Below are 72,089 nucleotides of genomic sequence, written 5' to 3'. Positions count from 1 at the left end.
GAGACTTCCATATCAGTCGTGCGAATATGCGTTATTCATGGCAGATGAGCCAGTAGTAAACAAACTCTGTAAAAGAAGAGTATCTGTATATCCGAAACCAATGTTCCGTCGTATCGACGAAGAAGGGACTTGGATATACTCTACCCCATCACCTCTAAATTTGGTTATCGAGTGCAATCTGGAGAGAGATCAGCAACGCTCACCAGTCAAGATGATTAAACTGAACAACACAGGAATATTTAGACTGCCGATGACCTGCACCGGCCATGTGCCCGGCGTGCGACTCACGGCACACTTCCAATCAAGAACCTCCTTTAGAATTGCGCTCCGAAATCAATACGTGATACCCGCAATATCGGACGTTCTAAATCGTACTGAGATGAGAATTTTGCAGGGATACATCCGTGGAAACATCACCCCGGGTGTGCTCCAACCCCGAGGACAGGAGTGGTCCCTGGAATTATCAAAACGAAGACTACAGGAAATAGATCAAGAGATCAAATCAGTAAAGACGGATATCCCTTCGTCGACACCAGGTGTGTCAGAACAACCATTCTCAATGTGGAATCTAAGTCTTGTGGTCCCTGCTGTTATTATGTCGAGCCTTCTGATGGTTTGGAAATGCCACAAGCGGCCACACTGCTTGGGAAGACAAAGGTCAATGAGTCCTTATCCATCTTTCCAAAGAGGAAGAACGAATAGAACACGTCATATTGGAGATGACAGAACGGTTACTGAGGACCACGAAAGTGAAGCCACTTCCCAACATTCCTGAGGAAAGAGAGGACGAGCGAGAGAAATTAACCGAACCGAAACGGGAAGAAGCCATAACACTTCCCGTCGGCTTTGAAACGATTCTGACACAGATGAGATGGTTATAGGGAAAAAAACGGCGCGGAAAAAAAATTTTTTTACTCGTGTCGCAGTAGAATTTTATATTAATCTGTTAGTTAGAAAACCAAGACTCAACCAATTTTTCTTTCCTTTTGTATAGAAACGAGAAAAATGGAGGAAGACCGAGCAGTGGCTATCCCGGAACAGGCATCACCCGGAGACTCCCTTCCGGATCCTGCCCTGGTGGCCTTGTTTGAGTGTCCAGTCTGCTATGAACACATGGCACCCCCTACCTTCCAATGTCTGTCGGGCCATACAGTCTGTGCCCGATGCAAAACACAAGTCCGACAATGCCCCGTCTGCCGCGGAGAATTGAGAAATATTAGAAATCTGACCCTAGAAAAGCTGGGCGAAATCATAGCTCTGCCGTGTGCCTATAAAGACAACAGATGTCCGGAGAGAAGACCTCTCAAGGACAAAAGAGTGCATGAGCAATACTGTCCCTTCCGGACGTGTTCTTGCCCCTCCTTGGATGATGCTTGCACCTGGGAAAGAGTATACCAACAAGTAATACCGCACCTAACCGAGCACCACTCTTACATACATCATATAAACCATAACTCAGTACGGATGTCCATCGTAGGATTTGATGCATCCATACCGCTCACGTGGATATCCTGTCTCCATTGTCACCAAAAGGATTTCATTATCCAAATCATTAAGACAGAAACAATCGACGAGAACTCCCCCCTTTATATCATAGCTCAAAATGTAGGAAGCCGCAAAGAATCAGGGCGCTTCCGAGTAAGAATTGAAGTTCGCGGCAGAGGCAAGACATTGCAATGGGAATCTATTCCCAGGAGCGTGACCGGAGACTTAAAGTTCATCATACGAATGAGAGATTGCATGACCTTAAGCATAAAAATGTTAGAGCGGATGCTCGAGAGTCACGTCCTAAATGTGCTGGTGACTATCTCCCCCGTAAGAAATCGAGGGACTGTCGAGGAACCCGAACCAGATAGCGAGGACTGAAAGGGCCCCTGTTTGGCGTCAGATGAGGTTCCCCTCCTCAGCTTATAACGAAACATATATGCATACATATTCGGGAGAGATCGCGTACGAAAACCGCTCTTCCGTGGAAAAAGAGGGTACCAGCCGGCATATTAAAGCTAAACACGCTTTTATCATTTAACCAATTTTTTCCTTTTATCTTTAACAGAAAAGACAATCGTGATGGAGACAGCCTGGAATACGGAAGAAAGCAGACGAAGGAGCAATGGGCCATTCAGTATGGCCAGAAAGCGAATTTACGGTGAACTCGGACACCGTGAGAGGTGCCCTTTGGCGGGTAACTCAAAACCCCCGGCCGGGAAACCCCGAAATAATCCTCTTGCCGCAACGGGTTGAAATAGATCCCGACCTGCGGAGGGAAGTTGAACAGTTGGTGTCTGCCGCCATAAGCAAGGTAAATTGCATCCCAAAGAGGGACGATTCCCCGCAGGCGGGAGGAGCCCAATTGCCACAGATGAGAATCAATGACGCTTTTCCACCTCGGACCCGACAGGGGGTGGGAAGAGGCCGAGCGATCTTGGAACAGATGAGAAAAATCATCCAGTGCTAAGATCGGGAAAGACAGGCCTTTCAAGAAAAAGAAGAAATGTTTCTGGCGGCGGGGAGAGCCAGAAGTTGGCGCCCCCAACGATAAAAACTAAAAAATAAATCGAAAAAAAAAAGAGGGGGATAATAAGAAATGCGAAGACCCCATCGCAATGACGGACGCTCCCTATTCAAGGATTTTGTATCTTTATAATATTTGTTATACTCCTTCGTTTCATAATTATCCATATCAATCATAATGTAGTAGATGTAGTAATAGAAATTTTTCTTATAACCCATATTAAACTGTTTATTACTTAGTTTGTTTGACGATCAATGCGATAACCGATCGGTCGCGAACCAAAGCAGAAACCCAGCGCGGTTCGGCCGGGGAAACGGAAAACGGGATCGCCGATTCTGCAAGCGCGTAAATCGGACTGGCAACCCGAGTCGCCAGGTAAAATGTCGCTAACCTCAGAGCGACATTTTAAATGGCGGGGAGCCGTGTAGGGATCGCAAAAACGCGTAAAAATGGTGAATAATTATAAAGTTCCTAAGTCGGGAAGTTTCGAGAGTCAAATCGTGTCAGGAACACACGTTGGTGATGTAAACCAAACACGAGAGAAACTTTCCCAAACTTATCCTAAAACAAACGCGACCGAGAGGATGTCAACCGAGAGAGAGGGAGCTTTGTCCAGGTGCTCGTGTACGAATGTCAGAAACGGGAAACAGAGGAAGGTAAATGGCCACCGAAGCATCTGGCAGACAGCGTGAGGTCAAAAACGTCAAAGAGAGGGCCATAACGGCGGAATATACGAGCACGAACTTCAAAGACTCCGTCAACACCTCTCGAAACTCTCCCGACCCAGATCAGTCTCCGATTTCGCATAGAAACAAAAGAAATGACCAATCGGGGTAAGGGAGAGGAGGAATAAAACCAATCAAAAGGGTGAGATTCAAAAGGGAAAATATTATAAAACTCCTGTCGCGAAGACAGGGGTTCTCCTCCAGACAGCAAGTTTGATTCTCCTGCGGTCTTTCGAACAAGACGTGCGACGATTCTCCTGCGGTCTTTCGAAACAAGACGTGCGACGATTCTCCTGCGTTCGAGTTCCTTTCCACCCAGAGTCCACCCAAGTCAAGATGATCCGGAGATCACGGGAAAAGAGACTGTCTCTCCAGAATTAACCAAGGAACATTCCCAACGTGACAACAACAACGCTAACGATCTAGATCGTATTGTGTTGAAATTATATGTAAGTTAATTTAGTAGTTAGAATAAACGGTTTTGTGTAAGACACTTGTCATCTTTGTCTCCTACCGCCACCACCCACATACGATTTCGACCCTAGGTTTTCCTGACGCGTGATTAACTGTTTTCCCCTGGAAGTCGGCGGCCTTACAATAGTTTGTAAATTTATGTTCATGTTATCTAAAATGTTGTATGTACATAAATAAGCCTATAGGATCCAGGAATAAATCTTTGTTAATACCTTACTGTATGAGAAAGTGTGAAGTCCTTTGTTTTTCTTTATATTGTATCGCCTGTTTCCCAACCATGTACCCTGTATATCCAGGTATATCAGGATCGCGACAGGATTTGTGTAATTTATTGGGAAAGGCTTTGTTGTAAAAGGACTAGTCGCCTGTGATAACTGTTGTTTCGTGTTCTCTGTGCGTGAGGTATCGTTGCATTATGGAGGAGCAAATTACGAGTGGTTCATCAGGAGTTGGAGCCGGAGAAATTGAAAATGTGCCTGTTGTAACTGGTCTCATGGGCATGATTCCATACTTCTCAAACTCACCCAGCGATATATTCGATGTGCGAATATTTTTTCAAACCCTGGAGAATGTTTCCTCATTAGCAAGTTGGAACGAGACGTCAAACTTTTCGTTCTTCAGACCCGTATGAAAGATGAGCCTCTATCTGTTCTTTTCGATCTGAGAGATCAAGGGGTTAGTAGGTATGACAAGATAAAAAAGGAGATTATTAAGTGTTTTGGCCGCAAGGACATGGGGCGCGATCCGTTTGACCAATTATTAAAGATTTCCCAGCGTAAGGGGGAGAGAGTATACGAATACGGCGTAAGAGTAAAATCGTTGTTCTCCCGGGCTGTAACAAATAACAAAAACTTGGCAATGTTGCGCGATAACACTGTCAAGGAGTGTTTCGTAATGGGGCTACTTGTAGAAATAAAAAGGCAAGTTATGCAAGGTAGACCAAGTACCTTGGAGGAGGCAATAGCAAGGGCTGAGGAGGAAGAACTTGAATCAGCCTGCAATAAGCGAAACGGGTTTAGCGAATTATATGCTAACTCAGAGAATGTTAGGCCCCCAAGTGAACGGGAAGAGAAATTAAGCAACCGGGTTACAGAATTGGAGACCCAAATAAAAATCTTAAACGAGTCGCTATCATCCATGCTAGACCAAATAAAGATAACTAGAAAACCTAATAGATGGGGGAGACCCGTAGGTGTTATACTTGTGGGGAACTTGGCCACATTTCTAACCAATGTGACAAGAAGAATTTAAACCAATACACGGCCATTTGGGAGGTCAGGCATGTGACCGTTTAGCAACCTTGAGACTGACCGAATATATACGTTTGAAGGAGCGTGGGTTACCGATTATTGAGGCTAAGCTAGCAGGGCGGGGTATCAACGCATTAATTCACACTGGTGCTGAGCATACGGTAGTGAGGAATGAGTTTACCGAGATGATAAAGGAGGACAACACTGATTGGATAGTCCCGAATAAATTATGCATCAGAGGTATGTCGGGAGAAATAATAGGTAGTGATGAAGCCCTTCTTCTGAGGTATAATGTGCTTGACAAAGACAAGGTAGATTTTAGGGTTCTTATTGTACAGTTTCCCAACGGAGTGCAGTACGAGTTAATTATCGGAATGGATATAATAAGTAGGCAACCTGGGATACTGTCAAGTATTATTCCTATTTCAAGGCATAGCGATTCGATAAAATTTAGTGAAATAAGTATAAACATTAATAGTGACACATCTCCCATTGAAGGTATTTGGAAGTTAGATCATCTGAATGACGAAGTTAAACATAGGGTAAACGAAATTTTAAATAAATATCTAGAGGCTATTGCCAAGGAGATCACAGACTTGTCAGGGGCGAGTAAGTACATACACTCTGTTAAACTCACTACCGAACAACCCGTGAGGGTAAAGCAGTATCGTATTCCGTTTAGTTATCTACCGGCTCTAAAAAGAAAGGTCAGTGAATTTTTAAAAGCGGGAATTTTCGAGGAAAGCTGCTCTGAGTGGAACTCTCTTATCCACGTCGTACCTAAGGACTCAGGGGAAATTCGGTTCACTTTAGATCTACGAAAAATAAACGAGGTGACTAAGGCTCAGGTGTTCCCCATGGCAAGGGTAGACAACATTTTGTCGCAACTAAATGGAAATAAATACTTTTTGTACTGGATCTGAAGGCGGGTTACTTTCAGATCCCGCTTGATCCTAGAGTGCGGCACATCTTCTCATTTTCAACTTCATGGGGAAAATTCCAGCTATGTAGAATGCCACAGGGTGCGAAGAATAGCGGCAGGTTTTTCCAGCATCTGATGAACAAAGTACTGGCAAAATTCGTGGGGAACAGTTGTTTCATCTTCCAAGATAACGTAGTTTTATTTTCGTCGAAATTGGAAGACCGTCTCGAGTTATTGGAACGCGTAATCAGTGCATTAAAGGATGAAGGGTTAAGGTTAAACCCATGTAAATGCCAAATTCTAGCACCTGAAGTAAAGTACCTAGGGCACGTGATAAATAATAAGGGGGTAAGTCCGGACCCGCATAATGTCAATTCGATAATGGAGATGGAACCACCCAGAACAGTAAAGGGTGTCCGTAGTTTCTTAGGAGTGTTGCCGCCTCGAGCGCCACCGTATTTTTTTGTGAGAAGAAAAATGATAATTTAAAAATGTTTGGAGACGACAGTTTTTGTAACGGCCAAGTAACGGCCAAGGGCGTCAGCCATATTGTTTTTTTTCTTCTTGTTCTTGTGTAACGACCCGCAAACCGCATTAAACTTTTATCAAACCGCAAGTGTTTTTTTTTCATATTTATACAGTCCATTAAAGATCGACAAACATCTGGTTCGTCGAGGCGGATAGAAGAAAAGAGACTGTTGTAATAAAAAGAAAAAATATGACAAGGTTCCCTCTGTCGCGTAGCAGCAGAGTTAACGTTTTTTTAATGTAAACAACCGCATGCAAGTCAGCCATGTCGTTTACTCGTGAAGTCCACGTGTAAAGTTATTTAATTCAATAAAAAGTAATAGGTTATGGGCCCAGTCCACGTCCAGTCCACGTGAAAATAAGAAAAGTACAGTTTTGAATGAAAGAGATCACTGTGGAGCGTCTCTGAAGTTATACTTGGTTGAATACGTGCGAACGAGAACGAATAGAAGGAAAATGGCTGCCAGCGGGGATTACAAGGTAAACGTAGATAAGCTCGAAGGGCCTGAAGATTGGGCAAAATGGAAATGGCACGTTTCTATGGTGTTGCGTTCATACGGATTAGAAGATATTATTAACGGAAAACGTGTACGCGTTGAGTTACCAACAGAGCCGACGAATGAACAAAAGGCAACATACGCTGAGTGGCAGAAAGACGACGCGAGGGCGGCAAGTTTAATAGCAAGTACGCTAAGTAAACCAGTTGCTGAGCTCGTGTTGACGTGCAACGGTGCGAAAGAAATTTGGGATAAATTACGTGCGCGATTTGAGCGCAGCAGTACGCAACGTTTGAACATGTTAATTGAAGCCTTCTTTCGAGTTAAACGGGATGAGAAGGAGGACATTAGCACGCATGTTGCCAAACTGCAAAAGTTATTTGTTGATTTAAACGACGAATTAACGAAACACGAAGAAAATACTTTGTCTGAAAGAATATTAAACGGCCGAATTTTATCTACATTGGGAAAAGACTATGATAATTTCAAAGACCTTTGGGACACGATTCCGTCAAAAAATCAAAGTTTGAATTTACTCATTGAAAAACTGTGCACGATTGAACTGCGTGATCAAGGCACAACCGAAACAAATGCGTTTGTCGCTTCTGGCGAGTATAAAAAGAAGCAGAATTCTGGAAAAACAAAAATGTCAGTGGAACGGGCAAAACAAAAATTTCCATGTAACAAGTGCAAACAATTGGGTCATTGGGCAGCAGATTGTCCGCAGAAAAAGACAGGTGTCGGGAGTAATAAGCAACGAAGTGTCAATGTATTCATTTCACATGTCATGGGCGCGTCGGTTGGAAACTACATTGATGCAAATAAATGGTATTGTGATAGTGGCGCAACCAAGCATATTACCCCAAACAAACAATACTTCGTCTCATATAGAGAATTTGTTGTTCCTGAAGTAATCTCACTTGGAAAGCAAAATGTGAGTATGTATGCACATGGCCAAGGAACAATAAGGATTCAAGTTCGACGAAACAATATCTGGTATAATGCTGAAATGAAAAATGTTTTGTACGTCCCTGATGCAAGTGTCCACTTGTTTTCTGTCAGAGCAGCAGCATCGAACGGCTACAGGATAGTAATCGATGAGAGAAGTGTTAAAATTCGAGACGAAATTGGTAAGAACACTGTCATGACTGGTTACATGAAAAATGGTCTGTACATGCTCGATATACGCGTTGTAAAACCATATAAAAACATTCGGGTGAATTTTGTGACAGCGTCTGATACTCTACAGGTGTACCATGAAAGGTTTGGTCATCAAAATAAACAGCATGTAAAAGATGTTTTGAAGCAAATGAACATCAACGTGGAAGGTTGCAAAGAAGAATTCTGTGATGGATGTGCTTTGGGAAAAATGCATAGACTACGATTTAAGCAAAGAATGAATCGTCCAACAGTTACTGGCGAATTGATCCATGCAGATGTGAACGGACCAATGTCCACCGAATCTTTAGGAGGAGCACGTTACTACGTATGTTTCAAGGATGACTTCAGCAAGTTTCGACGAATTTTCTTTTTGAAACAGAAAAGCGAAGTACGTGATGTGCTTGAGCAATTTTTAAATGAAGCTAGAACAAATGGACATGTCAAACAATTCAGATGTGATGGAGGTACGGAGTTTGTCAACAAAAGAGTTGCTGAATTGTTCGCAAACAGAGGGATAGAACAATGGATTCCTCCACCTTATACACCTGAGCAAAATGGTGCAGCTGAACGCGAAAATCGTACCATTGTGGAAACAGCACGTTCTATGTTGAATCCAAGCAAATTACCGAAAGGATTGTGGGCAGAAGCATGCAACACTGCCGTATATCTTTTGAATCGTACTGGAAAATCTTCAGTTCAGAACAAAGCTCCTTATGAATTATGGTATGGTAGACAAGTAGGAAGACTTGATCATCTGAGAATCTTCGGCACTGGATGCTACGTACATGTAAACAAGAATTTTCGATCGAAGTTTGACAATAAAGCTATTTTCGGACAGTTGGTTGGGTATGTTAACGATAAGGATGGATTTCGAGTCTGGATTCCTTCTCAAAGAAAAGTGATTATGAGTCACGATGTGAAATTCAAACCAGAAGTCAGTCTGCAATCGGCAAAGTGATACTGTGGAATTTGACTTTCCTCGAGAGCAGCAGCCGACATCGGGTCGGTGCACTCCGTTGTCTGAGGTGAAGGAACCGGAGGAGGTCACATGCCGAAACGGAGAAAATCAAATCAAAACTGAAGAATTCGTCACGACGTCTTCTTCTGGAGGAAGCAAAAATCAAAGTGAATGTGATAAAAGAAAGGAATCAACGGAACTTTTATCGAAGCAAAATAATGAAACTTCTGACAAAGAAAACTGGAGAAGCAAGAGACAGCGAGGTAAACCATCCTGGATGGAAAGCAATGAATTTTTAATGATAGCAGGAGTTGTTGCTGGGGAATACAAAGACCCAAACTCATTTTCTGAAGTATTGCAATCGAACGAGAGAGAACTATGGATGCATGCCATTCACGAAGAAATGGAATCTCTAAAACAAAACGACACATGGAGGTTAGTCGAACGTCCGAAGGATGCACAGGTTGTGAAAAATCGTTGGGTTCTGCGCAAGAAAACTAAAAGTGATGGAAGCACTCGCTTCAAAGCTCGGTTGGTTGCAAAAGGTTATGCCCAAAAACCAGGAATTGACTACGAGGAAACATTTAGTCCTGTCGCACGTTATGACACCATTCGAACCTTGTTAGCAGTAGCAGCTGCAAAGAATATGCAATTGGAACAGTTTGACGTAAAGACAGCTTTCCTCAATGGCATACTTGAAGAGAAAGTGTATTTGGAACAACCAGAGGGTTTCGATGATGGTACCGGTCGAGTATGTCTCCTGAAAAAAAGTCTGTATGGGCTGAAGCAGGCACCACGTTGCTGGAATAAACGATTTATCGGATTTATGAAGAAAGCAAGTTTTCAAAACAGTACTGCAGATCCTTGTCTTTTTTATCGAAACCAGAATAAAAGGCAACTGTATATCGCAATTTATGTAGATGATGGTCTTATTGTCGGCAGTGACAAGAAAGAGATCGCTGATTTTTTGAGAGCTCTGCAACAAGAATTTAATATGACGACAGGGTCTCTCGACAATTTTCTTGGGATGAAAATAAAACAATATGAAGATGGATCAATTACAGTAAGTCAAGAAAATTACACAAAAAGAATATTAGAAAGATTCCAAATGGCTGAATCAAATGCAGTCTCAACCCCTGTTGGCTGTGAAGAAAGTGATCTCGACGAGGCAGTGTCATCTGATATACCCTATCGCGAGGCAGTGGGCTGTCTCATGTATCTTGCAACTGCGTCTCGTCCAGATATCGCCTTTGCAGTGAATAAAGCTGCTCGAGCTACAGAGAAACCAACTATTCAAAATTGGAATCAGGTAAAGCGTATATTTCGGTACTTGAAAGGTACTATGAACTGGGGCATCATTTATAATAAAGAAGAAGAACTGAAAGTCTACAGTGATTCAGATTTCGCTGGTGACAAGAAGACAAGACGTTCAACAACTGGAATTATCGCGAAATTCTCGAATGGAGCTATATCATGGACTAGCCAATTACAAAAAGTAGTGGCAACTTCCACAACTGAAGCAGAGATTATCTCAGCAAGTGAAGGAGCAAAAGAATTAATCTGGCTACAACGTTTATTGTCTGAATTGATTGAAATGCCAAAGCAGCCTCCAACGCTATATATTGACAACGCAAGTGCTATAAAGCTAGCAAAGAATCCGGAATTTCATCAACGGTCCAAACATATCGAGGTTCGACACTTTTATGTACGTGAAAGATTTTTAAATGGTGAACTCAAATTGGAGCACATCGACGGAAAGAACCAATTGGCCGATCTGTTGACGAAGCCGCTTGAACGTGTCCGATTTGAACTGCTAAGAGAAAAGATTGGTTTACGAAGATTGTAACCATGTAATCATTAAGCAAGTCTTATTTTTTCTTTTGGAGGAAGTGTTGTAATAAAAAGAAAAAATATGACAAGGCTCCCTCTGTCGCGTAGCAGCAGAGTTAACGTTTTTTTTAATGTAAACAACCCGCATGCAAGTCAGCCATGTCGTTTACTCGTGAAGTCCACGTGTAAAGTTATTTAATTCAATAAAAAGTAATAGAGACAATTTCGCAAGCAAATAAGATTGAGTTCAAACTTCATTAAGTCGCCTATCCAAGGTAGGAAGAATTTATTTGTCCGTTACACGTGGTAGAGAGTTTAAAATGGATCAGCTCGAGAAATTAAGGAAAAAACGCGCTTCGATAAGAGCTAGTGTGACGAGATTAATTAGTAAAGTCGATAGTCTAGTTGAAAGCGACGATAGAGAGACAGGAACCTTTCTAGAAATACTGGATTAGTTTAGTCAAAAGGAAGAGTTGTTGAGAACGTTAAACAGGGAGATTGAGGGCCTCATTACTAGCCCAACTGAATATGACACTGAGATAGTCAATAGTGAAGAATATGAGGACAAAATTATAAGTTGTAAATTTAAGATCCAGTCTCGTATTAAACGATTAGAAGCAGATTCGTCCGTCGTTATGGTGAGTCAGGCTCCCGTAGGTCGAAATAACCCCGCTAATATTAAATTGCCAGAGATTCCTCTACCAAAATTCTCTGGAAGATATGAAGAATGGAGTAACTTTAAAATGCAATTTGATAATATAATTTCGTAAAGCGAGCAACTGTCGGCTGAACAGAAACTACATTATTTGAAAGCTGCTCTCATAGGGGAAGCTAAGAGTTTAAAAACGTTAAATGATTCATTTGCTTCATTGTTTCAAGCGTTACAAGAGAGGTACGAAAACAAGAAATTAATAGTAGAAACCCATGTTAATGCGATTCTGGACTCTGTAAAACTAGCCTATGAGTCAGCAAAGGGTTTGAGGAACTTAATTGATATTGTCAATCGGAATATGCGAGCTCTAAAGGTCCTGGGATATGAAAGGAATGAGCTCTCCGATATCTTAATTCTAAACATTGTACTTCAGAAACTGGATAAGGAGACTCTAAAACAGTACGAGTTCAGTATTAGTTCGAATGACGTTCCTAAACTAGATAATTTGATTTCATTTTTGGAAAAGCGTTCTCAGATTTTAGAAAATATTAATAAGGCCACGTTCGTGAAGCCAAGGTGTAATCAAGATAGAGTTAAACCGAGAAACTTATTTGTGAAATGTAACAATTCTATGTCTCGTTGCATTTTATGTAAGCAGAATCATCCTGTTTACAATTGTGATTCTTTTCTACAGTTGGAAGTCTCCCAAAGAAACGATGTTGTGGCCAAAAACAATCTCTGCTTCAATTGCTTAAGTGATCGGCATAAGTTATCAAATTGCAACTCCAAAAGCTGCTGTAAAATATGCCGAAAGCGACATAATACATTACTGCACCAAGAGAAACAAGCTATAATTGGTTCAAATGCACCAGTGATCGACAGCAAACCGATTCCAACCAAGCAGGATCTTAATCCCGACGCAATAGAGTTTCGTGAGAGTATACCTCACTCACTATCATGTATTGACAAGGGAAATAAGACAGTAATTTTCTCGACAGCCATGGTTTGGGTTTTAAATCATACTACCGGAGCCAGCATTCAAGCGCGCGCAGTATTGAACTCGGGCAGTATGTCAAATATCGTAACTAGAGATTTCACAAGTCGTCTCGGCACACCGCAAGAAAGAATCGATCTCACAGTCTCTAGTATAAGCGGAAATAAAACCTCGGTCAAATTTAAGCTGCCTGCTACAATAATAAATGGTAATGGATCCTTTTTCTAAGACGCTAGAGTTCTTAGTGGTGCCAAGGATCACGGATTTACTTCCGGTTTCCTCTCTACACGTCAGCAAAACAGAAATACCCCGTCAGTTAGCTGATCCAAGATTTGCTACACCAGGCAAGATTGACATGCTTATTGGAGCTGAAGCATTTTTTGAAATAGTCAAGAACGATCAAATTTGTCTATCGTGCAACAATAACCTAACATTTCGCAACACAGTTTTTGGATACATCGCAACTGGGTCCACAGACTCTAATGATCAAGATCAATATTGTGGACTAATATCAGAGTCAGAATCAATCGATAAATGTTTACAAAGGTTCTGGCAAATAGAAACTCTTACAGAGGCTCCAAGTTTGATGAGTAAAGAAGAAGAGTATTGCAAAAATAATTATTAAAGAACTCACAGACGTAATGAAAATGGGAGATACATCGTGCAGATGGCAACCAAGGAGATACAAAACTTGGGAGAGTCAAGGAAGTTAGCATTGAAAAGATTGAATCAATTGTGGAAGAGACTATCAAGGGACAAACAATTAAAGGAGTTATATCAGAACTTCATGAAGGAGTATTTGGACATGGACCACATGGAAAGAGTGCAGGAACCTCCCGCTGATCAGACAGCATACAATATATGTTACTACCTTCCGCATCACGGTGTGTTTAGACCAGACAAAACCACTACAAGGTTAAGGGTAGTCTTCAACGCATCTGCTCCCACAACTTCTGGACTGAGTCTAGATGATCATCTCTTGAAAGGTGAAGTAAAGGAAGATGTTTTCGAGATCATGACAAGATTTCGAAAATACAAGTACGCTTTTACAGCAGATATCCAGAAAATGTTTCGTTAAATTCTAATTGAGCCCTCACAACGAGATCTCTTAAGAATTGTTTGGAAGAACGAGGAAGAAGAGATGCCAGTCACCTACAGACTGAAAACTGTGACTTATGGAACTGCCAGTACTCCCTTATAGCAGTGAGAACCCTTAAGCAGTTGGCTTACGATGAAGCAGCAAGATATCCTCTGGCCTCTAAAACCATATTACGAGATGTCTACATGGACGACATTGTGTCAGGTGAGCAAGATTTTGATGCTGCCCTTGAACTACAATCTCAGTTGTGCAACATGTTGAGCACATGTGGAATGACACTACACAAATGGAACTCTAATTCAATGAAATTCATGAACAGTAGTTCACCAGAAAATAAGGAACATTGCTTTTCCTCAAGTGCGGAACCAACAGTAAAAACCTTAGGCATTATTTGGAAGCCGGTTGAAGATCAGTTCATATTCAGGGTATCGATTCCAGAAAAATTGCTTTATACAAAACGAGAAGTATTGAGTGTCATCGCCAGACTTTATGACCCCTTGGGTCTTCTGGGACCAGTTATAACTCGAGCAAAGATCTTTCTACAGAAGCTGTGGCTCAGTAAGCTCGACTGGGAAGATACTCTACCAGAAAACCTTAACTATGATTGGGTGAACTTTGTGTCGTCCTTGAAAGCCCTGGACGATCTTAAGATCACTAGATATATTCTAACAGATCCACTTCAAAGGGCTGTCTTGCTAGGATATGCAGATGCCTCGGAGTCAGCTTATGGAGCAGTAGTTTACATGCATTGCATAAGGGAAGATGGAACTGGCAAGACACGACTTATTGCTAGTAAATCTCGTGTCGCTCCTCTTAAGGTTATGACAATAACTCGATTAGAGCTATCAGCTTGTCTAGTACTGTCTCAACTTGTCAAAAAAGTACGCTCATGTCTGCAAATGGATATAGCTGAAGTGATCCTACACACAGATTCAACTATTGCCATCGCTTGGATCAACACTTCCGCATATCGCCTGAAGACCTTTATTGCGAATCGTGTGGAAAAGATCCAATCTATTACTGAAGGCTGCCACTGGAAACATATAACTTCCCACTCCAATCCTGCAGATGTAGTTTCTCGGGGTTTAAATCCGCAAGATCTACTATCCATGGAATTATGGTGGAGTGGAGCACAGTCTCAAGTAGTACCAACCGTTCAACGTCAGGATGAATATGCCATCGACACTTCCTCCGATGAAAAATATCTATCTGAGCTTAAAAAACAATCGCACGTTAATTTGGTGTCAGTGTCAAGCTCTGACCTTGACAATTCCCTGTTTGAACTTAGTAATAATTACATCAAATTAATTCGCATACTTAGTTATATTTTCCGGTTTCTACATAACATAAAACACGTAACTCGTCGATTTGGCCTTTTATCAAGGAAAGAACTCCAAGAGTCCAAAATTTATTTGATCGGCAAAGTACAAGGAATGGCCTTTGCCGAGGAAATAAAAACATTGCAAATGGGAAGGAATCTAACGAAGGGTCAATTAAGCAGATTACATCCCTTTCGAGATAAACAGGGTCAAATGAGAGTCGGCAATAGATTGAGCAATTCAAATTTATCATTTAATAAAAAGTTTCCAATTCTGCTACCTAAAAATCACAAGTTAACCCACTTGATTATGAGATATTATCATCTGAAAAATTTGCATGTTGGTGCACAGACTTTACCTCGTCAGACAAGAATTCTGGCCTTTAAGTGGAAGAAACCTGGCCAGAAGGGTGATACATGAGTGCCTCGTTTGCTTTAGAAATAAACCCAAAGTCATGGAACAAATCCTAGGAAATCTTCCTTCGGAGCGAATGACTCCAAGTCCCCCCTTTAAACATGTAGGGATTGATTTTTGTGGTCCCTTTCTTATTAAATATAAGGGACAAAGAAAGGGCACCTATCAGAAGTGCTACGTCGCAATCTTCGTTTGCCTTGTGACTAGGGCAATTCACCTTGAAGTAGTTACCGACCTAACAACCGAGGCAATGATAGCAACCTTGAAAAGATTTTTTAGCAGAAGGGGTAAAAGTGCGTCAATTTGGACAGATAATGCCACAAATTTTGTGGGTGCCAGTGCGGAATTGAAACGCCTACATAACTACGTAAAAGCACCTCTTGACAGTTTAGCTGATTATTTCGCCAGCGAGGAGGTCAATTGGAAGTTCATACCGCCCAGATCACCAAATTTCGGTGGCCTTTGGGAAGCAGGAGTGAAGTCCTTTAAACATCACCTAAAAAGAACCGTGGGTAACTCGCATCTAACTATAGAGCAGTTTATAACTATCACCACGCAGATAGAAGAAATTTTGAATAGCCGACCGCTCACTCCTATGTCCTCTGATCCAAGCGACTTCCAAGTTCTAACTCCAGGACACTTTCTTATCGGAAGACCTCTGACTAGACTACCGGAGTCAGATCTCACCAGTAAACCAGATAACTATTTGTCTCAATGGCAAATGTTAACTAAATTTGTTCAAGTTATATGGCGTAAATGGAAATTGGACTACCTAAACAACCTACAGGCCCGACATAAGTGGCAATTTGAGAAGGACAATATAACACCAGACTCAATGGTCGTCTTAAAAGATGAAAACCTCCCACCTCGGAAGTTGGTCGATGGGCCGCATACAGGAAGTTATCAAAGGACCCGACGAGAAGGTGAGAGTTGTTCTGGTGAAAACCCCTCAAGGTGTTTTTAAGAGAAGCATAACCAAATTGTGCCTGTTACCATCCATCTAGAAAGAAAATGTGATTCTCCTTGGTGACCTACACGGGTCATTTCTGTTGTAATTGTTAAATTTAAATTTAATGTTTAACATTGTTTATTGAAGTATTACTTCAACGCGGGCCGGGATGTCGCTGCCTCTAGCGCCACCGTATTTTTTTGTGAGAAAAAAAAATGATAATTTAAAATTGTTTGGAGACGAGAGTTTTTTGTAACGGCCAAGTAACGGCCAAGGGCGTCAGCCAATATTGTTTTTTTTCTTCTTGTTCTTGGGTAACGACCCGCAAACCGAATTAAACTTTTATCAAACCGCAAGTGTTTTCTTTCATATTTATACAGTCCATTAAAGATCGACAAACAAGGAGCTTTGGGCTTCTTTAGAAATTTCATTTCGTCCTTCTCAGACATTGCGGCACTTCTTACTAACCTCACGAAGAATGGAAAGAGTTTTGTTTGGAGTAGTGAGTGCCAAAAAAGCTTTAATAAATTGAAGGAAGCAATAACTCATCCCCCAGTCTTGGCCCATCCTGATTTCAACGAACCTTTCTTTCTGCATACTGACGCTTCGGATAGGGCTGCGGCTGCCGTTCTGGAGCAGCGGCGTTAAGAAGGTCTAGCCCCAATAGGCTATTTCAGCAAAAGATTTCAAGGGGCTGAGGTAAATTACTCAACTATTGAAAAGAAGTGTCTCGCGATCATACTGGCTTTAAGGCATTTTAAATATTTGATCCTAGGCCAAAGAACGGTCGTTTTATCTGACCACAAGCCCTTGGTTTTTTTAAGTAATATACAGCACGGCAGCCGTCGTTTGACCCGTTGGGTCATGGAATTAGCCGATTACCACATTGAAGTGCAACATATAAAAGGGGTAGACAATAAAGTCGCTGATTTTTTGTCAAGAAACGTAAATGGAATAAATTATTTTAGTTTAAAAGTAACTGCAGAAATCCCAAGTAAGCATGAAATTTGCTCATCCCAAGATGGGGATAGTATATTCGGCCCCATAAAGAGAGACTTGTTGAGAAATGATGGGAGGTCAGGAAACCTCAGCTCTGAATATCTGGTCATGAATGGTTGATTGTATAGAAGGTTATTCGTAAAATCCCGTGGCGACTATTGTAACCAACTATGTGTGGGCGATAATATTGCGGCACGTGTAGTTAGGGCTGTCCATGAAAATAAACATTCCGACTATTGGGGAGTTCGGAAAACTGTAAAAAATATCGAAAAAAATATTTCATCAGGAATCTAAAAAACAAAGTTAGCGATGTTGTAAAGGAATGTGAACGGTGCCAGCGGCATAACATTCACAAAGGAAAAGCCTCGTTTCAAGAGAATGAACTTGCTGAGGCTCCCTTTCAAAAGTTTGCCGTTGACATCATAGGTCCCATTCGAAAAACTAAAAAGGGAAACCAATATATATTAGTAATCATCGATATCTTTACCCGTTTTGTCGAGACTTATCCGTTGGCTGACAAAACTGCTTGGTCGGTAAGTAATATAATTTTTGACAATAGAATTTGTAGATATCGCACCCCTGAAGTGATAGTTTCTGATAGAGGAACTAACTTCCTGTCTTCCTTGCTTTCAGACTGTTGTAGATGGCTTGGAATTAAAAGAAATGTAACCACGGCCTTTAGACCTTGTTCGAATGGTTTTTGTGAAAGGGCTAATAGGTCTATTATTGATATGATCGCTAAGTCTTCCGACGAGAGTGACCTTGAGTGGGACGATTTGATTCCGTATGCGTGTTTCGCATACAATACTGCCCATCACTCGGCTATTGAAGATTAACCGGCTTTCCTTTTGTATGGAATCGATCCCATTGCACCTAACATAGATCATGTCCATGAGACCATGACTATTGACGAACGTAGAACCTCCCTGATGAAAAAACTCCGCTCTTTCAGAAAGATGGCCAGTGAGCAAGCGCAGAATTACAATAAAAAAAAAGGAAGGGAACATTGCAATAAGAATAGAGAATTAAAAAAATTCTTCGAGGGTCAAATGGTCTGGGTAAAAAAAGGGGGGAAGAGAAAAATTTGCGAGTAACTATAAAGGCTCTTTTCGCGTTACAAAAGTTATAAATCAGACAACTTATAAGGTCGAGGGATGTAATATGAAGGATGTCGAATCTGTCCACGTCGACCGGTTGAAGCCATGTCACGGTCACATAATAATAAAACCCAGAAAAAGGAGAAGCAAGAGAGGACCTCAGGAGAGCCCTGCAGAGGAGGAAGAAGAAGTCTCTGATCATCGGATTGTCCGAAGAAAGAGTGTCCCGGTGTGTGGTAAGGGAGGTAGCTCGCCGGTTAGGCCTGAACCAAAAGAAACCGCGCAACCGGAAGAGCATTATAATCTCCGCAAAAGGGATATAGATTTCCGTAAATTGCATCACGGAAAATGAAAATTTGTCGGGGGGAGATATGTAGTGATCCATCACTTAATGTAACCGTGTTTTCCCTGCATTATGGATGTTAGACTTTTTTTTTTTTTTTTTGTCGGGTTGTAATTTTTGTTTAATTATTCGCGCCCGTTTTTGTTTGTGTCGGGAGTTCACCTTTTGTGTAACCTCACGGATCTCTTATTGATTGTGTGAAAGTTGACATATGCAAGTTATGACGTCAACAATGGTATAAAAGAGAGGAGCTTCACTGGAGACGACACCTTTTTTTGTTGGCCTTCGAACTGAACTCGTCGGATATCGTCGTGTACGATAAGAAGAGAGATTGGAGACCATTTGAATGTGTGAAGCAATCTGCTTTCATCCAAGGCCTGCCTGAAGACACGTGTATGAATTGGGTAAATATTCTTTATTAACTACAAAAGTACACATGTAAGACTGTTTTGTTAAGGTTTTCGATTTTTGTGGTGTTAAAAAATTTTTGTAACCCCACAGAGAGGTAATAGAATAGTTTGTAAATTTATGTTCATGTTATCTAGAATTTTGTATGTATATAAATAAGCCTGTAGGGTCCAGGAATAAATCTTTGTTAATACCTTACTGTATGAGAAAGTGTGAAGTCCTTTGTTTTTCTTTATATTGTATCGTCTGTTTCCCAACCGTGTACCCTGTATATCCAGGTATATCAGGATCGTAACAGAGGCAATGTGTTTACCACATGTTAGCCTACTAAAAAAAAATGTAAACAAATGACGGACGTTACGGTAAGCTGTTTCGTCCGGAGAAAAGCCGATGTTTTGGAAAGCTTCTGATGAAAGGAAGAATCCTGATTAGTCAGAAATTGTCGTCCAAAAATTTTTTAAATAGTAAGAGTGGCGAGAGAAACAGAGAGAAGTCCAAGAGACTGAAAATACGGTAGTCTCAGGCACTTGGGCAGCCCGCTGAACGTAGAGAGAGTGTTCTCCTCTGACAACGATCTTAGGGACGGGTAAGTGCGGAGACTGGACAGACCGTATAGTTGAGCCAACTCCATAAGTAGACTGAGTTTTCCCCAGAGTACAATAGTTCGCGAAGGTTTAGCTGACACGTGAGACACCACCTGTTGTTATCTAGTAAATATTATGTTTCCAAGCTTGTATATTCTACCGAATGTAAATAAACTGTAAAAAGTGTACAATTCGAGTGTGGAGGTGTACTTTCATCGAATCGAAATTAACTATCGGATCGTGACGCATACGGAGCCCAACTCAACAAAACGGAGTTTGGGAGATATCATCACGAGATCGTCACGGAGATCTTCACTCAAAGGTTTACATGTCAATCCGTTATTGACATTGACAATTAGTTAACAATTTTATTCAAGTATTTATGGAACAATATTCAAGATTTACAATATTAGTATATATTGAATTTGCTGTCTTAAATTTTCTGAGTTTTTACAATCTTAGTGAAGAGATTATATATATTATAAAGGTCTTTTTTGTTCAGGTTATTTACGTCATTTCTGAAATCCTAGGATGAATTACATTGTTGTGATATTAAATGAGTCTCGTATATTCAAGTCTTTGACAATTCAGTAATAGATGATGGATCGATAAGTCGTCAGTTTTACACCGTGGACATTGTTTATCCGAAAGATCAATGTAGGTGTTACTAATGTAGAGAAAATATTTATTGAGACATGTTTCTGCTATTAGCCTTTTTACATTTAAATTTATTGGTTTATTCGTATAAAGTTGAGAAGATGGGATTTTTAGAATATTTGAATACCAATGATGATAATTACTATAGTTTAGGGTGGTTTGGTCTATATGTGAGGAGTGAGAAATAGCAGTTTTCAGTAGCAAGGTATAACCATATTTCCAGTCTTGGATATTATCTTGAAACAGTAGATTTGATACTCCAAATGAGTTTAATATATTATTTAACTTACTTGTTAGTTTGCCAAAGAATTCTTTGCTGGTAATTTTTTACTTGGCTCATGGCGTAAAAAGGAGATATTACAGTCACTTTTAAATTTTAAACGGTAGTAAAAGGGGAGAGAGCTGATGCAATTAGTTTCATGACATATTGCATATTCTGGAACAGTTCTCTCCAAGTGAATTAATTTGTGGAGGAAGTTTGTATGAAAGCTTTCTACTTTATATAAATAGTTGAGACTCCAGATTGGGCTAGCATAACAGATGATAAGGTTGGTTATCGTATTGTATAGTTTCATATGAATAAGCAGATTTGAAGTTTTTAAAGTTGCACAAAAATAACATAGGTGACCATTACAATAATCAATTGACAGTATTTGTTTCCGAACATAGGTTTGCTAGTTGTAAGTAAAAGCAGAATGTAAATATCGGATTTTTTGGTTTGTAGTATTTTGTAATGACGTTTTTCTTTTAGAATACATAAGTGTTTTTCGTGATGGAATTGTTTCAATTATATAGTCGTTAAAAAAGGATGCTTTATAAAACAATTTGCATGTGATCCATGTTTCAGTTATACCTATTATACGTGGAATATATTTTAGTTGGAATAAATTCAATGATAATTTGTTTTTTAGACTTTGATTGTTTCAATTTATGACTGACATCGCTTGTGAGTTTTTGATAACGATTTCTGATGGAGTTGTGGTGATTTAGTTTTAAGGCTCTGACAGTTCCAGTTCATAGCCACAAGTGACGGATTATTTATGGTAGATTTTCCTTGTTGGACTTTGTTTTGTTTCATTGGATATCATATTGCAGTCGCCTTTGACAAAGTAAAAGGAAGAAAAGTTTTAACGTGAACTAACTTTGCTAAATCTTTGTAAACTTTGCTATCTGTCAGTCTATCACTCTTTATTATTAAATTATCATTGTGTAACTTTGTTTGATAGTTTTGCCTTCTAATTTCATAAAATGTTGGTAGTAATCGTTTACGTCTAAGTCTTGATCCTTTTCTCAAATCTGGTGAGATTTGCATATCTCGTGGTGGGTAAACCCCCATGTAATTATGTATATTATAATTATATTTTTATAAGTTAACGTCTAACATTAATTCTACTAACCCTATCGTTTCTAACTAATTTACTCAATTACGAAAATATTTTCCTCGTGGCGAGTTTTGGGCTAGTGCGGGGTCACCTACCCCATGTCAAAGGGCATAAGGACGATTTTTAGGTTTCGAAAAAGGACTGCGAGACGAAGAGCACGTGGTGAGAAATGACGAGTGCCGACAAGAAAGGAACGAGAGAGGTAGGTTCAGCGAACGGAGGTTCAGAGGAGTTGTGTCAAAGGACTAAAACGATCAAGATTTAAAGGAGGTTTCGTCATTGGATATTTCGTCCCGCCGAAAGATTTCCACGTGGTCAGGTTGTATTCTCAATTAACTGTAATAGACTTCTCAAATCGCCCAACTCGCCAAACAAAGAAAAGGGATCCCCTTCTAATATAACTGTCCCATATTCCTTTTTAATCTAAGTAACAGTAGTTTTAGTTTAATTTGAGTAAGTTTTAATTAGTATTACAAGACGATTCCAACTGAGTGTGAACTGGCCGTTTTCGGGACTCGCACGTGTAACCAGATCTACGAGCATTGTGAACGGAAAGAAATAAACGGTTTAAATTTTGTAATCTAAGTTGACTGAAAATAAATTGTTATTACTATCATTTATTTGAAATACGTGTTAATCCGTGGTGTATATAAGGTGGTTTTCATTAATCCATCACACCACAATCTTTCCAATCATCCATAAGATTTTGTTGTTTCATTTTTATAAATTTCGTGAAAATTTGATCTCGGATCTGATAAATTAAAACATAATTTATTGGAATCTAATTATTTATTATATTATCCTGTAACTATATCATATAATTGCAAAAAATAGTTTAAACATATTTAAATGCAATTAATAATAGAAATTTGATATTAAATTAATGTTAAATAAGTAGGCAAGGTCTGTGATTAACATAGAAAACTATCTGAATAGATTTATCAAGATATAAAAAGAGGACTTTTTTATTCAATACTTTATCACTTAAAATGGATGCATAAAAATAACATTTTACATTTAAAATTATGTTTAAAATATTTATTTTTATTTATATTTGTAATGTAACTATGATATAATTCTACTTTCTTGCGAGGTCGGGGGGGTCCGAAATGAGTCGTAACCCCTCTCGATTGTCACCAATATGTGAAACGAGGAGGTAAGAGGGTGTCGTCTCTCCCGTTCGGTTCACTTGTCAAGGATGGCTGTTCGTTTCTGATCGTTACGCATTATGCGAGTTGCGAGTGGATAGGAGGGAAGACGGATGGGGTCGACGATAAGGCGAAGCGATATTCGAGACAAAGATGAGACCATTTAACAATAAAACAAGGTTTATTAAGATATAACAATGGACACAACTACAAATATCTAACTAATTTCCCTAATGCGCGTAGGGGTCGAGAGAGAGCTTACATTTGCGGTTCATACCTCATTATTTGTTCCATATAGAGTTAGAACTTGGTCGTCCTGGATGTGGAGAGTAGTATCCAAATTAGCACAGGTTTAAATGATCGCGACTTAGCGCGGAGACGTTCGGAGAAGGTCCGAGTCGGGGACGACGAGCGACGGCGGTTGTCTGGCAGATGATAAGAGACTCCCCTGAGGGGGTGGAAGGAGTGGCTTTTATAAGTTTTTGCCTGGGAAATCGGTCACGTGATCGTAAGCGAATGACGATTGGTGTCAAGGTGTTCCCGGGACTAAAAACATGCGACGAGTTCTAACGGTAACTATAAACTAATGTTGCAAGCTATTCAGGTTACAAGCTAAAGACAAAGGATTGTTGATGGTTATTTGGCCGGGACGCATAGTTTCTCGTCCAGGGCCGTTTTTCGACAGGATGTTTATACTAGGGGAATATTCCTAAGACGAATTATTATAAAAAAAGTGGATCTGATAAAATTCAGATCTCACATTCTTCATTTTTATTGAAAATAAGTCAAGATAAAATATGGACTATTTATTTTGAAAGTGGTTTAGGTCCATTTTTAAATAAAATTGAGAAATTGCATATTTTACATATAATTTAGTGTAAACTTTTTATTTATAAACAAGTCACACTTAGTGTTTTATAATAACCATATGCTTTGATCAATTAAAAATTTGTCAGTATATGACATTGCATAACCATTGATTATGAAAGTCCTCTAAGTCTATTTACGACTACCCTATATATATATATATATATATATATAGGTTTAGTGAAATTCACATAAAAGTCTTTATGTAATCAACTTACATATTTCTAAAATAATAGAAACATTGCCATATTTAATAAACTTTATTTGTATTTTAAAAAAAAATTTCGACTAAAATGCAACTTTTAAATATTTTGAAAAAAAAAATAAACTGACCTATACTACTTTCAAAATAAACAGACCATATGTTGGATAAGGTTTTGCAAAAGTGAACTGTATACTATTTTATATAAAACGTCAATAGAAAACACAGAATTTAAGACGTTATATTTATCACCTACATGTCGAAAACGACTGCCAAAATTTGAAAGAATTGCCTTGGCACCTTTGTATAATGATGCCAGACCTCTTAGATGACTGTCATATAAGACAGTGATTCTTAACAGGGGGCCGCGGACCCCTGGGGGTCCATAAGAAGTTTGCCACGGGGCCGCCAAATTATGCAAAATTTTTTCAGAATATAATAAAATAAAAATTGATGTATAACCGAATGTAAGATGGCCATGCAACTTATCAGATATTTGGATAAACAAAAATGTTTACAATGCTTTTATAAAACTTGCCAAACAAACTGTTAAAATTGCAAATCAACTCATATATAATTAGTATATCCTTAGTATAAAATAACTTGGTGTATCATTGCTTATATTCAATTCCATTTACATACTACATTCATTATTGATATTCTATGCTCAATTTCTCTCTAATAAAAGTGTCTACACTTTGAGTGAAGCGATGACCAGGTGCTTTCTCCCAATCAACTGAACATTAAATATCTTAGTGATTGCCCTACGAAAAGAAGTACTGTATTAATTATATGTACTGACAGAATACATTTGTACTGGCGAGTTCTAACTACCAGCTTGTACCGCAGCCTGTTTTATTAATTTGAGTACTAACAGAGCACACACTAAGAACGGCAATCTGTGTACTGATAAAGCACTCTAACCCCCGTATTCACCAACACGAGTTAGAATTAGAGTTAGTGTTAAATCTTGAGTTAACCAATCACAGTTTGCTTTACTTTTAGTACGTGAACGCTGAGTGGTTAACTTTTAACTCTAACTCTAACTCGTGTTGGTGAATACGGGGGTAAGAAGTGTAATACTCACCAGCTAGAAATGTACTTTTAAATGATGCTTAACGAATAATCTACGTTATTAATAAACAGTTTCGATGGAGAAGTGCTCCTTTGATATTGAACTTATAGGTGTGGCGATCTACTGTAATCTTCGACGGTCTCGTCGGGAGCAAACCGACCTTTTTTTTTTTTTTTTTTTTACAGTGGTGCCCACAGTGGTGTTCATCAATGTCCTTCAACGCTCTTGGCGTGTTTAGTGTGATCAATTAAACTGGATGCATGTTTTCAAGCTTTGATGGACACCCTCAGCACGTTAGACCCAAGGATAACAGCCTATCCTGAGGACATGAAACTACTGGCTGACCTAATATGTCACCATTCAGTTTTCGTTTTTGATGGCAAGATTTATAAGCAAAGGAAAGGTGTGCCCATGGGCAGCCCAATGTCTGGGCTACTTTGTGAATTGGTGATACGTAAGTTGGAGCAAACTATTATTAGAGCATTTAAGGATGATATCGTTTTATACAAACGATACGTGGACGACATACTAATTGTATGGAAGAAAGACGAAAAAATACAACATTTTTTGAATGCGATGAATTCGAATAACCATGGCCTAATACTAAAACTGGAACAGCTCAGCACAACGGAGGTACATTTTTTGGATATCACACTTACATTTAAAGAAGGTTCCGTATCTACGAAAGTATATATCAAACCCACGCATGACCCACTATACATTCCCTCCACATCAAACGATCTGCCCACTTACAAGCTATCGGCATTTAGGGCCATTATTAGAAGAACGTTTGCCTATTGCTCCAACGTTTATGACAGAATACTAGAGTTGAATAGAATCAGAACCGTTGCGGCAACTCTAGGATTTAAAAAGTCAATAGTCGAAAACCTAATAAAATCTTACGTAACACCTAATAAAAAGAAACCAAAAGGGAATTCAAACGGAGAAATAACTAAATTCACGTACAGAGAAGGATTGTCCACCATAATGAAGGAAATAGCCAAGTGTAAGAATGCAAAGCTGGTTTATAAGCGGGCACCCACCATCTACAGTGCCCTCAGGAACGATAAAGATAGCACAAAAGCGGATGAATGCTCTGGCGTCTATAAAATACCATACGAAAATGATCAACTGGGCCTGAATAAAGAATACATAGGAGTCACTAACAGAGCCTTAAACAAAAGACTAAAAGAACACATGTATGACATTAGTAAAGGACATTGCACTACCACCTTATCAAGAATGGCACAAGCGGAGGGATCACTAATTAATTGGAATGAAGCCAAAGTTATCAAACAAGTACGCTCACCATCGTTAGCATTAACCATGGAAAAATTTGAAATATACAGATCAGGGACAACAGGTAGATGTTTGAATTATAAAGACGCAACGAATTTGCCAACTGCGTGGAAATACATGATTGACAAACACCCCATTTAATCGAGCTTACAACGTATCCTCATCCCGTATAGAATATAGATATATATTATGTCAACATACATCCCAGATCAATACGTTTATTTAATTAATTTTAACAACTATACTTCTTCCTGTAGACTGGATGAAACTTAATTCTTTCTTACACGAAAAACCTTGACGATCCAGTGTTTTTATATACAACTGCTAACGTTTTCAACCCCTTCGGGGTCTTCATCAGGCACAGCACAAAGGTAGTTTCAAATGCCCGTGAATGGAACCAAGAAACCAAGGCGAGTTCTATTCCAATTTTTGAAATCAAAGAAATTGGAAGATAAAAATATTTTTTTATCTTCCAAGATCAAAGAAATCTTCCAAGATCAAAGAAATCCTTTTTATCTTCCAAGATCAAATCAAAGAAATTGGAAGATTTTTATCTTCCAATTTCTTTGATTTCAAAAATTGGAATAGAACTCGCTTTGGTTTCTTGGTTCCATTCACGGGCATTTGAAACTACCTTTGTGCTGTGCCTGATGAAGACCCCGAAGGGGTTGAAAACGTTAGCAGTTGTATATAAAAACACTGGATCGTCAAGGTTTTTCGTGTAAGAAAGAATTAATTAATTTTATTAATGTTTTTATTATTGTTTATATTTTATATTTTACATGGAATGTTCCAACGGTTTTTTTTTTAAATTTTGAAATATCGTGCGCATATACATTCGATCCTGCACGAGATAACATTTCAAAAGTATCACTTCCTAAGCCTTTTAAATTTCCGGTACTCCATACGAAAATTAACAACTAATTAACTAACGTTTTCGATCGCCTCCGCGATCTTCGTCAGGTTTTATCGACGGTTTTGAAATAGAATGCAAAAAGTACCGGTATGAGGATTGTTTTCTATTTCAAAAGTAAAAATTGCGTGAAGATGACCTGTGGAACAGGTAGAAAACGTTCGCATTATTAAATTAATAATTTCTCAGAAGTATAAGGTGTCTGAGTAGTAAAACAATATTACTGTTAATATAACATTGTTATTTTTAATTAAAAAAATGTGTATCCCTACGGTTTGTAATGTGAATTTGGCCTGTAAACTTTAAACTGTTGTCACCCGACAATTACCCTCGTGTTTGCCAGATTTTTATTAGAACTCTGTACTTTTGTCAATTACACGTCAATTTCACTTTGCACTATTGTCACCCGACACACCCATATTTGTATTTTGAAAATTTGAAAGGCGCTCTTCTGCCTTCAAAGGTATGTAAAGAAATATCTTGTTTCTAAAGATCATCTACATGTGCGTTTTTTGAAAATTAAGTTTTTTGTTATTTTTGACATCTGTAGCATTACACTGAGGACGGGCTTAAACGCTAAATAAGCCCGAATTGCATTTGTAAATTTCAATAAAGGAGTACCTAACCTGATAGTTGTGAGAAGTCTACCGGATTCATTTATTCGAATTTAAGCGACATACATTCACATTACGTATATACAGCTACCACATCTGACATTGAGAATAGTTAAATTGTTTTAATAAAACGTGCAAGTTAATTTTCTAAGATATTATAGAAATAATATAGACTTTAAGAAAAAATATAATTTCTTACAAGACTATACATTTACACGAGTCCTTATCCTTCCCGGCAATTTTTAATGTAAATATTATTTTTATTATTGTATTATTTATTGTAATTATTATTTTTTAAAAATATGTATGCTACCGCTAGAGGACTCTATAACTGTTTTACATTGGATGGCGGACAGTAGGTTCCAAGAAAAGGTCAGTTTTGCCGTAGACTTGTCATTGCGTCAAAAAAGCGTGTGAAGGGACTGGAAGGATAAGGACTCGTGTAAATGTATAGTCTTGTAAGAAATTATATTTTTTCTTAAATGTGAATTCGTCCCGGCAATTTTTAATAAGATAATATAGACTTGTTTATATTTAATATTCTAGTCTTATTTTTTTTATTAGTACAATATTATTATTTTATTTTTCTTTATTTTTTCTTTTTTACTCTTATTCTTAATTGTAACATATATCTTTTTATTTCAAGATAGATTTGAAAATGTCTTCAATAAAGAAAATTAAGGAATCAGAACTGTCGGCCTACTTTGATTAGTTGTCAGACTCAGACTTAATTGAGTCTGACAGCGACAGTCAAAGTAGTGTTGACATAACCGAATACCATGATTTTTATTCCAAATATGACTCAGAAGACGAGGAGCCATCGACCATTGCTGGAACCTCCCTTATAGTTTATAGTTATAGTTATAGTTATAGGCGCTTGTAATAAGAATCGAGTTTTGTTTTGTTTTGTCATGTATATAAAGTTCTGTATTTTTACCGCCTACTCGTTGGGATCCGACGTATAAAGAACCTAATAATATAGCCAAGTAAAGAATAATTTGTAATTTTATCAAGAACGTGTTTGCAGTCCTCGTTTTGTTCGCGAAAACGAAACTAAAATAACTTTTCGTTCGCTGTCGGTTATCACAATAGTTTTGTTTGTTTTTTTTTCTTTTCTATATAAAATAACGTGAAATCAATCTTTAACGGAATTACATCCCAGGATTAAAACATTTAATAAAGCTTTTGTGACAATTTTTGTACGGAAATATTTTCATCCGGTACTTTTACTGCAAAATATAAAAATTCAATATAATTAATACAGTATTAATTTACTGTAATAGGTGCGCTGTATGACTTTCGACGCTGTTGGCATGTAATTTTTTCTCTTTCTTCTGACTCACTTTTTCTATCTGCTGGAAAAATGTCAGTTTCTGTCTCAGAAAAACAATTTTTCGCCACTACCTCATAAACGGATCACCACGAATGTAGAAAGACGAAGCAGAAGTAAAGAAAATGTTTCAGGTGAGTGAACGGAACAACTAATTTTGTTTCGTATGTGTGACGAAAAAGAGATTTACTTTTAAGAAGGAATACGACTTTTGCTGAAACTAAGCCTCTTCAAATAGTAAATTAGAAACACTTTTGAACCGTTTATATAGAATGAAGCATGGATTGAGAATATAGATACAGCATTGGTAGATGTCAAATTTAGGCTATCTGTCCTCGAATCTGATACAGATAAGGTTTATTTTAAAGATGACAAATCAAACCATTTATTTGTATTGTCCTGTAATATTTGTTACATTACAATTATTATTGTATTAGCGAAGTTCTTACTTAACAACTAACATGCGCTATTTGTAGATATTTACGTTTTTTACCGTACATAAGATATAAAATTTGCGGCATTAATATTTACACGTGTTATGCTGTTGTAAGTGTCTGATAGTCGGGAAAGTAAAATAATGTTACGCACCATTATATCAGAAAAGGAAAATATGACGATAGAACCAAACATGATCCCGCCCAAAGCGTTTTGCCATTTTATAACAGGTAAAAAATTTTAAAAAATTAAAATAAAATATAACAACAGATGGTGCCACCAAAAGATTAAATGTTGGTGGGAAAGTTGAGCAATTGGTCGTTAGTTTGTCTATTTTTTAATGAATGTATTATAAATCTTTCTTCAATCGATATTCTTAATATTGTAATTTTTAAAACAGATAAATGAAATTAAATTATTTGAATCTGCTTTAATGCGGAAATTCAATTTTATTAAATATGTAAAAATTTAATTAACTTTTAGTGATTTTCTAAATTTCACGCGCATTTCTTCAGTCATGAATGCTTTTCTATTATTCAAAACAATTATTTTAATAACTTTAATCTAATAATTCAAATACAGTAGTCTATCATTGTCTTTTCCATTCTGAATTAATTAATGAAATAAATAATTTTGCGCGTTTTACTGTGTGACATATTGACAAATAGGATGTTGCATTTGTAATATCAATATGAAATTTTTATGGTAAAAACACATGTAATGTAGAGTGCATTCTATATGTTTAAAACTCGAACACAACGAAAATCTTTACATTATCACGTGTCTTACGATGACATTCGTGTGCTTAATTCGATGAAAAACAATAAGATCTGCAAAATTCTTGGTTGCAAATAGGGTTTCTCATTTCCCGGTGTTATGCTTGTTCCGGGATTCCGTGATAAAAGTAAACTGTTTCCCGGAATCCCGGGAAATCCCGTTTGAGAAACTATAGTTGCAAAGCAACTTTATTCGATATAATTATATTTATTGAAAGTATTTTCTTGTCAAATTTATTTTACTTATTACGTTTTATCATTACGTATACTGTAACAATACTTTTAACAGTTGTACTCTCTAAATAGCAGATAATTAGCCGTTTGATATCGAAAGTTTACTTTCTTGCAAAGAAAGGTGAAGAAAGGTAGCAGAACAAAATTTCTACATTATTTTTTATCGAAAACTTTCATCAAGAGAGTCTTGGAAATCAAAAATTTTTAAAGATTAAAGTGACATTAGCTTGGTCACGCTTAATGAAGATTTTACTTGCTTTTAGCATTTTCAGTGTTTTATCATCTGCCCTGAAAATAAAGACTTATTTAATTTATAACAATTAAAAACATAGAAACTTTTATAACAAAATCCTGTAACAAAAGCTCCACATAAAATTTTAAATATTTATTATATTTATTAATATAAAAATTACTAAATAAAATCTTATAATAGCCGGGAAAGTTACGCAACTCATTGGTAGACTTTCCCTTCGTATTTTATATTAAATGTATTATTTTTAAGCTTTTGTTTTCATTTATTTCATTTATGTGATAAACCGAAAAAACATTCATTAACATAAATATGAAATGCTTTTACACCTTGAGTATTTTTGTGACATTCATTAGTAATTCCTCGAATATTGGATGGAGTTATATTGATTACTAATTATAGAAAACTATCGGTATTTTACTCAGTGATAACTTTTACACTCAGTAGAACGAAATACAGCTGAACTGAGGGTCATATCTCAAAAAATTTAAATTATGCGCATCTTCAGTGCAGCAACTTATTACACATGTTAGTGTGATATTCTGGTCCCCCCCTTTTTTTTGTTGTTTCACTATCGTTCTCCCCACAACACCAGTAATTAGTAAGGAAAAAGGGAGTAGTTTACAGCGACAAAAGAGTCGATGAATATTACGTGGTTTTGAGTAAGCGTGCATGTGTGTACAGACACGTGCCACGTGCAGCAAAAGGAGGTGACAAAGGGTCGCGCATTGATGTCTTTTTTTGCGTCCGTTATTGCGTAGTTGAAGCTATCGGGGATCGAATTTATCACTTTTGTCTGTGACATTTAACCCGAAGAGAAAGTTTCGACCGTCGATTATAGACTGTCTGTCGATTAACACGATGTTAATATAAACAACCTAGAGTCATCGGCGAAATTGAAAAATTATTGTCAAACCTTACGATAATTAATAGGAAAGAGCTGTCAAATTCACAGGAATTTATGTCATAATATTTCACCTTCAAGACACCAACGTCAACAATTCGACCAAAGAATATGTCTGTAACAATCCGTGACAGCTGGATATGGACCCGGCACAGCTGACAGGTGTCCCTATTAGAGCATGGATGCACAGACCGCGGCCCGCCGGTCGAATACTGGTGGCCCGTCGACAGCAAAAATAATACTCTCGTACATTCGAAGAATATTTAATTCTATTCCAGAATAAAACCAAAAAAATCTAAAAACTTTATATAAAGTTCAAAATAGTAGAGAAATCAAGAATTTTCTAGCGCGGTGTGAGCAAGCGAGATAGCAATAGTCCCGAATTCCCGATTGCTCGCGTAGGTACGAGTAGATACACGAAGCGTAGGAGAATAAGTGCAGTTTAATAGTGTTTTGGGGAGACAATAGTTCTAGTGTAGATTTTAACTCGACTAGCCGGTGTCATATATTTTGATCCACATTCAACGTATATTTCCTGTTAACCCGTCAAGTGCCGTGTATAATTGTGTTATGAAATCGTAAGTAAAACTTTGTTATTAATAAGTGTTTCCCTACCTATTTAATCAATTTTAATCAAATTTAGCTTTAATGTTGGCCAAATATTAAAATAAAACAAAGAAATTACTATTTTTATCAGAATTTCTCTAACTGTAATAATTACGTCATTCTTTCAGATATAAAATCTGTATAAAAATCTTAAAATTTCTGAGGAATTTAATCAATTATTTTTGATAATTTAAAAAAGAATGGGTAATTTAAGTAGGTACTGTAATTGTTTTTAGGTGCTGTGTTAATCCTAGCCAGGATTAGAACGCAACATGGAGAAGCCAGGACCTAGTAAAAAACGTAAGGTTAAAGATGAAAATCGGCAGTTTCAAGAAATTTGGACTGAGAAATACTTTTTTGTATGGTCGCATAACAAAGTCGTTTGTTTAATTTGCAAGAATTCTGTTGCGATTGCAAAGGAATATAATGTAAAAAGGCATTATGAAACGCAGCATCCTTCTTTTACCAAGTTTACAGGCGAATTAAGAAAGCAAAAAATGTTGTCTTTAAAACGGGAGATTATTGGTCAGCAAGCTATGTTTACAAAACCCATTCAAGATTCAGAAACAGCTACAGAAGTTAGTTATGAAATTTCTCGAATGATAGCAAAGCGAAGTCGCCCCTTCAACGATGGCGATTTTGTAAAAGAATGCATAGAAATTGCCGCTAAGAAAATGTGTCCAGAAGCAGCAAAAAAGTTTGAGAAAATTCAACTGAATCGTATGACTATCCAAAGACGAATTATGTCTTTGTCAGGTAATATTGCGGAACAATTAATTGAAAAAACTAAGATCATTGAATTTTTTTCATTAGCACTCGACGAATCCACTGATATTAGTTCCACAGCTCAACTTCTCATATTCATACGAGGTGTTACTCAAGATTTTGAAGTCTTAGAAGAGTTATTCGGAATGTGTTCATTGAAAGGTCAAACCAAAGGAGTTGATATACTCAATGTACTTTTGGATGAGTGTTCAAAAACTGATTTGGACTTATCAAAATTATCGGGAGTTGCGACTGACGGTGCTCCTTCGATGATTGGTGTCAATTCCGGGCTAGTTACTTTGCTGAAAAAGCATCTGCAAGGAAAAAACATAAACGCTGAAGATCTCATGCAGTTTCACTGCATTATACACCAAGAAACCCTCTGTTCTAAAAAAATTGAATTTCAAAATGTCATGAAAGTGGTAGTTTCGACTGTAAATTTCATAAAATCACGAGGACTCAATCACAGACAATTCAAACAATTCCTTGATGACATCGAAAGCGAATACGGAGATTTACTGTATTATACAGAAGTAAGGTGGCTAAGCCGTGGATTGACACTGGAACGATTTCTAAATTTAATAGAAGAAATTGGAATATTTCTGGCGGAAAAGCAAAGGGATGTCCCGGAACTTAAAAATCCTGATTGGTTGTGTGATTTGGCATTTTTAGTTGACATTACAAATCATTTGAATGTCTTGAACACACGGCTTCAAGGCAAAAATCAACTGATATCCAGATCTACGCTCATGTATCATCCTTTCAATGCAAGCTGACACTTTTCAGATCACAATTGAATTCTGGAAATTACAATCATTTTCCGAATTATAAGAAAATGGCTGAAAAATTCAACAAAACTGCGATTAATTTCAGTTATGTAGAAAAGCTAGATATTTTGATTCAATCTTTTCAAGACAGATTTTCGGATTTTAAAAAAGTGAAACCTCTGTTGGACATATTCAGCAATCCTTTCACGATTTCAGTTGAAAATGCGCCAGAGTCAATGCAGTTAGAAATTATCGACATTCAAAACGATCAAGATTTACGCAACAAATTCAACGAAGGAGACTTGCTGAACTTTTACCGCTGCATTGATAAAAATATGTACGAAAAGTTGCGCATAAACGCTCTGAAATGTGCCAGCTTATTTGGTTCTACCTATATATGTGAACAAACTTTTTCAATACTAAAAAATAATAAAACAAAAAATCGAAACCGCCTTGCAAATGAAAGTTTGGAAGCAGTTTTACGTGTTGCTACAAGTAAATTTGAGCCAAATATAAGAAAGATTGTAAGCACTATGCAGTGCCACGCTTCAAATTAATAAATTCTTTTTGAATTTTAATAAATTATTATCAATTCTTTATTGTCTTTAATTACCTATACTTCTGGCGGCCGGCCCGCCATCAGTTCATGATTTGCCCGAGTGGCCCCTAGTCTTCATAAGTCTGTGCAACCATGCTATTAGGGCTGTTTCACACTATGACCGACTGGTCCGACCGGTTCGACCCGACTGATCCTATAATCGGACCGACGAGTAGTAAAGCATTTCACACTGAGTACGATTATATGTCTGTGGCCGACTCGTAAGGACCAATCGGAACGCGTGTTACAGGTCAAAACACTAGCGAATCATAGTAAGTTTTTCAATTTAGACAGAAAACATGGCCGTCATGGAAAGCGATCGTGCATTTCAAATTGTTTTAAAGCATATTTCATTTGTTTCCAGAAATTGTAGTCCTGAATATGCTACAATTTATCGTCAGTCCATAACTTTGGCAAAAATATCTATTGGAATATTTTATAAACAGCACAGAGGTTATAGACAGTCAACGAACCTCTTTGATAAACGTTTTGATAGCAAATGTTTAAAATTTGCGAGAAAAAAGTACATAACGCTTTTAATAAGCTTAAACAAGTGTATCATTAATAACAATGTCGAGGGTGTTAAACACTTTATTCCGGAAATAAAGAGAAGTGCAACAATTTTGCTGACATATAAGAAGTTCAGCGTAAAAAGAAAGTGTTGGGTTCGTCCTATATTATTGGAGCGAGAGGAAAAGGACGAAAATAGAAGCCTTGTGCAGCAAATGCGGATATGTGATAAATCGGGATATTATCATGTATTTCAGTATTCCTGAACTACATATAATAAAGGTAAGTTTTGACACTTTTTGCATTCCATGTTTTATTTATTATTTATTTCAATCTTATTTTAATCTAATAAATCGTTAGTGTATGATCTGAGATACGAATTTATATACAAACTACTCAAATGTAAAGATTGAATAATTCTGCTAACTCAGAATATTTTGCTAAATGATTTAGTTAGTTCTATAATATAGCATTTTTATAATGTTAGTTCATTTGCATAAACTATTGAATAATGTTTTTCTAATGTTAAAATTTGTTTTTTCTGCATTGCACTCTTAAAATAATTTATATTCTAAAACAATCCACTTTAAAATTGAGAAACACTATTATAATGTTAATTATTATTGCTATACCATCCTGATTCAATTTATTATATATTTGTCAACTTGGACATTAATCATTAACAGGACAATTATACTAGTGTTAAGCTTTTACACAAAAATGAAGAAATTTTTCAGAGAAAACAGACTTTCTTTATTAATCTACCTTTATTTTAATAATTCACCAGCCAATATTCTGGTGAGTGAGAAAATGCAGGGTAAGAGATTGTCAAAGGAAATAGAAAGAATCAAGAGAAGTATCTGAGAACTTGTAAAATAGAACAAATAAGATTACCAACATTAAGCTTACCTGTGAGAAAGTACAGGTAGCTTAATAAAGAAACTCTGTGTTCTCTGAAAAATTTCCTCATTTTTGTGTAAATGCTTAACACCAGTATAATTGTCGTATTAATGATTAATGTCCAAGTTGACAAATATATAATAAACTATTATAATGTATTTAATTAAAAAAAACATTTCATGCAAGCCAGATAAAGTTTCTATTAGAAAAAACTATAGAAATTCTTATTCTCTTTCAGATGAATATTTAAAAATTTTCACAAAAAAATTAAATTTCTGTAATGTTAAAATTACATAACAGATGAAAATTGAACTTATGAATGACTTTCAATAATATTTATTTGTATTTTTAGATTTGATGAATTGTTGAGCAAAATTGGCCCACTAATTACTTGTAAAAACACAACCTATAGGAAAAGCATATCACCTGCTGAACAACTCGCACTGACATTAAGGTTTGTATCATTTAGGAGGCTTTACAATCAAGTTTCAATATCTATATAATTCCAAAACAAAGTATTTGTATATGTTATATTTATTTTAGCAAAATAAATTGTAATATATTTCTATAATTCTTATTTAACATGCTTAAAAAATAAAAGTCAGGTGGATTAGATCTTATAAATAATACTGGTTAGTGCAATTTTTCTATATTACATTGCAAATAATTACAATTGCACTAACCAGTTATTCTGAAAAATCTTAATCTTTAAGAATCTAGATAATGTTGCCTGTAAGAAAAATAGTATCTCGGATTTTCCTTATAGACATTATCATCATAAATTCTTCAGGTAGACTGAACTGCATATTAATTTTAAATAGTAGTTTACTTTTGGTAACTTTTTATTAATTCAATTTTTTCTCGGTTAACAAAACAGATTTCTTGCACATGGAGGAGAGCAACAAATATGTGCATTAAATTATCGCATTGGTGTTTCAACAACACATAACATAGTGAAACGAGTATGCAATGCAATATGGACTGTGCTTTCTAGTGAATATTTGAAGGTAAACATTATACTTTTTATGAATTTTTAAAGAATATATCATTTCAAATTTAACAATGTTATTATTTCAGATTCCTGATAAAAAAACTTTTATTGAAATCAGCAAAAAGTTTAATGTCTATTGCAACTTCCCCCAATGCTTAGGAGCAATAGACGGTAAACATGTTGTTATTCAGCAACCAAAACATTCTGGAACCGTCTATCATAATTACAAGGGTACAAATAGTATCATTTTAATGGCTGCTTGTGATGCTGAATACAGATTTACAATTGTTGACATAGGTGCACCCGGAATCTGCAGTGATGGAGGAGTGTTCAGTAATTCTGTATTTGGAAAATTAATCGAACAAAAAAAATTGGATCTTCCTGCAGATGAGAAATTGGCAGGGACAGATATTAAGGTTCCACATTGTTTTGTGGGGATGAGGCCTTTCTTCTCCTTCCAAATTTATTATGTCCTTACCCTGGTAAGAATATACCACTTGGACGGGCAGTCTTCTATTATCGTTTGTCTCGTGCAAGACGCATTATCGAAAATACATTTGGGATATTAGCAGCCAAGTGGCGCATATATAAAAATATTATAAATGCTAATCCTGAAAATGTTGTAAAATTTGTACAGGCAACAGTATGCCTACATAATTATCTCAAGACATGTGACATAAGATGTCTGTCCCAGGAAGGAGCTTATTGCACGAGCAATTATGTGGATTCCGAAGGATTTAATGGCGTAATAAATCCATGTCAGTGGCGTAAGGAAACCGAAACAAATGAAGCAATGACAGACACTACTACATGCTATTTTAAAAATAGCGGTAGTAACGCTGAAAAACTTCGTGAATTATATCAAGACTTTTTTATGAGTGAACAAGGTCAATGTCCTTGGCAGACTGAAGTTGTAACAAGAGGATCAACTCCAGAATTGTGTAAATAAATTATTCAAGTAAAAAACTGTAAAAATATAAAATTTTATTTACATATAAAAATAAACTTTTTTATTCCGATTCCTCTGCTTCTGCAAAGGCTTCTTCAATTTTTTTCCGTAAATTATTATTATTTTTTTTTTTTACATTTTATTTCGCGGAAACGTTCTGATAGTGACATGAAGTAATAGTAATCACTATCATGTTTAGTTTCCACTATGGGAGTATTTGTAGTTTTAAGAAGGTCAAACAATTCTTTCTCCCAATCATTTTTTCTCTTCTTTTTGTTACATCCAGCTGAAATTACAAATTATCATTTATAGAAAAAGAAAACTTATAATGTAAAAAATGATAAGATTAAATTATATTTACTTACTTGAGCCACTTGAACTTGAGGTTGAACTGCAAGCCTTTAAGCAGTCATTTATGTCATCGTTTTCTACGGTTAATATGGTTTCTGGGCAGGGCATTTCGAATGTGTTTAACTGTACATTTTCAAATTCTTTATTTGAGTCTTCTATAAAATTTAAAGTAAAATATACATTTAAAAATTTTAAGATAAATGCTGTGAACATGTATTATGCAAATAGTTAAAATATATCAATTTATGTTTTAAATGCTTATAGAAGTCATACTGAGTAACGCTATCTAATCAAATAAACTCTGTAAATTTTTGTTATATTAATTTTTCCTCCCAAAAAAAACAAAAAAAAAAGTGAACAAGTTATTCTCTGCATAAATAGACAGGATATGAAGAATTTTATTTCATATATAAATGTTTCAATGTACATTTATCTATTCTATTAATAAATGTGCTTTACTGTTACAATTAAGTTAATATATAATTGATAAATTCAAAGAAGCAGTAAGAAAGAAAAAGGAAGCATTTAGGGTATGGCAGAAAGGAGACAATCAAGAAGATAGAGAAAAATATAAGGAGTGTAACAGAACAGTCAAAAGAGCAGTGCGAATTGCTAAAGAAAGAGAGTGGGAAAAGTGGTATGAAAAGCTTGAGACCAAGGAAGGAGAGAAGACTATATATAAAATAGCAAGAAACAGAGCGAGTGCTAGAAGGGATATATTAGAAATAAATGCGCTAAAGGGTGAGAATGGAGAGCTGTTAATACAGGCGGAAAGGATACTCCACAGATGGAAAGAATACTTCCAAAACCTGTTAAATGAGGAAAATGAGAGAGGTGTCCTGATAAACGTAGAAGAAAACCTTAGTCCGGTGGAGGATATTACACGGGCAGAAGTTAATCGGGCGTTGGAATCTATGAAAAATGGTAAAGCGGCTGGACCATCTGGAGTGGTAGTGGAAATGCTTAAGGCTCTGGCGCTGGAGGAGAAAGAATGGTTATTTAACATAATGAAAAGAGTATGGGTGTCCGAGAAGATACCGGAGGGGTGAAAGAGAAGTGATATGGTGCCGATCTATAAGCAACGGGGAGATCCACTACAGTGCAACAACTACAGAGGGATTAAGCTGTTAGAACACGCCTTTAAAGTATTGGAGAAGGTGGTGGAGAGCAGACTGAGAGGAAAGGTGGAGATAGATGAAAGACAGTTTGGATTCATGAAGGGAAGGAGTGCCATCGATGCAATATTTATAGCAAGGCAGATACAAGAGAAGAGGCTAGAGGGAAACCAGGGAGTGTTCTATGCTTGTTTGGATCTAGAAAAGGCCTATGATAGAGTACCTAGAGAGGTGGTGTTCTGGTGCTTAAGAAGGAAAGGAGTGCCTGAAAAACTAGTTCGGCTGGTAGAGGAAATGTATAAAGGGGCACGGACTGCTATCAGAACACCTAATGGTAGATCAGAAGAATTTGAAGTTGGAGTGGGGTTACACCAAGGATCAGCTTTGAGTCCTCTGCTGTTTATAACGGTAATGGATGAGTTGAGCAAAACCATTGGCGGACAGGGGCTGTGGGAGTTACTTTATGCTGACGACATAATGCTGATAGCGAACAGTGAAGAAGAGTTGCAACAAAGGTTGGGGGATTGGCAGAAATGTCTGGAGAATGGAGGAATGAAATTAAACATTAACAAAACAGAGGTTTTGGCCAGTGTTAAAAATCAGAAGATAAATCTGAAGTTAACGGATAGAAACGGACTTGACATCACGCAAAAGGCTAAGGTTAAGTACCTGGGAGTGATGATAGATGAAAATGGAGGATGCACCGTGGAGGTGAAAAGTAGAATCAGTAAGGGGTGGTTAAAATGGCGAGAACTGACAGGGGTACTTTGTGATGCCAAGATGCCGAGGAAATTGAAAATCAAAATTTATGAGGCAATAATAAGACCGGTCCTTTTGTATGGATCGGAAACGTGGACCCTCCGAAAGACAGAGGAGTTGATGTTGGCGAGGACCGAGATGCGAATGCTGAGATGGTTGTCCGGTATTTCGCTCAGGGAGAGAAGGAGAAGTGAAGAGATCAGGAGAGAACTTGGGGTTGAATGTATTTTGGACAGGATAACTAAATCTCGATTGAGGTGGGTCGGACATATGCTGAGAAGAGGAGAGGATGATATGGCAAGGAGGGCTTTTGACCTGAGAGTAGAGGGGAAGAGAAGTAGAGGAAGACAGCGAAAGCGATGGGGTGATGTGGTGGAGGAGGATATGAAAATAGTGGGACTGGAGAAAGGGGACGCTTTGGATAGAGGAAAGTGGCAACGCAAGATCCAGGAGGCCTACCCCTGCAAAGGGACAAAGGCAGCAAAGTAGTAGTAGTAGTAAGTAGTAAGTAGTAGTTAGTAGTATATAATTGATAAATTCTAGTTTTATAAAAATAATAAAAAAATCTGATATCTTTCTTAAGCAGTACCGTATTTTACGGACTATAAGACGCACTTTTTTCTTCGAAAAATTGCTTCCAAAATTCAGGTGTGTCTTATAGTCTGTAGCGTCTTATAGTCCGTAAAATACGGTAATTAAGCTTAAAGTCAAAGTTAATTTTACATCATTTGTCTATGTATACATTTATTTCATAAAACTAATTTTTACCATACTCTGTATGATATTATCTATTGTGGGACATTAAATTTTTAATTACTAAAATTATAGAATCAAACATTAATTTCTTAATATTGTCAAATAAGAGGATATATTTAAAACAAACCTGAATTATTTCCTGTGTTTGCTTCTCCCAGATTTATGTAATTTTGGGAAGAGTCCTTTTCCTCGACAAAATTACTTATTGTACTTAATAAATATTTGATAAAGTATTTTTTATTATAAAAATTGAATAGATAGATAATTATTGTATAAATAATCAGATAACTTACTTTATTTGTTCAACGCCTGGTCGCAGAAACGACAGCATATTAAAATATGTCCATTGCTGTCTCTTGTGACCTCCAGAACCACTAGGAAGATTCTCCTCTTTACATTTTCGTCTATATTGGTCGCGGATATTCTGCCACCTTTTCTTCACTAATGATTCTGAAAAATATTTTACATTAACAATCTGAAATATGTGTTGACCATTTATAATGTGATAACTTATTAGATATTGTTAATCACTTACCTTCACCGTTTAGTTTCTTGGAAATCTGCGTCCAAGAATTATTTTTGTTAATGTTATCCTTATAATCGGCTCGCCGAATATCGTAAAGCCACGGATATTTTCTGACTTCATTTATTAAAACTTCGGAGAAATCAGTACCTTCCGCCATTTTCTAACTTCGACATAGATTGGATAAATCTAAACTCTGATTGGATATAGCTTCGAAGCTCTCATTGGCTGTAGCTCACCGACTGCTCCGACCCGACTACAAATATTTAACTTTTTAAATCTGTCCGACTGGAACGACCAGTCGGTAGGTTGACTGCTGTTACCGTAGCAACACGACTTGGAGTCGAACCGGTCGGACCAGTCGGTCATAGTATGAAACAGCCTTTAATCTTCAACTATTTGACAGTTCTTGCCCCTCGAAATTAGTATAAAAAGGGCGCACACCCAATTGCCCGCACGGCGTCCAAGCAACTGATAAGAACTGGTCAACCCCATCTACTCCGTCCAACCAACGCCCCAAGCAAAGACAAGCGACGAGGTAAATTTAGCTTTAGTTACTTAAGACCTCTCTCTCTCTCCCCCTCAATTGACCGCGAGTTAAGTTCATATAGTCGGAAATTGAAAGGGGATTCGGTCTCTGGAATGTCGCGAACGCCGACGCCCCTCTTCCAACGTTTTGCCTTGTATCACTCGTTTATGTAACCACTTAGTTAACGTTGTTATTAAATTTATTTGATTAATTATGCGAGAGTGATTATTCGTGTATCGCCGACGCCTCATCGACTTATTCCTGACCTCCCACTCGATTTTTGCCCTCCTAAACTGCCATCCACTGACCACGTGAGCGGGACTCACCTCCCCGTTGTCAAATAACGGGTTAAGCCTTGATTCTTAACCCCCTGATTCTCACATATTTGTGTCAGGAGTGGGGTCTTATTCGATAAGGCTGGACGGCTATAGTACGAGTTTTCACAAATAGAATAACAAATTGGGCAGAATGGAAGACGAAACGCTTCGGGCAACGTCGGCGGGTAACCCATTTGCCTTAGGAGGCATCGGCGGAATGATTCCACTACTGCCGGTATTTACGGATAACCCAGACGGTCCTTGGATAACGGATTTTTTTACCCTCGCGGATGTAACGAAGGTAGCTGCGTGGTCAAAAGCTCAAATGCTGGCAGTTGCTAAGTTGAAGCTTGCGGGACTAGCACGGGAATTCGTTCGGAAGAACAGGCGGATTAAGGATGTAGAAGATTATGATACGTTCAAAAAAATAATGATTGAGAGATTTGATCAAATTCCCTATTCGCTTAGACATAATAAATTTTACGCATGTGTTCAGAAACGGGACGAAGACGTGCAAACATACGCGATGCGATTACAGTCGCTAGCCACGGAAATCGAAATTGAACAGGTAGGTGCCGATGCAGCCGAAACCGCCATAATTCAGCGAGTTCAAAGCAGAGAATTAGATGAAAGGTTACAGGCCCAATTTTTGAATGGACTAGACATGAGAATAAAACAAAGAACCATGTCACGAGAACCTACATCATTCGACGAATCGTTACAAGCAGCAATCAGTGAAGAATCGATAGAAAAAGCTCACCTCCCACCCACGAGGGATCATGCGAACAATTAAGGAAACCTCTGACCCGTCGACAGAATCGCGGGATAACTGGGAAAAATTAACTACCGCAATTAACGAGCTTAAGGTACGAATGGACGGAATGACGAAAACCCTAGCAGTAAATAATGGAAACGAACGAAACTATGAGCGCGATAGACGGGATGACAAACCGAACACGAATCTCCGGCGAACCGAAACACGGCCAATATCGCCCGGTCGTCAAACGAATAGGCCGACTGTGGCCGCCAGCGCCAGAGACCCCGAACACTACCTGGCAACACTTGCCAACGAGAGTTGGCTGGCAACGTGAAAAGGAAACGCGAAAGTTCAGGGTTTTTGTCTGGGTGTTGGTCGAGGATGTCGGTGACAGTTCTCACCTTTTTTAATAAAGTTTTTTTGTTACTGTTCGTGTTTGTCTGCTTAGTTCTAAAGATCAGTAGAATCGAATGACAAAGTGATGACCCGAACGTGATTCGATTAACGAACTACCTGAACTTTTGACTGAATTGGATAGTGAACAACTCTGTGTCTATGAAGGAACATTTTTAACAGGACATGCAGGTATGATCAGCTTCTGAATCGTAAATTCAATAAGAAAACTAAGAGTACGTGACTCGGGCTAAGCCTAATCAAAGACTATGCCGCTTTCCTTGTAGCCGCATAGTTAGGCGCCCGAAATGGCGGAACAGAACAAGTTGGAAATCCAACGTGTACAGGCAAAAATGCCAATCTTCACTAAAACCAACATCAAATTATTTTTTGTGCAGCTAGACGCAGCTTTTGCCATTAATCGGATTACAAGTGAAAACACTAAGTACAACTATTTAATCAATTCCCTGGACGCAGAGATTCTATGTAACGTCAGTGACTTAGTATTTGACCGTCCAGCCAAGGTTCCGTTTACTAAACTCAAAGATCGACTCCTCGAAATTTTTCAGAACTCCGCTGCCAAAGAGGCTTAAATTCTGCTTGAAGATCTGGCGTTAGAAAATCAGAAATCCAGCGTTTTACTCCGTAAAATGAGGGAGCTTTCAGCGGACAAGATTACCGAAGAATTTCTTAGAAACTTGTGGCTCCAACGTCTTCCCAAAAATATTCACAGTTCTGGCTGTTAGCGGTGATGTACTAGACAAGCTAGCCATCCTTGCTGACAAGGTTGCTGAACTTACAGTACCAACCCAACTGGCCAGCATCAACTTAGAAGCCGAAAATCCCGTAATCAAAAATCTCGAAATGCAGATTTTAGAACTCACAACGAAGGTTGCAGAACTTAATGTATCGCGTACTGCTCGTCTTTGTTATCGTAGTAGAGAGAGAAACCGACATGACCCGAATTCGAGGTATCGCATTAGTTTACGCTCTCGAGGAAGAAGCCTCAATCGTCAGGGATATTGTTACTACCATGATAAGTTTGGATCAGCTGCTAGGAAATGTCGTTCGCCGTGTTCCTTCGACCGAACTGCTGATCAGGGAAACGAGCGCAGCCAGCCGCAGTAACGACCTGTGGGTCCAGCCTCAAATACTTTTCCACCATGGATACACTTTCGGGGTTCTGGCAATTAAGCGTGGGCGATAAAGAGAAGACTGCATTTTCTACGCCTAACGGTCATTACCAATGGAATAGAATCCCAATGGGTTTGAAAACCTCACCTGCGGTTTTTGCACTAACAATGGACTTCGTATTACACGGACTTAAAGGTAAAACATGCTTAGTTTACATGGATGATATATTAACTTTCAGTACCGACTTTCCCAGCCACCTTGAACGCTTAGAACAGGTCTTTAAGCAACTAGCTGCTGCAAGTATTAAGTTGAAACCAAAAAATGTCACTTTTTGCAACCTCAAATTAAATTTTTAGGCCATGAAATCTCCGCGGAAGGCATAAAACCCGATCCAGACAAAATCCAATGCGTTTTAGATTTTCCCAAACCTATAAATGAGCGAGAGATTAGAGCCTTCTTAGGACTAACAGGGTATTATAGGAGACACGTAGATTCGTATGCAGAAATTACTAAGCCTCTCACCGATCTGCTAAAAAAGGATTCAATCTTCAAATGGGGTCAGGAACAGCAAGGAAGTTTCAACGAGTTGAAGAGGATTATTACCTCAGCTCCTCTGTTAAAATCACCAGATTTTACGAGACCATTTATATTGGCGACCGATGCTTCGAATTCCGCTCTGGGTGCAGTATTAGCACAAGAGGAAAACGGAAAGGAGAAACCGATCGCTTACGCAAGTCGTTTGTTAAGAAAACCCGAATTAAACTATAGCACCACAGAAAAGAATGTCTAGCTGCAGTGTGGGCTGTACGATACTTTAAGCCTTACTTGTACGGCCGAAAATTTACTATAATTACAGATCATCATCCCCTCCGATGGTTAATTAATAGTAAGGACTCTTCCACCAACTTTAGATTGTCTAGGTGGATTATCTTCCTCCAAGAATTCGACTTCGAGGTTATTCATATAGCCGGAAATGCTCATCTCAACGCAGACGCATTAAGTCGCATACCGATTAAACAAATAAAGGAAGTAGAACCCATCTTTTCGACAGTGCAGATAGGTAAGTTACAACAACGAGATGCGCGATGGAAGCCTCTTATCCAAGCGTTAAAGGAAGGAAACACCTCAGGGAAATTTAACAATTTAGAATTGAAGGAGTTTTATTTGAACGAGGAAGACGTTCTATGTAATAAAGGAGTAAATAGACAACGGACAAACTGGTGAAAACATGTAGTTATCCCTGCCAGCCTTAAAGAATACATTATGTATACCTTTCACGATAATCCTGTGGCCGGACATTTGGGCGAAATGAAGATGCAAAACAAAATAGAGAAACTGTTTTATTGGCCAGAAATGAAAAAGGAGATAAAGGGTTATTGTCAGAGTTGTATGAGTTGCGCGAAACATCGAAGACAAGGTCGAAAAACACAAGCAGATTTGCAGTTATTCTCACCCTTGACTCATTTGTTTGAACAGACAGCGATGGACATCGTAGGACCATTACCCATCACCACAAGTGGGAATAAATATATTTTAGTCTTCATCGACCACTTCAGTCGATATGCAGAAGCCATCCCGTTGCCGGAAATCATCAGCAAAACGGTTGCCAAAGCCTTTGTTACAAACATTATACTGAGACATTCGACCCCGACACAACTATTGACGGACCGAGAACCAAATTTAATCTCCAAAATGTTCAAGGAAGTATGTGAGTTGCTTCAAATTAAAAGATTACTTACAACAGCTTATCACCCGGCATGTAACGGGGTCGTAGAGCGATTCAACAAAACCCTTGTCGATAACTTGTCTCAATATGTAGCTAGAGATCAAAGAGACTGGGACAAGTGGGTACCCTATGCGCTGTTTGCATACAATACCTCCGTGCATGCATCTACTAACGAAAGTCCGTTCTAACTCTTATACGGAAGAGACCCATCATACCCCTTCCAAATAATTTCCAGTCCCGCCACGATTTCTTACGACGTAGAGGATAACTACGCATCAGTATTACGACAAAGAATGATAAACGCTCATCAAACAGCCCAAGGTTGTGCCGAGCAAGCGGCGAAACGACAAGAAAGATAACGAAAACAAAATAAGCCACCTCACTATCGACTAGGAGATAGAGTTTTATTAAAAGAAGTTGTAGTGCCACAAGGTACAAAACGGAAGTTAGCGCCGCGATGGTCGGGTCCGTATAGAATAATAGAAGTAATCGGTCCTGTCAATTTCCAGATTGAAGATCTAAACATTAAAAGAAAATTACGAGTGCATGCAGACCGACTTAAACCCTCTACGCTAGAAAAGAGTTTGACATTAGTGACAAGGTAACCGTCAACACCAGAGATAGTGTAAGGGAAGACAAAAAACCGCAAGGTGAGAAAATAACCCCGATCGACCCCTGAGACAAGTTTATTTTAAACTCAATCCCTACTCCACAACCAGATGAACGGGCGGAACAGGAAAAAGACGACAAAGGAGAGCTTGACCTAGAAACGGCTGACGAAAGTGCGGAGGAGGTCGATGCACCGGAAAGCGCGCCTCCATACGCACTTAAGAGTAAAGGTCGTATCCCGGACGAACCGTGGATAATGCCCCGACCAAGTCGAAGTCGTAATCCGAGATTTATTACTCCTGACACGAACCGACCGTCTTCCCCTTAGACCTTTATTAGGTTAACCTTCTTTTCCGTAATAACTGATTCTAATTTAAGCTAATTTTACAGACCCCTTCGTCATTGAACAATATATTTAAATACGATAATGCCAAGATCGATAAATTCGAAGATCATCTTTCTCTTTCATCTATTCGACCTTCATACGCTGAAACCTTCCAACGAAACATTTGAATTCAAGAGGAGAGCCGTTTTTATTCATCGAGGAAACTTTTTGATGATGTCTAGTCATTGGACTTTAGTCAGCGATGTTAACTTCGAACACTTCGAACGTCAGATACGACTTTTAAACCATTCCCTGGCGTACTTGGACAATATAATCTTACAACGTAAACAGAAAACTAATACAGGGGAGAAGGATAAATCCAGATGGATTTTACCCACGAATGGGTTCGACATGTTAAAATCGTCCTTTTACAGTCACCAAAGGGAATATCATGAACTTAAGGCGTTAGTAACTAGTACTTCAACAAACAAAAGGAAGAGAGGATTAATTGACTTTAGTGGTAAGGCTCTGAAATTTCTCTTTGGTACCGCTATCACAGAGGATATAGAAAATTTGAATGCGGAAATCACCCAATTAAAACAAGTTAAGGAAGGTGTAGTTCATTTGCTTCGATCACAAGCAACACTGCTAAACGATACTTTTAAGATTAGCAAGGCCAATAGGCAGCAGATAAACGTATTAGTGCGTAGACAAGAAACCTTCGATGAATTAATAAAGATGTATAGATATAACTTAGCATTCGAGGTAGTAGTTAGAACGATAGAATTTTCGATACAAGAATTCCATATGCAGCTCGTAGAAATCCGAAAAGCCATAGATATATTAGAACGAGGAAGATAAGGCTCCTATTTTATAACCCGGGCAGCGATGTTACACATCCTACGAGAAATACAACTCCAACTCCCGGAAGGGTATGCAATGATCGAACCGATCAATGCAGAGACACTTTTTAAATATTACCAATAAATCACCACAATTGCTGTAGCTCTACCCGGAAGGTTGAGAATTTTTGCAAAAATACCTTTGAGAACACCGAGCGGATACTTCGACATGTACGAGATTGTAAAATTTCCCGCATATATTTTTTCGTTAAAGGCCTATGCCCATTTCCAGACCGGGTATCCCATCATAGCTTTATCTATGGATAGATAGTCGTTCATGCTGTTACAACAGCACGAATTGACTATTTGTAAAACAGCTCAGTTTTCCATCTGCTCAGTGGACGTACCGATACGAAGAGCGCCGCAGGATAGTTGTGAATATTCATTATACACCGGAAACGAACCAAAGGTCAAGGAACTTTGTTCCCGACAGATCATTTTAAATTATGCCCCAATTTTTAAAAGAGTGGACGAACAGGGAATGTGGATATATTCTACCCCTAAGCCACTCCTATTAACTATTGTGGGTGCCGGGAGGCAGACAAAGTCTTGTTCCTCCTTTTTTCGGCTCACAGGTCCGTAAGACCTGCCCATGTCAAGATGGCGGTTCTGAAGGGTTACGCGTTATGCGTTTTTAGGCGAGTGGAGGAAGTGGATGGGTCCGACGATAGAGCGGCGGTGACGATACCCGAATAAAAGACATAGCCAACGGATAATAACAACAACAATAATTTATTTAAACTAACAATATAATTACAGAAGATGCGCGATGGTCGCCTCTTTCCGGATCCACGGAGGGAGAGTTTACATAAATTCGGGTCATACCTCGTAATCCGGGTCGGTCCTCCTGGTCAACGTATTCCGTGGATTTCGGGCGTTTCCCTCGATTTTGCACACACACACAGTCAAAGTGACAGAACGTAACCGGCCCCCCTTATCTCTGTCCTCGCCCTTTTATTGTCTCGGTCACGTTTTCCAGTTTCGCCAACCCGCGTTTTTCGACTCTTGTTCCTCCTGATTCATATTGTCTCCGTGGGAACCAAGCAATAAGATAATTTTATTATTAACGGCTTGGTTCCGGCGGGTTCGAATTTTCACACCACCTCGGGCTTTCTAAAATCGTAGCTGTCCCTGAAGGGCAGGTTCGATTTTTCTTTCTTAGGGAGGATGGCTATTTTAAGTGCCCTGCCTAATTGGTGACTTACAGGGCGACGTTAATTATTCGCTACCATGATGTATATGGCGAATTTTTACATGATTTACCTGGCGAATTTAACAAATTATTCCTTCGCGACAATAAAAGATTATTCGGGTGCCCGTTACAATAATTTCCTGTGTTAAAACAGAGTTCTGTATTCAAACAGTCACTTTAGTTTGTAAACAATTACAGAGTTCCCGGAAGTAAGGTTGTTTCTTCGCTGGCACGTGGTGCAGACGTAGCTTCCTTTCGTCACTTGGGTACGAGAGTAAAGTTCAAGGTCTTGAGTGTTCGTTATGTCCCCTTGTTGATGGGAGTTCGTTGACTTGTGCTACCTTGCTGGCGTGTTCGCTGAAGATAGATTTTGAACAGGAACTTGAGGGCTGGAGGATTTCGGTGAGTGGTGTCTTGACGTAGTTTGTTGTATTGTGGCGGCGGCGTCATGCGTTGAATTTGGTGCGGTGATTACCTTTGGTGGATTGTCGTAGTCTAACTTCGGTGGGTAGTTGGAGTTTCCGGTGAGGGTTTTGTTAAGGGGAGGTTGTCGTCCTATTTGGTACTCACAAAAAGTTAATTATAAACAGTCATTTGAAATGAGAATTTTATTTGTTTTCGGATAGAGGTATGCAATTTACATATATACGTGGGATTTACTCTCCCTCGGGTTGATAGGATGATAAAATCCTAACTTAAGTCTAAATGGGAGAAGCTAATACGTTCTTATAATTGATACCATTAGTTAAAATAGCTAATTAAAATTCGAATAAATGGAATATTTAATATAATATATGATATATATGGTTATATGATTATATTATAGTCAAAACCTTCGAACGAGAGAAGTTAAACAAAAAGGCCTTAAAATGGCAGTGTTAATACGTTCAAACAATGGCCCGTTGGCGAGGTCCGGTGCTATCGCACCGGGGTGGTTCCTGGACGGGTGTGTCACTTCCCGGAAGCGAGTTAGCTTCCTTTCTTAAAGAGGGATTTCTTCCGGTCGAGTTTCTTGCGGTGGTTGTCGATCCGCCAGAGTTTTTCGATGGCGGCGTGTAACCGATCGGAAAATATAGCTAAGGCCAATAAAAATTATTGCAGCACCAAGGCAACTAGCAAGTATTGTGGTTAACGTATGTACGTAGGAGGCTGGTGTGGGTGTTGACGTCATTCGCAACAAGTGGTTGAGATCATATTTGACGTTAGATAAGGATCGTTCTGCTACCTGGATGTCGTAGTCCTCCGATGATGATGTTAGTATTTCGCGCGTTCGCGGTTCTTTAAGACAGGTTTGACGGAGTTGAATCTCCGTTCGATTGATAATTTGGTCGTTTTGTGGGATGACCAATTGTTGTGCCAACTGTAGTGATAGAGTTGACTGTCCTCGGAAATGTGATGAGGATAACTCCTGGCAAATAGTCTGTCCACGCCTTTGGGAGATTGATGATTCGGTTTTATTTAATTTTTGTGTTGTAGATACAAAGGAGCCTTTTGATGCCTATTTGGGCACTTAATAGTTTAGGTGAGAGGCTCGGGAGTGGAATAAATCCATGCTCCTGGTTGATCTAACTTTTTAAAGATCGGCGTATAGTTGAGGATGATCTGCCGATTGCATAAGTCCTTGACCTGAAGTTCATTTCCGCTGAATAACGCATATTCACAGCTTCGTTGAGGAGAATTCAATGAACAGATGGCGAAGGGGGGATGTATTAGCGTGTCGTGATTAAGTAGCTTAACGCTAAATTTATTAGCTAAGCTATCTTCATCCACCTACTGAGGTACCTTCCTGTTGGTGCCCTCATTTGTTTGGCATCCGGAGCTTAAGGGGAAGAGGTCCGACTAGTAGCGGGAGAAATAAACTGAGGTATCTGGCTACGATTACTAGTGGGCTGCGGCATAAACCAAGGCTGTTCGGGGGGACTGATTCCCCGCTCTCGGTGTCCTCCTTTTCTCCTTCCGATTCTGGTTGGGAAGCTTCACTTTCAAGCTCGGACTCTGCTTCCTCACGTTCCCTTTCTGATTCCGTTTCATTACTGGGATTAGATTGCTCTTCTGTTAGTGAAGGGAGTATGGTCGTTAATGCGTCTTCGACAGGTGATGCAACAGGTGGCTGGATGATGGCGTCCGTGTTATCCTGTTGTATTCAGGGTTGCTTAGTCTTTCGATGAGCAGCGGTCCTTCTCGCGCTCCGGATTTGTAATTTCCGTTTCTCCTTCCCTTCGGCGGGAGGTATTTGTTCTGCACGGAGGATGTCTGACAGGATTTTCTCTCTTTTATTGTGGGTCTTACGCCGCTTTCTCCCTCTGCACGGCCGTCTAAGTGTGCAAAAATGTATCGTGTTCCCATTTGGTAGGATGACTTGATCATGAACAAAATCTAAAATTAACTGTGCGGTTTCAATGAGGTCTCGCCCCAAGATTCCTTCACACGGGTTTGTAACCTCAGTTTGTACGATGGCACATGGCATGGCATATTTCTTTCCCTGTAGTTTAAATGGAGGTGTCGCTGAGCCTATAGTGGTAATCTGTTCCCCTAAGCCGATTCTTAACTTCTGTCGGCGCCTGAATTTTATAAAAGCTTTCCCTTTCAATTTATTCGCTAAATCGTTTGATATGAGCGTACGTTCTGTGCTGGTATTAACTTGCATTTTTACTGGAATATTGTTAATATAAACTAATATGATCGGTTCGTGCCTTGAGATAGGTTTAGTTATTCCTATCCTGCCTTTCCACCTCGTCTCATTTTCATCCGACAAATCTATTTGGGGTGGAGAAAGGTTCCTACTCGATTCGGTATATTGTCGCTTTTGATCAGATACAGGATAACGGGATCTAGTAGAGTAGTTATATCGAGGTCGCTGATCTTGGATGCTTCGAATAATACCTGTCCATCCGTTTCGATTTTCTTTCATAGGTTGGGAGCTATCTTGATCATTTTCGCTTTCGCGTCTCGTTGGAGGTTCATTTCGTTGACGCGTCAGAGAAGCGTTACTATTAGTATCTCTGCGACCGCAAGGGTTCCTATAGTTTTGATCATTTGGTAGGACGGGTGTACGGCTAGTGTTAACTGGGTGGTATCCTTCTCGTTGGAAAGGCAGGTTATTATGATTCCCTCGATTATTTTGCCTACTGGGAGGGGTTCTCGCATTTCCTGTCTGTGAGGTTTGGGTTAATCTTTCCCACTCTGGCGGTAAGTTCCTGCATAGTTGACATTAGTTGCGCTATCTCGTCTTGTGAGGGGAAATCTGTCTCTCGCTCGCTATCCTGGACTGTTCGCAATATTCCCCGAGGATAAGAGGTGATCTGTTCGATCGTCTCCTCACTGATCGCGGCTTTGAGCGCCTCATCGAAGGTCTCAGCCTCGCGACTCAATACTCTTCTACGGATCCTTATATCGATCCCGTTAAGGATTTGCGCTTTTAACCGTTCATCTAGCTCCTTCCTTTGAATGCGCTGAATAATAGCGGCTTTCGCGGCATCTGCTCCGGGCTCCGGCGTAATCTCGATTTCCATCGCGAGCACTTGGAGTCAGGCGGCGTATATACTTGCACGTCCTAGTCCCGTTTTTGGACGCAGGTATAGAATTTACTAAGCCTGAACGAATAAGGTTCTCGCTCGAACCGCGCGATCATTAAGCGCTTGAATTCGTCAAAGTCGTCGACGTCTTTGATCCGTCGGTCCTTCCGGACGAATTCCGAGCTATCCCGGTGAGTTTGAGCTTGGCTACGGCCAGCATTTGGGCCTTTGACCATGCCGCGACTTTCGTTACGTCCACTAAAGAGTCGAAAAAATCCGTGACTCGGATGCCTCCTGTTTCTCCGGAAAATACGGGCAAGAGTGAAATGATTCCGCCCAACCCTCCTAACGTGAGGGGATTTGGATTCGGATTCGCGTGAGCTGGTCCTGCCGTGGGTTGCGGATTGCCCTCCATTTTTCCTAATAGGCTCGATTATATTGGAACTACCTCCGATACTATTCCTAGTCTTTCTACCTATGATCTAGGTTCCTACTTTGACTGGAATTGTCCTTATTATTCGAATATGGTCCTTTCCGCTCTATCGATATTTCGAAGGAGTCGAACCCCACTCCTGAAAAACCAATTTGTGGGGACGCTGGGTGGCAGACAAAGTCTCGTTCCTCCTTTTTTCGGCTCACAGGTCTGTAAGACCTGCCCACGTCAAGATAGCGGTTCTGAAGGGTTACGCGTTACGCGTTTTTAGGCAAGTGGAGGAAGTGGATGGGTCTGACGATAGAGCGGCGGTGACGATACCCGAATAAAAGACATAGCCAACGGATAATAACAACAACAATAATTTATTTAAACTAACAATATAATTACAGAAGAGGCGCGACGGTCGCCTCTTTCCAGATCCACGGAGGGAGAGTTTACATAAATTCGGGTCATACCTCGTAATCCGGGTCGGTCCTCCTGGTCAACGTATTCCGTGGATTTCGGGCGTTTCCCTCGATTTTGCACACACACACAGTCAAAGTGACAGAACGTAACCGGCCCCCCTTATCTCTGTCCTCGCCCTTTTATTGTCTCGGTCACGTTTTCCAGTTTCGCCAACCCGCGTTTTTCGACTCTTGTTCCTCCTGATTCATATTGTCTCCGTGGGAACCAAGCAATAAAATAATTTTATTATTAACGGCTTGGTTCCGAACACAATAAAGAGACCGATTTACGAAGCGCTACCGGTCATATCATTCAAACTTACGGTATTGTGAACCTTACCTTCAAAATCGGCAACCTGCAGTTTCCCTTTGCGTGTTGTCTCATAGATATAGACGTTACGTATCCTTGCGACGGCATTATTGGGAAATATATGATCGCTGATAAGGGCTTTCTTATCAACTTAAAGAAAGGAGAATTGATTATACCCCCTGTTACGGTAGTAATGTTATTAAACTCCACGATGTTCGGAGAAAAATCGGGGGAGGAACTACCCGACGTAACGACAACGCGTAACCAAAATGTCCAGGAAGGTCAAGATATATCAAGGGGAAGGGCCCAGGTAACTGCGGCTATAAGATCTAAAAAGAGATCACAGGGACAGGTAGACAGAGAAAAAGGAAAGGAGGTAGTTTTAATAGAACTGTGCTGACTTCCCCCTATGACGGATATCGTAAGCGCGACCATCCGGGGACATCGCTTTCCAGGTAATAAAATGGGAGTAATCAAGACACTTCCCCTTGCCCAGAAAGGAATATTTGGAGCCGATGTATTGGTCACACCCAACAAAAAGGGACAAGTACCTATCCGTCTCCGTAACTCGACCCACCAAACTATAACTTTAAAGAAAGGAGAAAAAGTAAACATGTATTTCGAGGCGGTCCAGGAAACAGACCCGGTCAGATATATCTGAGAAGGAGAAACGGCACAATTATCAAACGCCAAATTTAATCAATTATTTGACTGGACCAATATCCCGGAAGACGAACACCAAGAGCTTTTAACCTTATTATATAAATATCTAAATATCATAAAGCACTCAGCAAAATCACATATACATACACTTAACACCTTATTCTTGCCGAGAAATATAAATTTATTTAAAACAAACTAACGTTTTCAGGCTGATTCACAGGCCATCTTCAGGTTTCGAATACATTTGAATTAAAAATTCTATCAATGGAACACAAAATTCAAATTCAAAATTATAGCAGTTTTATTGAATGTCTTAGCATTGCATTTATTAATACTTATATATTCGTTTCTTATGTTTTAGTATTATGTTGGCTATTTAATTTTTATTTAAATGTATCTTATTAATTTTGAATTTGAATTTTGTGTTCCATTGATAGAAATTTTAATTCAAATGTATTCGAAACCTGAAGATGGCCTGTGAATCAGGCTGAAAACGTTAGTTTGTTTTAAATAAATTTATATTTCTCAACAAGAATAAGGTGTTAAGTGTATGTATATATAAATATCGACATGTTTTCGCCGTAAACGATTACGATTTGGGGTATTGCGATATTGTGCAACATAAAATTGATACCGGCGATGCGGCGCCCGTTTACTCCCCCCTTATCGAATTCCATATACGCAACGGCAGCAATTAAATGAAATAATCAATGGACTTCTAGCAAATAATATCATCAAACACTCTACATCACCCTGAAGTTCAGTGGCGCTTCTCGTTAAGAAAAAACTGGGTGGTTTAAGATTAGTGATAGATTACTGTAAATTAAATAAAATCACCAAAGTAGATCCATATCCACTGTCCTTAGTGCAGGAATCCCTCAGCTTGATGGGCCAAGCGAAATATTTCTCCACAATGGACACAGTCTCGGGATTTTGGCAACTGAGTGTATGTGATAAGGAGAAAACCGCCTTCTCCACTCCTGATGGGCACTATCAGTGGAACAGGTGCCCCATGGGGCTCCGTAATTCGCCTGCGGCATTTGAAAGGACAATGGACTTCGTCCTGCATGGTCTGAAGGGAAAGACATGCCTCGTCTACATGGACGACATCTTGACTTTCAGTCCCGACTTCCCTACTCACCTCAAACGCTTGGAACAAATATTCCAACGACTAGGCGAAGCCGGAATTAAGCTAAAGCCAAAAAAATATAATTTCCTGCAGAGGCAGATAAAATTTTTAGGCCATGAAATTTCCGAGCAGGGTGTAAAACCGGTTAGCGATAAGATAAAGTGCGTCTTAGACTTCCCTAGACCCGAAAATGAGCGAGAAATTCGATCTTTTTTGGGATTAACTGGGTATTATCGTAGACATGTAGACCAGTATGCAAAAATCGCCAAACCCTTAACGGATTTATTAAAGAAAAATACCCCTTTCGAATGGGGCCCGGCTCAACAGGAAAGTTTCGAGACTCTAAAGCAAATTCTAACCTCAACTCCACTATTAAAATCACCGGATTTTTCAAAGCCTTTTATCCTTGCTACGGATGCTTCGAATGTTGCCTTAGGAGCCATATTATCCCAAGAGGAAAATGGCGCGGAGAAGCCGATTGCTTATGCAAGTCGATTAACAAGGAAACCCGAACTTAACTATAGCACAACTGAGAAGGAGTGTTTAGCCACTGTTTGGGATGTAAGATATTTTAAACCTTACTTATATGAGCAAAAATTTACAATACTCACGGATCATCGACCTCTGCATTGGTTACTCGACTGTAAGGACTCAACTACAAATTCGCGGCTATCACAATGGATTATCTTCCTCCAAAAATTCGATTTTGACGTGGTTCACAAAGCAGGGGAGTCTCATAAAAATACAAATGCTCTTAGTCGCATTCCTATTCGTCAAATCCAGGAGGTAGACCCTATATTTTTTTTGACGCAGATAGCGAAGGTGCAACAAGGCGATACTCGTTGGAAATCCCTCATCCAACAATTGCAAAATGGAGCAACCTCAGGAAGTTGGAATGGCCTTAATTTGAACGAATTCTACTTCAATGAAGAAGACGCCCTATGCCACAAAGGTACCAATAAAGGACAATCCGACTGGTGGGAACAAACTGTTGTCTCAGCCACTCTTAGGGATTATCTCCTATATACTTACCATGATAATCCCATTGCTGGACATCTGGGAGAACTTAAGATGCGAACTAAAATAGCTAAGTCGTTTTATTGGCCAGAAATGACCAAGGAAATACGAAATTATTGCCGAAGTTGTCTAAGCTGCGCGAAAAAACATCGTCGGCGAGGACGCCGAGCCCAAGCCGAATTACAATTATTTGCTCCCCTTTCACACGTCTTTAAACGTACCGCCATGGATATTGTTGGACCACTCCCATGCACAACTACGAGAAATAAATATATCTTAGTATTCGTCGATCATTTTACCCGGTATGCTGAAGCTATTCCACTACCAGATGTCAGTAGTAAGACGATCGCGAAAGCCTTCGTTACCAGCATTATACTACGTCACTCGACGCCAACGCAATTACTGACGGACCGAGCCCCGAATCTGATTTCGAAAATGTTTACCGAAGTATGTGAGCTCCTGAACATAAACAGGCTCCTCACTACCGCCTATCATCTCGCCAGTAATGGCGTTGTGGAAAGATTTAACAAAACATTATTTGATATTTTAGCACATTATGTAGCCAGAGATCAACACGATTGGGACGAGTGAATACCTTACGCTCTCTTCGCGTACAACACTTCAGTGCACGCTTCTACGAATGAAAGTCCATTCTTTCTTTTGTATGGTAGAGACCCTACCTATCCGTTTGATATAATTACTAAGCCAGCGGAGGTGTGCTATGATATGGATGACAATTTTGCCTCAGAATTGCAACAACAAATGAAATTAGCTCATCAAACTGCTCAACAAGTGGCCGAACAAGCCGCCAAAGCTCGACAAGAGCAACATCGGAGACAAAATAAGCCTCCCCGTTATAAGGTAGGAGACCGAGTGCTATTAAAAGAAGTCGTTATGCCACAAGGGTTAAAACAAAAATTAGCACTTCGATGGTCGGGGGCCCTATCGAATTATCGACGCTCTCGGTCCTGTTAATTTTAAAATTGAACACTTAGAAACCAAACGGAGATTGCACGTCCACGCGGATCGAATCAAACCAACGACCGCCCGCGAGGAAGTCCACTTGCGGCAAGACCAAAGTAACGATGAACTCTCAACCTTGACCGCAACCGCCGAGCTTGACGAATCCGCATATCTCGACCCGTGGGACGAATTTATCTTAACTTCTATCCTTACTCAACCCCCAGCAGGAGAAATCAGGGAAAGGGAAAGAGGACACTAAGCGCGGGGACTCAGAACGCGAACAATCGAAAGCCGAAATAACCGAGGAACAAGAAGGTACGCCTCCATACGCGCTACGCAGCCGTGGTCCTGTCCCCGAACAGCCATGGGTGATGCCACGGCCGAGCCGAAATCGGAGTCGCATCCCGCAGTTTGTCTCCCCCCGCGATAAGCCGACCGTCCTCCCCTGAGTCCGGGGAGTTAGACTAAAGAAGGTTAGCCATACAATATTACTAGCCTTCCCTTTTTTTCCCTCTTCCGTAAGTAATTCTTTCCCTATCCTTCCAGACAAATGGTAACTACCGGACCGGACCGGACCAAACGTTCGCTTCCTTTGTGACGTGCCCAATCTGCTACGAGCTCGCGCAGGCGCCGGTGTACCAGTGCACCAATGGGCATCTCGTGTGCGCCAAATGCCGGCCCAGAATTTCCAACTGTCATACCTGCCACGAGGCTCTCGGAAACATCCGGAGTCGCGTGGCAAAACAGATTGTTTCCACGATGCTGGTGCCCTGCGTGAACCAACCCTTCGGCTGCCGGAAACTGTTCTCCGAGGCGGACCAGGAAACCCATAGGCCACTTTGCGCGTTTGCGCCATTATCCTGCCCTATTTTAGATTTCTATTGCCCTTGGGAGGGAGCTCGAGCGGACGTCACAGCTCATCTGCGGGACGCCCATCCGCAGGTCCCTTTCCTCCCAAGGTCCTCTCTCCTTATCCTTGGGATCCATACGGACCAGCCCAGCTCCCAGGTTTGGGCTGCCGTATTGGAATGTCATGACCAACAGTTCCTCGTAAAAATTGCGAGAACATCCCAGGACCCACCTATTATCCCCCTTAAACTTTATCTTCTATCCGATCCTTCGTCTTCCACTTTCCTTTACACTGTAACCTTAAAAAAGGGGCCACACACTCTACAGTGGTCCTCGACCCACCTTCCGTAATACGGCCATGGGGATACATATGACGTCTATGCCCCCCTCGAGCTTTCCACGGAATCTTTTAAAGCGTTCAGGGCCTTTAATAACTTCAAATTTAGTGTAGATATTAAGCCGACCGAATCGGTCTAAAAATATAACCCTTTTTCTAGACATGGATCCTGAAGGGGAATGGTGGGAAACCTCGATCTCCATTCCGGTCTTGCCTCCAGAGGAGCCAGAAGTAAACGCTGTCTCGCTGCAGGCAGCGTTGAACTTTAATTGCTCTCAGCACCGGCACCGTCGTATCCCAGCCACCGTGCTCCTCCTGGTCAACCACCGGTTTCACACTATCAAGTTAACACTCCTATTAAAATCCGTCAGCAGAGATCCTCCTCAACCCTCTCTACAATAACAAAATTAAATAATACAGGGATTCTAAGGTTACCGAATGCATGTGTAAGATATTTGCCAGGCATTATCCTTACCTCCCATTTTCATATGCGATCGAAGATCCAAACTGAAATAGCGCAAAGTTTGGTAGTACCGCCTATTGAACACATCCTAAACAAAACAGAATTGAAACTTCTCCAGGTACAATTACAGGATCTCCATACTCAAAAGGAATTAAAGATACAATCGGACTTAGACATCAAATTAGCAGATAGAGCTAGCAAGGAAGCGACCTACGATTTGAATCGTTTGCTTCGTACAACAACTATTTTGCCTACTTTCAATCCTTCAAATCCAATGTCAGTAATAATTATTAGTTGTGTTGGTATAACTGTCGTCATCATTTGCATCATATTAATCTTCCGTCATTTCATTTGGAAAAGAAAGGATACTAAATCATCTCGTGGTAGAAGTCTGGTGAAAACAGAAGATATTCGCCTCCAAGAGGTTAAGAGGGAAACTATTCAAGGGGATGTTACCGTTCCCGATGTCGAGGTTGCGCACACCGCTAATTCTCAGCCTGACTCAATTAACCCTCACAAACAGAGGAAAAGCCAGGTTTATCGTTTCTAAGTTACTCAAAACGCAAAGGAGAACAACCGTTGTAAAAAGAACGATTGTTCTTATCCCTCCCCTTTGCGTCGGTTTATACGTGTATATTCGATTTTGTAGTAGTAGGTAGTGGTATATTAGTGTCAGTTTAGGTAAGATCCAATGTCGGACCTATTGATTAATTATTATTAACCGTATGTAACTTATATTCAGAGAGAGAGACAAGGTGATGGACCCGGGCAAGGGAACATCCGCTTACAGAACACCCCTAAACAGAGAAGTAGACCCGGAAGCAGCGAGAGCAGCTTTCCTTCGCATGGTGGAGGCCATTGACAGCACGCAACGAAGTAAATGGAAGTTGCCGTTAACTATGGCCATCCTCCCCGTTGGCTGTGAGATAATTACTCCGCTCCAACACAGAATTGAAGCCCAACAACGATGGGTACAGCAAATGGGACGCTATATGGCAGCAGGGCACGTAGATGCACATAAAACAGATGAATACTCTGCCTTCGCCCCGGAATTACTGTGCACCTTCCCATCAGCCAAATCAGAAAACAAACACGTGGAAGAAATCCGTTCCCCTTCCACTTCACCTCCAGCATCCTCCCCCCATACTCATCTTCGAACTCAGAATCCGACGCTTCATCTGATGCTTCGTCACCTCCCTTTGCCGAAAAGAAGGAGACAATTCCGTTTTTGACCTTTAACAAATTTCACATAATAACTTAGTTAAATTTGCCTAACATTCTATTTGTATATAATCCTTTTACAGATAACGAGATGACGTCGAAACATAATATTCGACCAGTACCCGCCAATCTCCAGGAGGCGTGTCTTCTGTTTGCCACCGAACGAAGGAGGCGCCTCTTAGCGGAAGAGGAAATGCAGGAGAATCCTCACACCATTACTTTTAACATAGCATGTACCCTGGGTCTGGGCTTATTTCGTTGTGGCTTTTGCTGCACGATTCTTCACTATGACGTCCACGGATGGTTGTGACTCGGGGGATATTGTTATCCCCTCCGATTTTTCGTCTGATGATCAATCTTCGGAATATGGCAAGAAAGCCTACAAAGTCCTGAATGATCTTAAGGGGTACCTGCTGGAGAATGCAAATTCCCGCATGGGGGCAAGGGAACACTTTACTTATATCATGGGTCAAGGGCTTAAGTTAGTTGGCATACTTGAAAGTGGCCTTGCAAGCAATCAGCTCTCTGCTGTGGAGGAGCAGCTTTCTAGTCTGGCCACTAAAGAAGGCATTTGTGGGGTAGCGGAGGCTATAAAACACACGAGTTCTGAATTAAGTAAAGTCAAAGCAATGGTTCAGGAAGCCATTACCAGTAAAAGTAATTACGATGAACTGATGGGCAATCGTATAGTGACTTTGGAGTCAAACATCTCTAAATTAGCTACTCAAGAGGATCTTCAAAGGGCTGTTGAGACCTTTGGGAAACTGGAGAACGGAATTTCCAGCATTAGAGATATGAATAAGGCTTTGGGGGAGGGGATACAAAGTAGCAATCACAATCAACTGTACAGCGAAATTTTAAAAACGTCTAATTACAAGGCCAAACCTAATAATTCTAACTCCTTGAGTACTCTGCTTGTCTATCCCACGGGAAACATTGCTGGCTCAGAGGAGACTAAACGTATTATTAGAGAAAAAATTAACCCCATACGTTTGAAAGTGGGAATTAGAGGTTTTCGAAAGATCGATAAAAAGGGTATCGCAATAGACGTGAAAAGTAAAACCGAAATAGGGATAATAGAAAAAGAACTTAAAGAACAGGCACCAAATCTTAAAACGTTGGTACCAAACAAAAGAAAACCAAATGTAATAATCAGGCACGTACCAGCATACCTGGAAAAGGAGGACGTTATAAATTGCATATTTGAACAAAATGAAGCCATTTTGGCTAGCCATACCAGAGAACAATTTGGGGAAAACTTTGAACTTCGGTTCGTGTTTGGAGCTAACGGCAACAAACGCACTGTCAACTGGGTAGCTGACGTCTCCGCTGGCCTATTGAGCACTTTCATAAAAATAAAGAAAATTAATATTGAGTGGGTAAGATGTACAACAGAAGAATACTTTTCCATACTGCAGTGTTACAGGTGCTGCAGATACGGGCATACCAGCAAAACCTGTACCGAGGAAGAGGAGATCTGCAGTCAATGTGCAGGCCCACATAGGTTCAAAGACTGTCCCCAAAGAAATAAAAGTCCGTGCTGTCACAACTGCCAAGTTCAAAAAGAAAAAAATTATTCGCACAACGCACTAGACAAAAGTTGCCCTGTATACAAGAGAATTAAAAACTTGATAAGGAACCGAACAGATTATGGGGAATAATTACAACAATATTAAGTTCCTGCAGTTAAACTTGCAAAGGTCTATTAGTGCGACATCCTCTCTTTGCATGGACATTTCTAACTTTGACTTTGTCTTGCTGCAGGAGCCCTATTGCATGGGGAATAGGGTGGCCTGCATCCCACACAGGCACCTGGTTGTGCATGGTACTCACAACACTCCTTGGGCTGCAATCATCATCCCTAACAACAAGGCCTCGGTATTCTTTCACAAGCAGTTCTCTATGGACAATATTACTTGCATCGAGACTCTCTTAGGCTCGCATAGCCTGCTTGTGTTTACGCTCCAGGCCAGGGTAACATTAACAACGAGCTTCACATGCTTAACAAAATAAAAAAGACCTTCAAGGATAGCTCCTTTGTAATAGCTGGGGACTTCAATGCCCACTCCCCTACGTGGGGAGGGGATGCACAGGATCCCAGAGGGGAAGCTGTGGAAGAATTCATCATTTGCAACGACTTGGTCGTGGCTAACGACCCTCACTCACCCCCTACTTTTATGGGGCCTAATGGTAGCTCGTGGATAGACCTGACTTGCATCTCTTCCGATCTTGTTAATAAAATTCACCACTGGAGGGTCGACACCAACGACAGCCTCTCGGACCACAACCAGATTTCATTTGAACTTAGTGTCTCTACAGCCAACCTTTCCACAATCCATCACAAGGTCTATCGGACCAATAATGCAAACTGGGACCTCTTTTTGGACTCCTTGGACGATCGCATTTGTCTGTACCCTTCGAATTACGGCTCACATCTAGCCCAGGAATATATAGATACCCAAATTGATATGCTTTCCCACGTGTGTGACGAAATCTTTCAACTCAGCACACCTAACAAACACGGCGTCCCATGGTGGAATGAGAAACTATCTGAGTTAAGGCACATAAACAATCAAAACAGGAAGAGGTACCAAAGGTGTGTGACTGATGAGAGAGAGGCATTAAAACTCCAATACTTACAACACCAGGCCGCTTATAAATGGGCCATCAAGGAGGCGAAAATCCAGTCATGGAAGGAGTACTGTTCAGCAGCGTCCACCGACCCTTGGGGCTTTGTCTATAAGTGCGGGGCAGGCAAACTAAAGGCACCGTCGTGCCTTGCTGGCTTCTCCCTGAAGGACGGCACAACCACCAACAGAGAGGACACCATAAATCTTATTTTGGACTCCCTTTGCCCAGCTGACAACCACATGGAAGACGATTCCACACAACGTCTGGTCAGGATTCAGACAAACAACTTTCTGCAAGGCCCCAGCCCACCTCCCTTCACAGCTCTGGAAATTAATGAGGCCATTAAGAGGCTCGCCCCACGCAAGGCACCGGGACCGGACGGAATCACCACAGACATTGTTCAGAAGATTTGGGAGCACCGTCCAAACATCCTCTTGGTCCTATTTAACTACTGCCTTCAAAAAAACATCTTTTCTACTGCCTGGAAGAAGGCAAGGATCGTCCTCATGCCGAAGTGTAAGGGTAAACCAGCTGATTCTCCCGGTGACTACAGAAACATCTCTTTGTTGCCCATTTTGGGCAAGGTTCTGGAAAGGTTATTGCTGAACAGGCTGAGCTGGCACATCGAGGGTGCAGGCTACCTGCATCAACAACAGTTTGGCTTTCGAAATGGAATGTGCACTACAGATGCCATTGTCTCTCTTATTGACAAGATTAGGGAACTCCAAAACACTCATTCCTACATTTTAGGCCTCAGCCTGGACATTGCTGGCGCTTTCAACTCGGCATGGTGGCCAATGGTGCTACTAAAGTTGAAGCAAAGCCAGTGCCCAGCTTATCTGTTTAACATGATCAGGAGTTATCTTAAAGACCGCACCGCCACCCTTTTTATTGGCCAACAAGCCTTCACCCGCCATATTTCCCGTGGCTGCCCACAGGGCTCCGTCTTGGGACCTTTCCTGTAGAATCTGCTTTTTAATGACTTCTTAAAAGAAGACTTTGGCAGCGACTGGAAGGCCGCTTACGCTGACGATGCCATGGTCTTGGTGGCAGCCTCCTCAAGGGCAAAGCTGGAGAACAAAGCAAACAAAACTTTGGAAAACATTCGGCAATGGGGCAAAGCCAATAAATTGGACTTTAACCCCAAGAAAACCAAAGGGATCATCTTCACCAGGCCAAGGACCCCCCACCTATATAGAAGAGTTCTGACTGTTAAAATGGACAACACTAGTGTTAAAATAGAGCAAACCCTAAAATATCTCGGAATAACCCTGCATCACAGACTGAGCTGGATCCCCCACGTCAAAAATGTCAGCGATAAGACCAACCAACTCTACAACGAAATGACTAAGATCGCCAAGTCTAATTGGGGCCTTTGCCCGCAAATTATGAGTACAATTTATGACTCAGTATTTATCCCAATGTTATCCTACGCAGTTCCTGCCTGGGCAGAGTCCATTGACCAGACCCACATCTACAGGAAACTGCAAAGTGCACAGCGGAAGGCTCTCCTGCGCATCTGCAGGGCCTACTCAACAACACCAACTGCAGCACTACAAGTGATCGCTGGCAAGCTTCCAATAAATCAAGAATTAGGAATCATCGTGAACAAGTGGAAACTAAGGAAAGGGCACGACATAAACGTAAACGGCGATATAATTGACAACGTTGAAGCATACCATTCACACAATGCACGTCCTGCACCTTATAATTGGCCACAGATTGTTAACATTCCTTGGCCAGACCAAGCCCTCTCAGTTTATACTGACGGTTCTAAAAACGAAGAGGAAGTAGGGTCCGCTTTTGTTGCCTACCATAACAACAAAGAGGTGCACAACTTCACCAACAAGCTGGGGAAACATTGTACTGCCTATCAGGCAGAACTCTGGGCCATTTTTACAGGGGCATCACTATATTAATCAATTGGCAGGAAAATTTAATAGCGATGGTTTGGTGTTTCTGTGTTTCTCGTTTTTTCGAACTTCACTGCGATAAAATTTTATTACGTGGATTCATAGATTTTGCGTTGTTTTTAACGGATAAAAGGTGGAAATTTTACTCTGAATATAGAACTTGTTTTTCAGAATATGCTACTTTACAGAAAGAAAAGTTGAAAATAATTTATTTTTCGACAATTTGGGAGAACTGATCTTTGTTTGGATGTAAATGAAGGCATGTAAATTTATTTGTGCATATAATTATCTAGTTCTAATTTCGAAACATTTATTGCATTTAGTGTTTATAAGCATGTTATTTAGACATGTCTACCAATTTATTGCTAAAACGTAGAACTACGTCAAAGAAGAATACAAACTTTAATTAGCAAGTAGTATCTTTATTAAAAAACTTATTTGTTGGTAGATTTTTTTACATTTAAAGTGTAATTACATGAAACTAAATGGATGTGAACATAGAAAGTAGAATATGGCAAGACTAATAGATAAAACTATTATTACATATTACTCGATCAGAAAAATTTATACTTGAAGAATTTTGTTTTGATAATTATTGCCTAGGGTTTATGTCGAAAATATTTTTCAGTTATATTTGTAATTACAGTTAATTCGAATAGTAATGGCGCTTAAATATTTATAGAATTAATTGAAGTTTTCGAATTTTGTTTTGAGGAAACTGAGGAAGGCAAGAGTATCTACAGTTGTATAATGAACTGAATTTAAGTAAATTAGGTGACTTTGTATGTTTCGATGTAGTTTTTTATAATATTACGATATACGAACTTTCGATTTTGTAAATTGTATTATACTAAAAAATAAAGTTTTTCGTTATTCTCCTACTTAATGATGTATTTATAATGTTTCTGAACTAAATAATACTTATTAAATTGAAATCCGAGCATTACAAATTACTATGAATATTAAAGAAGACCGTTTTACTATAAACTACTACGTTATACTACAGCTTACTCCAATGTTGATTCTACGAAAAGTAGGTCAGACAAGGACCGTTAGACTAATGACGTAGGCTGTTTACTTTTTCCGGTTGCATCGGTGCACTCCCGATAGCGTCATTTACAGAAGTCACACCTACTTTTTTCTGATGCGAGCCAATTAGGAATATTAATTTTTTTAACCAATCAGATGACGGCGGGAGATTTAAATTCGATTTATGTCGATAGATGGCCGTCTAAAATTTCATATTTATTTTAATTTTCTCTCTTTTATTGTAATTTCTCGAGAACTAAAGGATATTCCAAAACAAAGTTGGAGAACCCAACTACTCGTGAAAATTCTACGACTTCACGAAATGGTCCAGGTATTTTATAAGAATTTTTTAACGACTATAGTCGTCCTTCACAACTGCCACTCGATCGTCTTGGACGACTATTCTCGTCCTTCACTGTTAAGAGGTTAACACCAACACTAATTTCTATGCGCTGGTCTGGGTCAGAGGGCATTCAGGCATTGAGGGAAATGAGTGGGCGGACTTTCTTGCTCGCTCGGCCTCCACAACCAACAACGTAGTAGGTTACACTTCAACTCCCCACAGTTACATCATCCGCAAACTGAGAGACAACGCCCTCTCCAACTGGCAGCACAAGTGGAAGGTGATGGGCAACACCATCACGAAAAAATTTTTTCCAACTGTTTCCACAGCCATTAAGCATAATATTGGGCATCAACTTTCCCAATTTTACACTAATCACGGGAACTTTAGTAACTACCTAAACAGGTTTGGTAAATCTACAAATAAAAACTGTGTTATTTGTGGTATTCCTGACGGGGCCGAACACTACCTTCTTCAATGCCCCATGCTTCAAGATACACGTCAAAAAATTATTTCACTTCTACCACCTGGCATGAACTGGCCTTGTCAACTGGCCACGCTTCTCCAGGAAAAAAACCTAAAGGAAACGTTTGAAGAACTGGTTAAAAGGTACTTTCAAAGGACAACTGTTAGGTAACGCACCATGGTACCAGTCTTTGCTGTATCCAGCTGTTCTGCTAGTCTTCATAGTTGCTGTCAGCGCTCCCCAACATCTTACATCTAGCTGTATGTTTATGAACCTGCTCAGCATGTGATCAACATGATAACAAAATGTATTTCATTATAATATAATTATAGCAATTTAAATATTGTAAGTTAATTGTAGCTTAATGGTATTTATTTTTAAACATTGTGCTCTATTTGTAATTATTTGTTTATATGTACCACCTGTATTATAAGTGGGTAGAAGTACACCCACCTTCTGTATATACCTTCGTCTTTTTATCTAGGGGTGAACTCTGTAATGTATTGTATATTCCCCCTACTGTTCCTTTGTGTAACCTGTAGTTTTAAGTTTCACTCTTTGTTTTGGCGCTGAACCTACGAATTCAGCAGAGCACTTCATCGACACAACTTCTACTATGTAATTAATGTACATTTTTATCTTTTTTTTGTATTCTACCTCGATGATGCCTAGCGGTATCGAGGCTATTAATTATTTTAATTAATAAAGTTTTATGAAATGAATAGCATGTACCCTGCAACTCTCCAATATAGTACAGCTAATGCAACTACTCCGTCACGAAATCGGCCCCATCCCCAACAGAGAACCACAGCGCAGTAATATACCGGACTCGCACAACATCCCTTTAGAATTCGCTACATTAGAGCCATATTTAGAGGCAGACGACAACAATTACCGGGATGGATCATCCTCGACACGATTGGAACAACACCCCCAAGAGAGGGCAGCTTCTCCTCCTAACCGGGTTATTCGGTCAATAACCCGTAAACAACGTCAAGATCGGCAGAGACCCCATCGGCAATAGTTGAGCTTACAAATAGATGCATCTTGTGGAATTGTAGAGGTCTGTATTTTACATGGCAAAAGAGGACAACAGGAAAAGGAAATAGAATAACCATAGAATTACAATAAGATTCCCGACCAATTGATTGGAGCGATTACCATGCCAGAAAATTACCGGAAGAAAGTAGTCTAACTAAATTATTATAAATAAGGTACAAAAAAAAAATTCGAAAAACAGTAACTACTGGCATCGCTCGCTTATATTGTAACGGTATACCCATTTTCACGGTGTTACCAAATAATATTACAGGTATGAAGGTACTGTAAATATATGTAGGGGAGACCGGGGCAACTTCGGCATACGGGGCAAGTTTGTCAATCGCATTTTCTCAGAAACAAAATAAAAGGAAACTCTGGTTAGAGGTTAGGCAGTTGAGTTTTATTGGTGGCTTGTTGAGTGTGGTATTTGTATTGCTCTCAACAAGCGCAGTTGAATTAACAAGTAAGTTGTCTTTTTCATTCAATTTTCTATAATATTTTGCTTCCATTTATATAGAATTGGCATGTTTTGTTATAATTCCATAATAACGAAAGTTACTTTATCTGTTAGAAGGATAAAACTTGAACTTATTTACGTGGCCAGATCATGGCTTAGTACCCTGTTCTCAGGGTTCTACTTAATGTTTCAAAATCATGACTAGTGGGGCAAGATCGGCAACACGATCCAAAGCAAGATCGGCAGTGTTGCCGATCTTGCCCCGGATCGTGTTCTGCTATGGTTTGATTAAATTTTCGAAGAATAATTAGGTTTAATTATTGAAAAATTTTAATTTTATTTCTGCAGAACTCTACAAAAAATGGTTAGGAATTATAAAAGAAAAAAGGATGATAAATACGATCAAGAATCCTTAAGGCAAGCAATCCAATACTACCGAAATGAAAAAGTAAGCCTGAATTCAGTCTCAAAGATATATGGAATTCCTCGGAGTACTTTACAATACTGGATGAACAAGGAATTTTACGAGCCTGGTATTCAAAATAAAGGCCGATTTAAACCTGTGTTCACTTCCGAACATATATCGCAGCTGCAACACCATGTAGTGATGTTACAGAAGATATTTTATGGCATTTCGACAGTTGATTTCAGAAGATTAGCATTTCACTATGCAGAGGCCAGTAATCTCCAACATCCTTTTAATAAAGAAAAAAAGATGGCCGGTCCTGATTGGCTAGCTAATTTTATGAAGAAAGAAAACCTCTCACTGAGAACACCAGAGGGTACGAGCATGTAAAGAATAACGGGCTTTACCAGAGAAAAGGTAAACAGATTCTTCGAAATATTTCGGCAAGTTAAGATTGATAACAATATCCCCAAGGAAAGTATTTTCAACGTGGACGAAACAGGTGTGTCAAATGTCCAGACACCGAAGAAAATTCTTGCAACGAGGGGATTAAAACAAATAAGAAGAATAACTTCCGCTGATAAAGGTAGAAACATAACTGTTGTAGGAACCATTAGTGCTGCTGGTACATTCCTTCCACCCATGGTCATTTATCCAAGGACAAGAATGAATGAGAATTTGCTATTCGATTCATTTCCTGGAACTGTTGCCCATGCTGCTCCATCTGGCTGGATGGACATCGATTTATTTTTAGAATATGTCAGGCACTTCATCAAATGTGTCCGACCTTCAAAAAAAGATCCTGTGATCCTAATATTGGATGGCCACGCAAGTCATAAATCGCTAGGAGCAATTACCCTATGCAGAGACAATGGGATCAAATTAATAACATTGCCTCCACACACAAGCAATAAAATGCAGCCATTAGACGTTTCTATTTACGGTCCTTTCAAGACCTACCTTTATCAGGAAATGGACAAATTCATGACTAACAATCCTGGTGTAAGAATCACCGACTGTAAAATGGGACCTCTCATAAAGGAAGCGTACATTAGGGCATTTACCCCACATAACATAATGAAGGGGTTTCAGCGTTCTGGAATCTCCCCATATAATCCTTACATCTTCCAAGATGACGATTTCATGGGCGCAAGTGCTGTATTAAATTCTTAAAATACAGCATTTCCTATTGCAGTGCCTTCTACTCCTGCACAGATTCCTTCCTCTTCTGAGCCGTTGCCATCTTCCTCATCTTCTGAGCCGTTGCCATCTTCCTCATCTTCTGAGCCGTTGCCATCTTCCTCTTCATCTCAAATTACCATGTCTACTGGTGAAAGCAATAGTTGTACAGAAAATAAAACGATATTAAAAGTTTCTGATATATCTCCACTTCCGAAACCCAAACAAACGGTTTCTAATCGGGGACGCAAACAACAACAGGCAGAAGAAATAACAGGATCTCCATATAAAGCTACATTAGAAGCAAAGGAAAAAAATAAAAAATCCGGATCTTGCAGAAGCGCAACAGTTTTAGAGAATTTGGATTCGAAGTTAACTAAAAGAAAGAGGCAAAAAGATCCCAAGGAACCGGAAAATGACGCTAAAAATACTTATTGTATATATTGCAATGAGGAATATGGCATTACTCAGGAGGAGTGGATTATGTGCTGTAAATGTAAAATGTGGGCTCATGTGGACTGTACGGATGTAGAAAATGAGTATGCTCAATTTATTTGTGATATGTGTAGAGAATAAGAGAATAAACAATATGATTTTTTATTGCTTTTACATTGCTTTAGGATGTTTTCATTTATTTTCTGTTTCATTTTTTTTAATTAATTTTTGTTTGCATTTTTTATTTATTTATATATATCTTTGAACTTGCATTTCGTTGTAATAATATTAAATAGGTTTTCGGACTTGTATTTCTTTGTTTTAATAGTGAATTCCAACTTATAAATTGTTAATAACACAAATTTATATACCTGCCTATCTTGCCCCATTACTGTTGCCGAAGTTACCCCTGGTATAGGGGCAACTTCGGCAATTGCTATCTTTTTGTAAAGTTGTTATTATTTTAATTATTTTTACTTCCAAACTTATTTTAACCAGTTCTATAGTAAGGTAACATTCTAGTAGACAATAAACAACGCTTTTATTTCAGTTTACAGCAGTATTTGTTACAAAAAATTAACTTATTCTTAACATGTCGAAGTTGCTCCGGTCTCCCCTATATTTATTGAAAGTATTTTCTTGTCAAATTTGTTTCACTTATTACGTTTTATCATTACGTATACTGTAACAATACTTTTAACAGCTGTACTCTCTAAATAGCAGATAATTAGCCGTTTGATATTGAAAGTTTACTTCCTTGCAAAGAAAGGTGAAGAAAAGTAGCAGAACAAAATCTCTACATTATTTTCTATCGAAAACTTTCATCAAGAGAGTCTTGGAAATCAAAAATTTTTAAAGATTAAAGTGACATTAGCTTGGTCACGCTTAATGAAGATTTTACTTGCTTTTAGCATTTTCAGTGTTTTATCATCTGCCCTGAAAATAAAGACTTATTTAATTTATAACAATTAAAAACATAGAAACTTTTATAACAAAATCCTGTAACAAAGGCTCCACATAAAATTTTACATATTTATTATATTTATTAATATAAAAGTTACTAAATAAAATCTCATAATAACCGGGAAAGTTACGCAACTCATTGGTAAACTTTCCCTTCGTATTTTATATTAAATGTATTATTTTTAAGCTTTTGTTTTCATTTATTTCATTTATGCGATAAACCGAAAAAACATTCATTAACATAAATATGAAATACTTTTACACCTTGAGTATTTTTGTGACATTCATTAGTAATTCCTCGAATATTGGATGGAGTTATATTGTATAGAAAACTCTATCGGTATTTTACTCAGTGATAACTTTTACACTCAGTAGAACGAAATACAGCTGAACTGTGGGTCATATCTCAAAAAATTTAAATTATGCGCATCTTCAGTGCAGCAACTTATTACACATGTTAGTGTAATAAGTTGCTCACGACGCCTCATCGACTTATTCCTGACCTCCCACTCGATTTTTGCCCTCCTAAACTGCCATCCACTGACCACGGGAGCGGGACTCACCTCCCCGTTGTCGGATAACGGGTTAAGCCTTGATTCTTAACC

At 39.2% G+C, this 72,089-nt stretch overlaps 2 protein-coding genes across 2 annotated transcripts; one reads left to right on the top strand and one right to left on the bottom strand.

Annotated features, from left to right (window-relative positions):
- The first annotated feature begins 34,007 nt into the window (after positions 1-34,007).
- On the top strand, positions 34,008-37,597 carry LOC136975176 (uncharacterized). The gene is made up of 4 exons (XM_067270215.1): positions 34,008-34,276; positions 36,300-36,401; positions 36,825-36,954; positions 37,025-37,597. The coding sequence occupies exons 1-4, from the start codon at positions 34,008-34,010 to the stop codon at positions 37,505-37,507; spliced, it is 984 nt and encodes a 327-aa protein (XP_067126316.1). The 3' UTR covers positions 37,508-37,597.
- A 305-nt stretch (positions 37,598-37,902) lies between these two features.
- On the bottom strand, positions 37,903-41,694 carry LOC136975147 (uncharacterized). Its single transcript, XM_067270175.1, has 5 exons — positions 41,404-41,694; positions 41,162-41,318; positions 40,996-41,078; positions 38,253-38,393; positions 37,903-38,173 (listed from the first exon to the last, which is right to left on the bottom strand). The coding sequence occupies exons 1-5, from the start codon at positions 41,549-41,551 to the stop codon at positions 38,007-38,009; spliced, it is 696 nt and encodes a 231-aa protein (XP_067126276.1). The 5' UTR covers positions 41,552-41,694; the 3' UTR covers positions 37,903-38,006.
- Positions 41,695-72,089: the final 30,395 nt, after the last annotated feature.

The sequence above is a fragment of the Centruroides vittatus genome, unplaced genomic scaffold (assembly GCF_030686945.1).
Source record: "Centruroides vittatus isolate TY-2023 unplaced genomic scaffold, ASM3068694v2 contig_108, whole genome shotgun sequence".
NCBI lineage: Eukaryota > Metazoa > Arthropoda > Arachnida > Scorpiones > Buthidae > Centruroides > Centruroides vittatus.
The sequence above is the reverse complement of the archived record's forward strand: the minus strand, read 5'-3'. Positions and strand labels throughout refer to the sequence as shown.

Excerpts from the sequence above, each read along its gene's own strand:
- LOC136975176 (XM_067270215.1), top strand. The coding sequence starts at position 34,008 with ATGGCTGAAAAATTCAACAAAACTGCGATTAATTTCAGTTATGTAGAA. Across the intron at positions 34,277-36,299 it reads CGCTGCATTGATAAAAATAT|ATTTGATGAATTGTTGAGCA; the intron begins GTACGAAAAGTT and ends TTGTATTTTTAG. Across the intron at positions 36,955-37,024 it reads TTTCTAGTGAATATTTGAAG|ATTCCTGATAAAAAAACTTT; the intron begins GTAAACATTATA and ends TTATTATTTCAG.
- LOC136975147 (XM_067270175.1), bottom strand. The coding sequence starts at position 41,551 with ATGGCGGAAGGTACTGATTTCTCCGAAGTTTTAATAAATGAAGTCAGA. Across the intron at positions 41,319-41,403 it reads CAAGAAACTAAACGGTGAAG|AATCATTAGTGAAGAAAAGG; the intron begins GTAAGTGATTAA and ends AATATTTTTCAG. Across the intron at positions 41,079-41,161 it reads CCAGGCGTTGAACAAATAAA|TACAATAAGTAATTTTGTCG; the intron begins GTAAGTTATCTG and ends ATATTTATTAAG.